Genomic DNA, 72,089 nt, shown 5'->3' on the forward strand with positions numbered 1-72,089 from the left:
GGATCAACTCCTCGTTGTTCTCCTTGTTGTCTCAAAAATACCCTTGAGAAGATTCCTCATGGCTACCACAACCATTTGCGTGACATCTTTGGCATCAGGGTTACATGGACATAGGGAGCCATCAGTCTGGTGATCCTCTTTTGGAAATCTATTAGGCCCATTGTACCAGTCCCTAGATCAGCAGCTGATATAAGCATAATTAAAAAAATGGCATAAAAACCATATGCATGAGTTTTATATAAAAAGGGACTTTTACTTGGTGTTGATCAAACAACTGTATGAACTTAGAAGTGACCAAAAGCCTTTAGCATAACAGTGGGCTACAGCGTGGTATCCAACCTACATGCAATTTGAGATTTTTATTAAGCGATCTAGCTTGAACTTTGCATTCAACGCCGGTACACACTTCATTGCTGCAATGGTCATTACTCAAGGTTGAGTACATGAGGACGTCAGTAACTCGTAACCTTTACAAAGTTGTTACATGACATGGGTTGAGTAACAAAGTTAAGTTTATGGGTTATACCTATGCCTACAACATCTTCACATGTGATAATTATAAAGGTTCTTTGGTCCTAGAGAGAGTACCACATCCCTAGCTACCAGTCACATTTTAAATACTATGCCAACACTTTTCTAAAAAAGAACTCGCACCTTTACAAGTTTTAGGCCCTGTTTGGAGTTTTAGAAAAATATTATTTTTTTTGAAATACTTTGGTTTTAGAGTAACATGAAGCATTTGGATGCAACAAACTTAATGGTGTCGAGTACCATGTTATTGCTAAAACTGTAGTGTTTTACTGTTTTTACAGTTTTAAAAACTCTACTCTATACCTCTTTTTTTTAAACCATGGTTCTGAACGTTTTATAACTGTAGTTTCTTGATACTATGATTTCTTAAAACTACAACATCCAAGCAAGGCCTTACCTTGACTAATCATTGATGAATACCTCATCGGGTTCACAACCAAGCAGATTAATGGTTATTTAAACATAATGATGCCCTACAGGCACGCACAAATGTACTCACATATACACAACTCACACTATAGTTGCAGACTGAGATGGTCTAATTGAGGTCTTGTCTATGTATAGACCACTATAGTATCCACCCATGAGTCGCAACCATGGGCTGCTACAAACAACATAAACTATTCGGATACTACAACTTTCTACCTAAATGAGTTGCTACGAATAGCACAAGCAATTCAGATCTTACAATGTAAACAATACAACTAGCTTTAGATAAGTAGAAATGAAATTTCCTATCATTTTTCTCAACATTGAGGTATGCTATAGGACTATCAGCAATTAAGTTTTCACCATTGTGCCTCAATCCATCTTCTTAAGCGTTATGGTTTTCACCCTTGCCTACGGAAGGGGCCCTTGTTTGTCCTCCACCGACTGCAGACGATGGGAACTCTAAATTGCCACATCCTCGTGCCTCAAGTAAAGGTTCCATGACACAACAAAAGAACTCAAATACTAAACCATTTATCAACACTTTAAACTAATCACTCCTAAAAACAAACACCTTCGATCGTTTTATATCGATAAAATCACAAACTCTAGTTATATTTATGTTTGTGTCATTAATTTATCTAGGAAGGCCAACATATTAATTTGGTTGGTTTTGACATTGTCGATAAAATCACAAACTCTAGTTATATTTATGTTTGTTTCATTAATTTATCTAGGAAGAGTCAAATGGCATGGTGCTAATTTCAGCTTTCCCTCCCTATGATATAAGATGTGACTGCTTGTAGGGGAAAGTAAATTTTAGTGAAAGCAATTAGCAAATAATTAAAGCACAACTTTTTAGAAAAGCTAAAAAGGCCGAGAGCGATGTGCATGCATCCAAATTTGCTAGATGACTCGAGTTATTCGGTGCACACACGTATAGACCGATCCATGAGTAGTATCCATAATTGTACACCTTAGAAAAGGTTTACTCCGCGTACGCACGTGCACAGTAATGCACGAGTTGTATCCATAATTGTATTTGTGATGTGGCCTAGGTTTAAGTTTCTCACCGATACAAATCCTAATATTTCACGATTATTCATATGGGCCAACATAAAGCATTTATCGGCAAAATTTCATGAGTTTGAATTTGGAATGTTAGAATTCATCCTATACTAGCATTTAGCGGCAAAACATTTCATGGGGTTGAATTCAGATTGTTAGAATTTCATCCCACAAGAACATGTGAGCCCAAAACAAGTGGATAAACTCCTAGCGCAACCCTAACTGTAAAAAGTTGTCTAGTTTTTCACCTTCCTCTTTGTAGCCACCTCCACTCTCTGCTCCTGACCTCATCTTGTGTGCCACACCATGAGAGTGTTGTATCCTCATATTTCTATACTATTTTGTATTCTTTGGTGATCTCAAAAGGTTGGCATCCATTCTATATATGATTTTTGTGTGCAGATCAAGTGTTTGTTTTTAGAATTTTGGATGAAAGAAAAAACTACCACTGTTAGATTTTTGATATTCCCATTTATTATCCGTGATCATTGATATTTTTGAAATATCGATAATGTAAGCCCAGGTGATGCTTGAGAAAAGGGTCTAGGGAGTATGCAAAATATAATCGTATAGTGACATACAACCTACATCAATTGTTTGGCCATCCTGTTTTTTTCTTGCTTATTAATTATTGTTGTGATTTCCTTTTATGCCTATGACCAAAACAATAATTCAACAAGATATATGACACTATGATAGTACAAATCTTTTTTTTGTGATTAGATGGATAGATAGATAGATAGATAGAGAGGGAGGGAGGGAGAGAGAGAGAGAGAGAGAGAGAGAGAGAGAGAGAGAGAGAGAGAGAGAGAGAGAGATAGGGGGAGCCTAATAAATACACCTATAAGTATAATAGGATGATATTATCTCAGACCCTGAATATCTTACCAATTAACAGTATTTTCCAGAGATATTAGATTAACAGATATATAAGAAAAAAAATCTCTTGTAATATGAGAAGAATTCTGATTCTACCCTATGTATCTACAACGATTCTTCCGCGATATGACGATCCTTGCAGATATGAAAACTCGCGTGACACAATTCTAATTAATCCCATGGATATATGGTGTGATATGGATTCTAGCTAAGATTGATCGCAATACTAGCTATAGCATATGTTTAACACAGTATACTAGTAGCAGCCCTTAATGTTATCCCAAAATAAACCTTGCATTTGGGATGGCATTGATATATAGAGCAAATCTAACAAAACAAGCCACTTTTGATTGGCGCCTCTTAAATGCTTTCCAATCTAAGGCCCCTCCTCCTCCTTTTCCCTGGTGGTTCCTCCTTTTCCCCTGGTTTCCATGGGCTATAGCGTACGCATGGCGTGAACGCATGCAGCGCCGGGCGGCAGGCGATGGGCAAAACACCACGCAGACGACGCAGCTATAAAACACCACGCAGCACCGGGCGGCCGGTGGGCAAACGCAAACAAGCAAAGCACACAGCAATAGCCAATCCTTACCCCTTTTTTTAGGGGAAAAGCTTGAGATTCACACCCCCCCAAACCCTCGCGGTCCGTAGCTATTCCATTCCATTCCATCCATCTCGTCCCCTTCCCATCGCCGGCACGGCCACAATAATGTCGTCCTCGTCCTCGTCCATGGCCCGGGCGTCGTCGTCGTCCTCCTCCATCGTCGCCAACTCCGCTTCCGGCTCGCACGTGCTCAAGATCGACGGCTACACGCGCACCAAGGGCCTCGCCACCGGCATCCACCTCAGGTCCTGCTCCTTCCGCGTCGGCGGCCACTCCTGGCACCTTGCCTACCTCCCCAACGGGGACACCGAGCAAAATGCCGACTTCATCTCGTTCTTCCTCGTCCTCGAGGACCCCCCGGCCAACGGCGCCCCGGTCCTCGCGCAGTTCTGCGTCGCCCTGCTCGACCGCGCCGGCAAGCCGGTGCCGTCCCAGACCCAGGCCCACCCCGTCACCCGCTTCACCGCCACCGCCGCGCACTGGGGCTTCAACATGTTCATCCGGAGGCAAATGCTCGAGAGGTCGAGGTACCTCAACCCCAAGGACGACTCCTTCTGTGTCCGCTGCGAGGTCAGCGTCGTCACCGGCTTCCACGCCGAGGACGCCGCCTCCGTCGCTGCTGCCGCCGCCGCCGCCAAAGCCGCCGCCGCCGCGTGCGTCCGTGTCCCGCCGTCGGACCTGTCGCGGAACTTCGGCGAACTCCTGCGGAGCGAGCTGGGTGCCGACGTGCGCTTCCGGGTGGAAGGGGAGGACTTCGCCGCGCATCGCTATGTGCTCGCGGTAAGATCGCCGGTGTTCATGGCCCAGCTATTCGGCGCCATGAAGGAGGCCAAGGGCGACTGCTGGGTGGAGATCGATGACATGAGGGCAGACGTGTTCAGGAATTTCCTGCACTTCATCTACACCGACGAGCTGCCCAAGCCCGATGAGCCCAATAATAACGAAGAGGCCCTCATGGCGCAGCACCTGCTCGTCGCCGCCGACAGGTATGGCATGGAGAGGCTCAAGCTCATGTGTGAGGACATTCTGTGCAAGCACATCGATGTTAGCACCGCGGCCACCACGCTGGCCCTTGCTGACCAGCACCGATGCCAGGGGCTCAAGGAAGCATGCTTTCAGTTCCTCAAGAAGTCTCCTGGGTCGCTGAATGCTGTCATGGCAACTGATGGATTTGACCATCTGGCCAACAGCTGCCCGGCCATCATAAAGGAATTGATGTCTAGACTTGCTGCAACCCATTCCAACTGAACAAGATTAAGGGTACATGCATGTCCAACATGCATGACATATATGGAAATTAGTTTCAGCAGCAATGCAAGATGCTGCAGCTGTCCACTCCCCCTGTTACTGTTAGTCACAAGTGCCGCTCCGGATATGCATGCTATGTATGTTTAGTTAATCTTATTATACTTTATTTAGTTATATGCGATATCCCATATGTATGTTTAATTAGTTAATCTTGTTAAACTTTGGTTTTGGAAGGAGAACTATTCCTAGGGGAAATCCTTTCAATATATTGTAGTTTTATTGTTTTTTCTTTGTTTCGTAGAAATATCATCATGATGGGAATTAGTTCTCTAAGATATATTATGGTTATGGAGATCGAGGGTGTTCAATGTCAAAAACATTACACATTAATTGTTCATGTTCTGGCTGCAAGGAATATTTGCTCTAATAGTTAAATGTGTAATTTAATCCTAAATGGGGCATTATTATATATTGTATCATGTTCCTTCTTTTTCTTGCTTAATTGGCTATTGTATCCAATCGAATACAAATGTATGTTGGTCTGACCGAGCGCAGGGGAATCTCATGTTCATTACAAGGTCACCACATTAGCCTGGAAATATCTTACTACAGACATTTGTCCAATTTTATGATGATTGAAGCAACTGCAGTATACTGATTATCACAGGCGGTTGGCTTAAGGCAACCGCTTGTATAAATGGAGCATTTACACAGGCGGTTTTCTTAAATCAACCGCTTATGATAATCAGTTTGCACAGGCGGCTGGGGTCTCTGACACCGCCCCATTTATACCACAGGCGCGTCGTAACTGGAACCGCCTGTGGTATAAAAAGGGGACGCCAGCTATGAGCCCGATTCTACTAGTGATACTAGCTACAACTTTGTACTAGCGCTGATTGTATAATTGTTACCCAGCTTCATTGTTGTTCAGTACAAAATTCTTTTTCAGACTCGTAGCTAGGTTCAGTTCTGCACATTCCTGGAGACAGGTGCTCATCCTACAAAGGTTTATTTTTTAACAGGTGCTCTCTCCTACGAGTTATCTTTACAAACAGCCTATAGTTTATATGTTTTTGGTTGCTTGGTGCAATCTGTGGTGAGCGAAATTGATCCATAGCAGCTATATTCTGCCCTAAACATCAGTGCTATTTGGATGACATTGCCCACCATAGTTAGCTTTGTTTCCCGACATATGTTGATTGCAGAACTGGTTCATGATTAGCTAAAGAAAGAAGCTCTAAAACGATATATGTAATAGTAGTTCAGAGCTTTTTCTAGGCACATATTTAAAAATGCCTTACTAGTGGTCGTTATTTTTTTCGAAACAGAATAACCCCAAATTCCATTAACACGAAAATCATAACCAGTGGTCGTTATTATTTTGACGAATTGACTCTCCTTAAGCTCACTTAAGGAAAGCATGGGGTATGTTTGATAAAGTAGATTTGCAAAGGCTGCATGAGGGACACATTGAACTTCTCTAGAAGACCATGTATTATATATGTATATATATGCCCTAGAGACCAACCATATTGGATCAACGAATAGGCTTGGATGGATTATGATCCATTAGAGCCTGTTTGGACATTCAATATCATTTTTCAATTGTAATTACATTACACCTGTATTTTGTTGTGCACAAGAAAACCCTTAGAATATAAGAGGATGTTTTTCACTGAGAAAACTGTTGTTTGGATGGGGAAAAGATGTGCAAAACAGGATTAGTACAAAATCAACCTTGCAGTGCAGCTGGTAAGCAAATTAATAGCTGCGACAAGAAAGCAAACATCAACAAGACTGCATATTGAGTATTTTCGAATTGAATTTGAAATCACACCGGATTGACTCATTGGGCAACACCAACACATCCAAACTGAAATTGGCGCCCAAAGGCTCGTATCAGTGCATCAGAACATCAAGCACAAAATCAAACAATTGTTTCCATTTGAGATCAAATCAGAGCAGAAAGGAATTATACAATGACCAACCAATTCAATGGCAATAGAGACATAAACTCACTCGCTAATCTGAGGAATTTGGATCTAGAAGACACTTTGCAAGTCCCTAGATGTGGTCTCCCAGGATCAGGAGTACTATAGGCTCGCTCTCTACCGTAGTCACCTAGCCATGCCATGGATCGCAACGGCCGCCTGACATGCATGCCAAGCCAGGGACTCATGGACGCCTGCCACTGATGTGCAGTCTTCCTGCCGTGCAGGCTCATGCGTGTTTCAAAATAGAGGCTTATGGTGTAACTTTGCCGCCGCCACCGACTGTCAAGTCGGGAGAAAGAGAGAGAGAGAGAGCGAGAGAGAGAGAGAGAGAGAGCAACTTTTCTGGTTCTAGCTCGTAAAATTTTCCTTTTCTGTATTTCACACCGGTTTTGATCTAAAACTTGCCTTCCAAACAGCCCATTAGGGTTTCAGGGTTATAATATGCCACAAGTATTGAAGACCCATTAGTAACGTTTATATAAATAGGAGGCGGCGGTGGAGGGCGTTTTCTTGGATCGAAGGCTTCACCAACAATTTTGATCTAAAACTTGTCTTCGAAACAGGCCATTAGGGTTTTAGGGTTATAATATGCCACAAGCATTGAAGACCCATTAGTAACGTTTATATAAATAGGAGGCGGCGGTGGAGAGCGTTTTCTTGGATTGAAGGCTTCACCAACAAAGTTTCCATAATTAGACATAACAAGTTTACTAGTCTCAAACAGGAACTCATAACTATCTAGACAAAACAAGGATGTTGCATATTCTTCAAATGGCTAATATTTGTTGAAGTGGCACTTAGTTCGATTAGGGATGAAAACACTCAAAAAGGTTCGGAAAAGTCTCTAGCCACTTTTAATTTCACAAAACAAAAATGGAATCGGGAACCTTGGTTGGGAAAACAATAATGGAAATGTCGGAAACAAGAGAATTTGATTGCGTCCACATTGATAATAGTTGGAACCAATTTTGGAACACCAAAAATGATGAATTCAAGATATAAGATCATACAATTCCATAAGGCATGATGTAGGGTAACATCTATTATGAATGTATATTTCCATAGAGCCATAGACTAGGGAATATAAATTTTAATTCTCATTATTTACTTTGGAAAACAGAACTAGATAACTGCAAAAAATGGAAAGTGGAAGAAAATAATAATAAAATTTGCCAACCTAGCCATGGTGCATTCCTAGGGCACCATTAAACATGGATGAACTCCCAAGTCTGTGAATGAACTTGGGCCAAACTAGAGTTGCGCTTGGGTTGGAACTCCTGGGGCATGGGCTTCCTGCCTCTTGGGCACAAAAACAACACTAGGGGTAGTGCAGCATTGATGTAGACAAAACCTGATCTTCCGATAGGTAAGATAGCATCGATTGGTGGAGACTCAATGTTCACGATCTAGGCTTCAAACTAAGATTGATTTGGACCCCACAACCATTACACCACTGCTCCGTTGGTTATCAATCACGCGAACGTGATTAACCTCGCCGAGAAGGCTTTGCTGCAAGCGAACTGAGAACACAAGCAAGAAAGGGATGAACACAATCTGAAATTGAAAATAAATATGAGGCTCTGAATGAGGAGAAGTTCAAGTTTTTATTTGAAAGGACTAATCGCCAAAGGCGAATAAGATCAAAAACAGGGCCCTGGTTCAACAACAAACAATCTTGGCGATACAGTTGTGGCAAACGATGTATGTTTTACGTGGAAAACAAGAACCCAACAAAATCCCAACCCTAACGAGAGTTATGGTGGCATAATATAGAGTCTTGGGTGTCACCCCTGGACACAACCCTAATGGCCCCAAACACGATACATGGTCCAACAGAGCAAAAGACGATGTCATAGTTTCCTTGCAGTTTCTGGATGCTAACTTGTTTCAACGATTCCTGTTGATTCCAAGGGATTTTGAAGTGATACTATTTGCATTGGATTCCTTATCAAATTAGCTTTTCATCCATATATGGATCATCAAAATAGAGTCTGAATACATCCGTCTGACTAGTTTATGATAGATTGGACTTGGAGACCGAGGCAGACCCGAAATCGTGTTGGATCGGGCCTCCGGCTTGTGTTGGACGCCCATGCTGGACCTTCTTCTCTCCTTAGCTCGTATGTGATGAAGTGATGTCCTCATCATCTTTCTTTTCTTGAATTGAAATCATCCTCGACTGAAGTAGATCTTCTTCTCCAATGGATGACTACAATGGTAGCTCCGGTAAATGTTCATCTTGGCATCCAATCCTTTTCAAAGATGGTTTCCATGGTGGTCTCCATACTGAAAATTTGTCCTCATTCTCCTGCAAAAGGTTAGTACCAACAAGAGGCATAGCACTAGGAATAGGATCAATTGAACATATAGGTGTTGTACAAGTTAAAACATAATATGGTGCATGATCATCGAAATCAGCTAGAACAAGAATAGACTTAAGAGCAAATAAAACTCCTTCCACATTTATGTTACTTGATTGTTCAATTGCTGGTTTACTAGAATCTTTCACATGGCTATTCTTTTTCTTTTCAGCAAGTTCCTTTTCATATTGCACAATTTCTGTAGGAGCTAAAGGAAGCAATGCAACAGTCTTTCCTTTATACATGAAAGTATATCTATTTTGTCTACCATGATGTACAATATTATTATCATATTAATTACCAAGAGCGGCCTAATAAAAGTGAACAAGTTTGCATAGGTACGACATCAAAATTAGCATAATCATGATATGACTCTATAGAAAAATATACACATGCAAATTGTGTTACCTTTGCCTTACCGCTATTGTTGAACTACAGAACGTGGTATGGATGTGGAAGAGCATGTGTACCTAAATCAAAGGTCTTGGCAAGATCTGAACTTACCAAGTTATTACTGCTCCCACCATCAATTATATCACGAACACGATAATTGTTGACAATGAGAAACATTTGAAATAGATTATGGCGTTGTAGCTTGTCCACTGGCTCGAATTGTGTAATTAAAACATGTTGAGCAAAGATGAATTGGTAGTTTGCAGTGCATTCTACACTATCACTTACCTCATCAACATCGCCAGAGCTATCTATAAATTTATATGCATTAAGATCAGTCGTAAGTACAAATTCATTCTCTTTATCACTAGCACTAACATACGCACCATTATCAATAACAATATATGCACATTTATTGGGACATTCCATCATGATATGTCCCATACTCTTGCAGCGGTGGCAAACAATCTTCATAGAGTTGCTAGAGGAAGGTGTAGCAGATCCACTAGACAAAGGTGTGATAGGCGAACTCTTCTTTATAAGTGCTGGTGGTGTCTACATATTAGAAAATTTACTCACCTCGGTTGGACATGAAGGAGTGAATGAAGTTGTGGAACACATGGGTTGTCGTCCCTGTACTTCCCTTTGAATTTTTATAGCAAAATAATGTAACTGGGGAAATCTAGTCCGTTCTTTATAGTGTAGGATATCTTGTATTTCATGAGGCAAGCCACCAAAAAATCTAGAACACTTATCCATTTCATCTTCTTGTATATTACTATGTGGTAAACCAATTAAAAGGTCCTAATAATATTCCTCGACACTTTTAGTACCTTGATTTAAATGTTGTAGTTTTAATCGTAGATCATGCTGATAATATGGCAGAACAAATCTCATTTTCATTCATCATTTAAGTACAGTCCAAGTTTGAGGTATTTGAGTATTAGCATTAGCATTACTGCAAATATCATTCGACCAGAAAAGGGGCAAAACTAGTAAACTCACTAGTAGCAAGTCTAACTTTATGTTCTTCAGGTACTCGATGAGAGCTAAATTTTTTATCTATAACAATCTCTCAATCTAAATATGCTTCAGGATCATCAGAACTAGAGAAAGGAAGCATCTTAAACTTGGTTTTAGAGAAGGATCATTGTTATCACGGTTATTACCTCCCATACCACGTCAGTTAAAGTTCAACTGCTCATGGTTACATGCATTCTTAGCACATCGAGCTTCCGCTTAAGTGTCGCCATCATCCTCAGCATCCCCTTCTTTGAGATCATCATCATCATCATCATCATCATCATCATCATCATCATCTCGGTGTGGTTTAGGATGTCGTTGTTCAACATTTTCAACTCCTCGAGCCAAGTTGGTGATTTGTTGAAGGATCTTATTAAGCTTGTCATTAAGAATGCGGCCAAGCACATTCTTGGAAACACGATCATTGGAATATGCAGGAGGCTTCATGCCTTTGCCACTACCTTTGCCACCGCCTGACATGGTTAGTAGAAAGGAAAAGACAACACATATAGTATTATCCCTACCAACAACTTAGTATGTGGACAAGGAAAAACAAGACACTCAAATCTCAAGCGTCTTACCATAGTCTTACAAGTATTCTTACCAAAATAATAGGCGGTGCAATCGGTCGGTGACTGTGATACCATTGTAGCTTGACTGTAACAGTTGCAAATGAACCTATACTTGATTAGAAGAAATTGGACCTTGGACATACAAAATATAATAAAAAAGATTAGCAATAACTGCAAAGCTGAATAAATATCCCGAATACTTGTCTTAGTTGTTGGCTTTTTCACGTTCCAAGTACCATATGTATCAAGTAAATGTGGTGAAAGAAATCTACTATACCTAAATAGGAGGAACCCAATAGTAGATTTCTCTGCGATTTCATGAAGCCACGTCATCATATAGGGCCCGCTTTTCTCTACATCAATGACCACTTGCATGTTCTCCTTCCCGACGCAGTAAATGCTGGCACCTATTCCTCTTCCTAACATGTAAATGGACTAACAAATGCCACTCACGAGCAAATAAAAAACCACTCTAGCATAGGGGCGGATGTAGCGTATAGCGTCGGGGTCCGTCGACCCCGATGACTTCCGTAGAACATGTGTTAGCCCACGTAATCTCACCATATTGGACCCTAATAAAATAAAATAAAATGTTGACCCCAACAACTTGTAGTCTAGTCCGATGAACGATGGTGTACGGAGCAATTAGCAGGCCATAAAGCACACTAAAGCCCAATTTGTACAAGAATACATAACACATAAGCTAACTAGCTAAAGCTAATAAGCCCAAACTACGTCCTACGTACTAACCGCACGCCACCGATTACTCTTCCTTTCCTAGTTTCCTTCATGTACGCTTGACTCTTGGAGTCTTTGGTTTTTTTCCAATCTACCAATTCAACTCATCGTCTTCCTCCTCAACGTTGCATCTCGCCGTTGCCGACTTGCCTAGCGTGACGACGTACTGATGGCAGGTGAGAAAATTAAATATATTTAATATTTGACCATATACCCACAGGCACGGTTGCTCACTGTTCAATTGTGTTCTCTAATTTGACAGTCAACCAAAGCACAATGGAACAATACTTGAAAGAAAAAAATCCCCCTACTGATGCTGATGGTTAGAATCCTGATGGAGGTGCTTCTAGAAGAGATGGCCATGAGAATCTTGATGCAGGTGCTTCAAGAGGAGATGGCAACGAGAATCTTGATGCAGGCACTTCAAGAAGAGATGGAAGGGTAGCTGCAACAAACACCAATCATACTACTCTTCGTTCTTCGCGAGTCTCACGATGGGAGGTAAATTTTGATGAGCTTCCGTATGATCCAGTGGATAGAAGGAGAATTTCATATTATATAGGCCAAAGTCTACAAGATGAGATAAGACGCAAGTATTTGATTAGAGGTCCATTTAGACCACCACCTAGTTTTAGGTATCCAGAAAAGATTATAGCAGGCCATCCATGTTGATTTCACTCTGAATGGTTCACAGAATTTGATTGGCTAGAGTACATCGAAAATATGGATAGATGTTTTTGTTTTATACTGCTACTTATTTAGAGATTCTAATGAGGGACAAGGTGGGAATGATGCATTTGTGAAAAAGGGTTGGGATGGCTACAACAAAAAGGACAGGCTTTAAGCTCATGTAGGCACCTGACCTAATAGTTTTCATAATACATCAGTTTTAGATGCAACAATTTGATGAAGCCTGATCGATCCATTGCCAATGCTATCAACAAGCAGAGAGATGTCACTAAAGAAGAGTATGTTGCCAGATTGAATACTTCTATCGATGCTGCCCGATACTTGTTGCATCAAGGTTTAGCTTTCTGTGGTCATGATGAGTCAGAGAAGTCCAACAATAAGGGAAACTTTGGTGAATTGGTACAACTTTTGAAAAAGCAAAATGAGAAAACTAAAAACAATATTCTAAATGATGCTCAAATGTTGTCTCCAGAGGATATTGCAAACTGTTTTGCCGAGGTAATATTTTTAATGTTTTTGAGTTACAATACAAATACTTATATTATATAGGTGAGTTAACCATGTATTTTTATCCAGATAATAGTAAAAATCTATTGTTAAAGAAATCTATGGAGATGTATTTTGCTTATTGGTAGATGAGTCAGCTGATGTCTCAGGTAAGGAACATATGGTAGTGGTTTTGAGATATGTGGACAAGCTTGGGTTAATAAAAGAGAGACTTATTGGCATTGTTCATGTGAGTGAGACCTCAGCTTCATGTCTTAAATCAAATATTGATAGTCTATTTGGCAAAGTATGGATTGAGCATGACACAAGTTAGAGGCCAAGGGTACGATGGAGCAAGCAACATGAGAGGGGAGTTTAATGGATTAAGAGCTTTAATCATGAGAGAAAATAGCTCTGCATATTATATCCACTATTTTGCTCATCAGTTGCAGTTAGTCATTGTTGCAGTAGCCAAAAAGAACGATGATATTGGTGATTTCTTTGACATGGTATCTCTACTAATAATTAATGTTGCCGGAGCCTCTTGCAAAAGGAAGGATATGATTAAAGAAATTCAACAAGAAAGAGTTAGTAAAGAAATAGGCAGTGGACAACTCACAAGTGGAACATGATTAAATCAGGAACAATCACTTCAAAGAGCCAGTGATACTCGTTGGTCCTCTCATTATAGAACCCTTTTGAGAATAAGTAGTCTGTTCCTGATATCATTGAAGTGCTCCAATATGTTGAAAAAGAAGGTCCAACTGATGTAAAGAGACGCCAAGCTCGTGGCCTCTCGGACTATATGAAGAATTTTGATTTTGTGTTTAACTTGAAACTAATGTTGCTTATTTTGGGACATGCAAATTCATTGTCACTATCACTACAGTGGAAAGATAAAGATATCTTAGAGGCCATGACAGAGGTGAAGTTAACAAAACAAAAATTCTAGCAAATAAGGGATGATGGTTGGGATTCGTTATTAGTGGATGTAATGTCCTTTTGTGAAGCTCATGGCATCAAAAAGTTGAACATGGAACAAGAGTACATTAACCGACGCAAACCAAGGCAAAAGACCTGACGCACAAACTATGAACACTACAAGTATGATAGCTTGAACCCAATTATTGATTTGCAGCTTGCAGAATTTAATGATCGTTTCAATGACATAAATTCTGAATTGCTTACCAATGTTGCTGCTTTTAATCCTAAGAATTCATTCGAAGCTTTCAAATTTGAGAGTTTGATGGAGTTGGCAAAGGCATATCCTAGTGATTTTGATTCAAATCAGCTAGACGATCTTAGTATTGAGCTCAATCTTTACATTGATAATGTGTGAGCTGATCCAAGATTTGCCCAATTGGATACTATTTCTGAACTTGGTAGATTGATGGTGCATACAAAAAAATCATATTGCTTTTGCTTTGGTATATTGACTCCTCAAACTTGTTCTAGTTCTTCCTATTGCCACAGCATCAGTGGAAAGATGTTTTTCAGTGGTGAAAATTGTGAAGACAGATCTACGGAACCGTATGGGGGATGCATTTATGAATGACTCTGTTGTTTGCTTCATGGAACAAGAACTTCTTGATGCAATCCCAAATGATGATGTCATAGTTCAATTTCAGAATATGGAGGACCGTACTCGTAGAGTGAAATTATAAGAGGTAACCATCACAGAAAAAGTTTTTTTTATCTTATTACAACATTGTTATTGGAGGTAACCAGTATTGTTAAAATCTTGCGTGTGTTGTAGTGTTAGATTACTGATTTTTTTTTGGATTGAGATCACTGTAAAATTAGTGTCATGAGTATGTGCCGACCCCGACGCCAACTTTTTCTACATCCACCACTGTGTGTAGCGCCAATGGCGATGCAGCTAATGACACAGCTGCCTGATTAATATAATAATACCCATATTCATATTATTTCCTTGTTAGCCTTTGTATCGTTTTCTTCGTTCTTTTTACATATGAGCACCAACCAACCAGCTTGATGCTTGACATAGCTAGGATCACCAGGTGTTTTTTTTGTTAATGTGTCTACAACACGTGTTTCATTAAGACAAAGGATAGGATCACCAGATGAGTGCATATATTCGCCATATACTCTTTTTATCATGAAATATACTGTATTCTGGTCACCGTATACTCCCTGTATGTATCTAAGTGTGTTTTGTTCAGATGACTTTAAATTCTGCACTTTTGTCATGAGTTAATGGTAGCTATCCAAAATTATTAGTGTGCATTAAATATTAATTATCTTTGCATCTGTCTTACATTATTAAAATTGGAATTTATTTTATTATGTTTAGTCATCATTATATATTAAAGAGAAAATAAAAATCCTTATAGTGTGTTACAACCTGAAGGAATATTCATCGTCGTGGTATAAAAATAAAAATGCCATACATATTTTTCCTGCATTATGAATAGAAAATCCCAAAAAGAAGAATTTAAAGAGATATCCTGTTAGAATTTTTCAATCTGTCTTAACCCATAAAGAACAACTAATCACTTATTGACTGACCACTAACCCCTTGTTATAATTTGAGCCTCGAGTTTTTAGTGTTCTTGTTGGAGTAACTTTTGCAAAATGATACTATGATCAAGAGTAAGTTCATTTGGTGGTGTACGACTCATTTCCCTGAGATGAGAAAGATTGCTGCTGACAAGCTCACTTTAGAGATCACCCAACAAAAGACCACAACTACATCTACCTTGAAGAGGAGCATCCCCATGTGTCTAGCTAAGTATTTTTCTACCTTTTAAAGTTCTACTATTTTAAGTTTTCCTTTCTAAGAAGTAATCAGTTGAACAACACATTAAAATAAATAAAATTTATCTTGGCTAATTATATATATAATATATGCTGTGATCTTAATCTTGAAAGTCAAATAAAGAGTATATTTATATTTCTGTTTAGTTGTTAAGAGTCAAATAAAAGTAATAAAAGATAAAATTTTGTTTTGAAGATGATGAATGCCTACTTTTCAGCCTTGAATTCTTACGAGTTTTAGATATGATTGTTTCGATAAAAGAATTTGCTCTGAACTTAAAACTTGTGGGTAACATATGCTTGATCTAAGTTTAGATAATTGATGAATATGGTATGAGAAAAGTATAAGCTGCTTTTTATCTTGTTCCTAGCAATACTATTTTTTGAAAATTTATCTTTTGAAAATTTGAAATCTTATATGATGAGTTCTTGTATGACAAAGCTTGAATTCCTTCCAAAGTTATATATGATATTTATAATTAGGAAAAATTTCCACATATATATGGTGGTCGTCTTTTATTGAGTTTAGTCAGCTTTGTTGTATACCTTATGAGAGGTTTGTTATGCTTTTAAAATCGAGATCATGTACACACCATCCATATATGCATTATTCCTATGCTGGGAGTAGGTGCACCACTACATTCCATCTAAGATGCACCTTAAAAAATATTTTGCTTCTATCTTTGGGAGTAAACAACCAAAAATATTACCTATAAGATAGCCCCTATTAATACTCTAAGTTATTATTGATATCTCTTAAATATTTTGTTGTAAAAAGAGTCATGAAACTATGTAGAGAAGTATTGAAAAAATAGACTAAGCATGCGAGATATTAAAACAATGACTAGCGGGGTGTGTGTGGCTGCGGACCCTCTTCCGTGTGTCCTTATATAGGCCAACGGCGATGCTGCTAATGACACAGCTGCCTAATTAATATAATAATACCCATATTCATATTATTTTCTTGTTAGACCTTGTTTAGTTCCTAAAATTTTTTGTTTTTGCTTATTGTAGCATTTCGTTTTTATTTGACAAACATTGTCCAATCACGGAGTAACTAGACTCAAAAGATTTATCTCACAAATTACAGATAAGCTGTGCAATTAGTTTTTATTTTTGTCTATATTTAATACTTTATGCATGCGACCAAAGATTCGATTTGACGGGAAATCTTGAACTTTTGTATCATTTTCTTCGTTCTTTTTACATATGAGCACCAGCCACAGCTTGATGCTTGACATAGCTAGGATCACCAGGTGTTTTTTCACGAATGTGTCTACAACACGTGTTTCACTAAGACAAATAATAAGATCACCAGATGAGTGCATATTATTTTATCTTGAAATATGTTGTATTTTGGCATTTGAGAGGTGTCGCCGTATACTTAGCGATGGCAATGGGTAATTACCCACTGGGTGTAGGTTCCCCATACCCTTACCCATGAGAAAATATTTTACCCGTTAATTTATCCATACCCGTGCACGGGTAAGAGTTTTTTCCCATACCCTTACCTATGCGGGTAACGGGTAACCCATGGCTTATCTTTACTCATGATTTTAAGAATATTTGCTATGAAAAAATACGTGTTTTAATATATCAGGCTCCCAAATTTAGCCAAAATATCATAAATCATTAATAAACTCTTCAAATATACAAGCTACACGAACACACAATCAAATGATCTAATGGGTAAATCCATCATTACTAGATAACAATTCATAAAATTCACAAGTTCTATGATTCTAGTATAATTTATCGGGTTCAATTTACCCATGGGTTAACGGGTATGGGCAATGCAGTCCCATACCCTTACCCGCTTTACCCGCTGGGCGCTGGGTAAAGTTTTTTTCTATTATCTTACCCATGGGTAAAAATAAATAGGCATATCCTTATCCTAATGAGGTAATTACCCATCGGATTTCGAATTTTGGGTAAAAATTACCATCTTTACGTATACTCCCTGCATCCAAGTGTGTTTAGTTTTTTTGAGTGGAACCATTCAACATGGGTGAACTCCCGAACTTGGGCCAAACCAGTTGCGCTTGGGGCCTGCCAGTGCCAGTGCCAGTGCCAGTGCCAGGAGTACAAAACTGGACCGAGCGTGGTGTGATGGGTTTTGGGGTCCAATACACCCGAAGACACTGGCGGCCCAACGAAACGAGGCCTCAGCCCTCAGGCTAGGTTTTTTGCGCTTTTCCGCACAAGCACAAGCGCAGGCGGGCCGCCGGCGGAGTGGTCCGTCCCTTCTCCTTCCGAGCGAACCCGAGCAGGTGCCACTGGCATAGCCGGGGTACAGTACAGGATGCGGGGGGTGACAAGCGCGGCGAAGCGCGCCGGGGAGATGGCGTTCAACGCCGGCGGCGGCGCCGTCAACTGGTTCCCGGGCCACATGGCCGCAGCCTCCCGCGCCATCCGCGACCGTCTCAAGCTCGCCGACCTCGTCATCGAGGTCCGCGACGCCCGCGTGAGTCCCCCTCCTCTCTTCTCTGGCTAGCTTACTGAGCGCCGCGCGCTGTTGGCACAGGTGTTCGGGGTCAGCACTGCTCCTGGCGTTCGTTTGGTGTTCGACCGAATGAATGAATACCTTGCTTGAGTAAAACTAAGATTATCTACTTGATAGAAAATACTTCCTACAACAGTCAAACGGAATTTAAAGAAGTTATATGATATACCAGGATTGCTCCTCATATCAATCAAGTCTGCACATTATTATTACCCCATGGTGACGCGGCTCATTGATACACCTGTGACCGCCGGCTAATCGCCCTAGCACACAAGAAATACAAATATTTGGAGTGGTAGATTCGCAGAGAGGAGGAACCGTCCTCAGCTCATTCGATTGTTTTCTGAATAAGCAATGAACTGAGTTTGGTCTTACAGAACATGACACTTAAGGGCCTGTTTGGCAGGGCTCCTCTCCGGATATAATTCTACTGTGCCCCATCCAACTATGAAAACGTCGCTCTTCTCCTTCAGTTGACACCTGTAGTGTCTGGCATGACACTCATGCTCAATGGCCCCTCTTAATCAGTCCCCAACAAACCTGGCGAAAAATATTTGATGGGGCTGATTTCAAAGTTTTCTCCCCTTCGTTTCCCGTTTTATGTACATAGCATATACTTGCTTACAGTTCTCTACTTCTCTGATTATTGGTGTACTGCTACTGTACTTATGACCAGATTCCATTATCCTCAGCAAATGAAGACCTTCAACCAGTGCTCTCAGCAAAGAGGCGAATTCTTGCTCTAAACAAGAAGGATCTAGCAAACCCCAATATAATGAATGTATGTATGGCTCAGTCTCTCAGCCTGCAATCCTCACTTCCTTCTTATTTACATTTAAAAAATAAGAATGTGTATGCTGGTTGGTTTAATGTTCTCCCCATATTCCAATTTTGGTTAACTCGTTATAGTTTGTTGTTCACTTTTTCTATGTACTGACCAGGTTCATATTTAATTTTTATTTACAGAGGTGGCTTAATCATTTTGAATCATGTAAGCAGGATTGTATTTCAGTAAACGCACATAGCTCCAATTCTGTTAATCAGGTTAGTTATCTGTCAGTTCCATGTTTACGCATTTTTGTCTTTGAAACTTCACACTGTATATTTTTGTGCTGGAAGGTTTATGGTTGAGTGAGTATCAAGTTGTGTAATTCTGTAGTATACAGTATATTTTTTATATCTCATAATTTCTTAAAAGGTCAGTTAAAATCATCACCATTTTCTATATGACTAGTACAGGTCTTTAATAAGAAATCAACAATAAGCAATGGCAACAAAAGTAAGCCGTGAACTCTAGTGGTATAACATAAAATCTCTCTTGTCTCAAAATAATTCTTTCAAGTAGTTTCAAGCAAGTTATCATCAGAGTATGATTTTACTCGATGCACTGGATTGAGATTTACTAGCTGTGTTTAATACTTGACTTGAATAATCTACTGGAAGTATATGAAGTTGTATGTTACACGAAAATTGTAGTTCAAGAAGCATTCTCCATTATTTTTCTATGTTCCTCAGAATTCCCAGAATTCAAGAGGTGCTTCAAAAAGAAAGGAAGGAAGCAATACTTACAGAAAAAACCTTTAGGTGCCTTCACTTTTAGCATAAAGGCCTCCACATATTCCAATCAATGGCCTCTATTTTGCATAACCTTTTTCTATATGGATGACATAACTCCGACAAAAAATTGTAAGCAATGAGGATTGCATGCAATAATAGATTGATTGATTAGGATACAAGGTACATGTATATATGCAAACAGAATCAATCAAGATCCCCTCTCCCATCCCTAACCAATCCAATAGTGCCAGCTGTGCTATGAGCGCACAGGCCTATATATACACGCATAAGGTGCATATATGACACATATATGTCAAACAAAATGATGTTAATGTTTTCATTATGATATAGACAGGGGTTTGGCATTTTTTAGGATCCATATGACAATCAAAGGTATGTAACCATTAGGGTGAACTGTTCTATCAGTGTGATCCCAGATGACACTGTATGTTGTCTTTCATGTACATTATAGTTTAAAGTCTGTTATTAATTATTATTTTTTTGTATTTGCAGCTTCTTGGTTTTGCTGAGCTGAAACTAAAGGAAGCAATCTCAAAGGAACCCACCCTTCTGATTATGCTTGTTGGTGTCCCTAATGTTGGCAAGTCCGCACTCATAAATTCCATTCATAGAATTGCTACTTCTCGTTTTCCAGGTATAATAATCTCAGAACAAATTAAGTCATTTTTTATTGTTTGTGATCCATGTTTATATTGCTGTATATCCAGTGAAAGATAAAAAAAAACGGGCTACAGTGGGGCCACTGCCAGGTGTTACACAAGATATTGCGGGGTATAAGGTAATGCTGTTGAGCCAATGTTTCTTTAACATCCCAGACTCCTTTATATTTATGTTTCTATTATTTCCGTATTATTTTGCTAGACAACAGAAAACATGAAGATCGTCTATGTTAACCATTTTGCCTCCTAACTGATGTTATTTATGTGGGACAGTGTCATTATGAACATCTTTCTTTTTGTCACTTGATGTTAACAGTAAATGTTGTAAAAGGGAAGATTGAGGCACACACACCCATGGAATATGATTAACTTTTTTGTTTCTCGAACAACGCAGGAGAGTTGTGTGTCATTAAATTAAGAAGAAAAATAGTACATGGAGAGATAACGAGGCCTCTCGAAGTCCCAACCTGTTACAAAGCACCAACTCCTATTACAAAACTGAAACAAAAATACGACCTCGGCCAGAAAAAATATCTCCTCAAGATAGGATGCCTGGGGAGAGCTGTTATGAACAAAGATAGGGAATTGGATTGTTTGTTCTTCTTCCTTGTTTCTTCATACATCAGCTCCTCTTTATATAGAGAGTATTCCATGACTCCTAAGGAAGGCCCAATCAAATCCTAAGAATCCATATCCAATGTTTTCTTTAATTGACTCAAATCTAATCCGATCCTTCTAATTGATCCTATAGCTCCCTAACCGATGCCCCATAACAAGAGCAACCTAGAGAGTTTGCCGAGAGCTCAGCAGCAATGTTTTCTGGTCGGCTGGTCGATCGTGGTCGACCTGGGACCGACCAGGCGATTAATCGCGATTAATCAGTGACCAGGTCGATTAATCGACTCTGGTCGTCCCCTGGTCGTCCCTGGTCGTCCAGGCATATCAGCTGGTCGACTTATATATATACCTCTATTTTTACACTATATTATACACAATAAAGGAAGCATCAAGACTACATTAGTGTAAACCAACATTCCTCTTCATCTTCAACTTGTGCTGGCGCCTCTAGAACAGCCCTTGAACTCTTTTTGATGTAAACCAACATCTCCTTCTTAACTATTTTTGGAGAACTGGGACAACCAACAACATCTCCATACCCTCACATATCTACCCAGTCAACAGAGCACACAACCTGGTCATCCATGTCCTAATCGGACGATTAATCGCGATAAGTGGACGACTAATCGGACGACCAGGTTTCTGGTCGACCTGGTCGGGTCGGACCTCCTAATCGAGCACTCCTGACTGACCAGGACGATTAATCGCGATTAATCGGACGACCTGAAAACATTGCTCAGCAGAGCACCAAAGGACACATTCCTCCCCCACTTTGTGCAGTACCATCTGAACACAGGGGCTAGTTCCTTAAAAAACAGAGTTTCTATGCTTCCAAACTTCCCAGAGTACTAGAATGATCAATGTATTAAGTCCTCTCTGAACTTTAGGTAGTCCCTTGATAGCATTGCACCATCAACAAGAAAAATGAGGTACAGAAGGTCGAGGTGCCTGATCAAATGGACCCATCCTCTGGAAGACGACTGCCCAAACCTGCCTTGAAAAAACACATGAGACGAGGATGTGCTGAATTGTCACAAAGGGGACAGGCTGCCGGGTGTGTCAGACCTCTCTTAGCGAGACGGTCAGCTGTCCAAAATCTATAGCAAGCAAAATGAAGAGCTTGCAACATAACGGGGCCCAACTTTTCCAGATGCGTTTCCATGGTGCAAATATGAACAATTCTGTGAAAAAAAGCCACATATGCAGATTTACTGCTGTATTTTCCTGAGGTTGATAGCATCCATAGATGCTGATCATCACCCGCCGGGTCAAGGACCATGCTGTCCACAAAGTCCCAAATCAGAAGATATTCAGTGAGCACTTGGACTGTTAATGCTCCCCTATGTCAGTAACCCATCTTCTATTAATTAGGGCTTCTGCAACCGTCCTATGCTTTCTTTCCCTTTTGGAGATTAAGTTGAAAAGGTTCGGAGCCAATTCCAGGACTGTTTTTCCTTGGAGCCACCGATCAGTCCAAAGTTTAGTTGATTCTCCATTTCCAACAACAGATTTTACTGCAATTCTAAAAAAGAGCATGAGCATTTACTGGGACTTGAATGGGCATACCTGTCCAGGGCCTTGATGGATCTGTTTTCTGCAACCATTGCCACCGGATGTGTAAAGCACAACCCAAGGTTTTGAGACTATGGATGTCAAGACCAACCTTGTTGAAGTGGTTGTTGCACCTTTCTCCAAGAAACCAGGCAATTGCCCCCATTGTCATTCTCCCGGCCTTTCCAAAGAAAGCCCCTACGCCTTTGTGTCAATACCCTTTATCGAAGGCGATCCAAGGCAAATCCAAGGCGATCATGAGGTAAATGGGAAGGCTGTCAAAACAGTCTGGACCATGACAAGCTTAGCCCTGTTCATTAGAGAAGCTTTCCATCCTGGTAGGTTGTCGATGACCTTGTCAATTAAAGGTAGCAAGTCTGCTTTCGACATCTGCATAGAAAGAGATCCTATGCTTAACCTGTTGTACTGCCAAAGGCTGCAGGAGGTGCTGATTTGAAGCAAGATTAATCATGGTATTCAGCACATCCATGACAAGAATGAAAAGCATTGGGGATAGAGGATCCCCTTGGCGAAGACCTCGATGATGATGGATCATTTCCCCAGGTTTATCATTCAACAAAATCTGAGTGGTTGATGTTGATAGTAGCAAGCAGAGCAGATTGCACCATCCCTAGCTATCTCAAGCCGATGTAAAATCTCCTTTGCCGTGCCTAGCTGGGTGTTGACATTGTCTATTTTTCCTCCATTTCTGAAGTCCAATGCTTAGCCGCTGCAATTTGAGAAAAAAGACGCTCAACTGCACAGGTGGATGCCACGGGAGCAGTCCAATTCTGCTGCACGGCCTCACTGAATCCCAGAAGCTTCGGCTAAAAGCTCTCAAAATGAAATCGTCATTTGCCACGGGTGTTAACTCAGCCCAGGATGAGGGGAAGTGATCTGAAACAGCTGAAGCTGTACTCTGCAGTATGGAATCCGGGAAGATGTCCTCCCATCCAGCACAACAAAAAAAACTATCAAGTCTGACCAAGGTAGGTGTGGCCCTTTCATTTGACCCAGTGAATTTTTGGCCTAACAGGGGATTTTCCTTGATCCATGATTTGTTAGATTGGGAGCTCTGTTAAACATGCTCTAATATGATTGGAATATTCTCACCTATTTCATCTGAGAATATAGGATGTGTTATTTAATAATAGGAATAACTTGGGCATTGGTATCTCTTGCATTTGGATTCATCTGCATGAGTCCTGTTCCACTAAATGGTTATGAGTATTGTTGAATAAGATATCCTGTTCCATCTGTTGTATTTGGGAGTTCTGAAAAGAGGATATCTTATTTATAGTAGTTATTACAATACAACTCTTCTAGATTCCTATTCCACTGAATGGTTTAACAGTACTAGTAATATCTGTTTTCTGCAATCCGTGGTTTCTTTCCTATAGTAATCAACTAAATAAACTAACAGCCATATTTGTCATGGACAGATTGCAACTCAGCCCAGTATTTATGTGCTTGATACACCTGGTGTTCTTGTGCCAAGCATACCAGATATGGAGACAGGTTTAAAGCTTGCTTTAACAGGTAAAACATTGGGGCATTTTTTTTGTGTCATCTACTAATCTTTTTGTGATTTGTGCATAGATAGTAATCAGAGTTAATAATGATTTCAGTTTTAGTCTATTAATATTTGTATCGTTACATTCTTTTTTCTGAAAGAAAATTTTATTGTTACATTCTTCCACTGCTAAATCAATATAGCATCCTTTTCAATCATATGCAGGAGCTGTTAAAGACTCGGTAGTCGGGGAAGAACGTATAGCAAAATATTTATTATCTCTTCTTAACATTAGAAAGACGCCTCTACACTGGGAGCGGTTGTTGCACAGAGAAGAAGAGTTATGTGAAGAGATATGCAGCAGTGATAAAAAAGACAATTCGTTACGAAGGAAACGGTTGAATAACTCTGATGCCGTATATGTTCAGGTTCTACCTCTTATCTCAAAGTATAATGCATGAGCTATCATTGCTATGAAGACATTTCCACTCATAGCTAGTCCTTCTAATTGTCTGCCAGGGGCAGCAACCAAACAAGCCCTTGTGCCTCAACGCATTAGGCTGAACTACTTATGTGGGCATGGTAGTCTTTTGGTTCTTTTGTCACATTGAACCTCTTGGTATCATGTGCTTGGTTGGTGTGTGTTACCAAAACTTTGGGGGTGGGATTATGATTTTAATTTTGTTTGATTACTACTTTTGGGGTGCGTTTGGTCACATGGGCCACCGACAGCATCCAACCTGGCAGATCATGCCATGTGTATTTGGTGTGGTGAGTCCAACAGGACACATCTTGTATTAGTTAAACTTCCAAGGTTCCACCATATGTGATGTATCAAGGGCGTCGGGGTTCGGGAGGCAGGAACTCGGCTACGGAGTTCGTAGTCTCGGTCGGTAATGGCATGGGGTTTATCCCCTCGACGCCCTATGGTGAAGGAGGGAGATTAGGAAGAAGAAAAGGGGATTAGGAAGTAATCTGATATTGCTTAATCTCAATCGAGTGTCATACAAGAGGTAAATAAGCCCTTGGCCACTAACAAACTGGAGATGGAAATCTCCTAAATTCTAGGCACTTGCCAAACTGAACGCTTGTGGTCCCGCTCTTGCCGCGGTGATCGCGCTCCTACGTCGTGCGCAGCGCGCTGTGCACTTCTGGCCGTGTCCCTAGCACGGACCTGGCGCTTGTACTGCTTGCCCCACATGACATGATCATGTCCACTGGTCAGATCATGTTGATGACTATTCACTTTTTAGACATTGTTGAAAGAATTCACATTGTACATTTCTTGACCCGGTATTCTTTAGTAAAAAAAAGGTCTGCTTGCCATTTACGGTGTTCTGATCTGTGGGTGAATTATTCAACCAAACAAGTTGTGCTGTTAGCACTCTGTTTCTCTACCTTACTGTACTTCCCATTTTTCCAACGATACTAACAAACCCAGTACTTTTGTTCTAGGATTTAGTGTCGGAGGTGCAGAGGACACTATGTCGTACATTCCTGAACTTCACCGGCAACACCGTGGAAGAAAGTGAGCTGGAAACCCTCATAGACATGCAGCTTGTGGCGCTCCGCAAGGTGTTCAGGATACCTCATAAGCCGTTCGATGAAACACAGGGCCCTACCTCTAAGAAGCTGCTGACTCTCTTCAGATCAGGGAAGCTTGGGCCGTTCATCCTTGACGACCTTCCTGATGCATCTGAGAATTAACCTGCTCACATGCAGTGAGTCTTTTTATTTTGCTCTGGGCAGCTGATGTTCTGCGAAGGAAGGCATTGGTACGAGCTGTTACTGTAAATGGCATCTTGCAGGGACCATCTGTGTAGCAAAACTACGAGATGCCAAGAGATTCGTTCAATGCTGCTGTATGTTATGCTGGGTTTGCGTGAGGGCAGTAGGCCTTGTTAATAGCAGGGCATGTTGTTTATCTGTCTCCCTCGTTGGCTGTTTGGCTTGGACAGAACGTGGTCTGTTTTGGAATTGAAGGTTAGTAACATAGTATCAAAGGCATGGATCGGGGTTACGGTTAGATTAATCTAATCCATTTTTATTTTGGGGATACCTCCTGTGTTTCGACTTTCAACCGGCACGGCCTCTTGCCGTCCCGTCTTATCTTTGTGACTGCTGTGGCTCATATGCCGTCCACCAGTGAAGCCCGTCGCTGCATCGGAACATCGTGACTCACTTGTGCCAGGTTCCGTACGTCCATGGCCTGTCCAGGTCATCTAATTGGAGTACCACTACCAGATTGTCATCTGCACTTGTTTGTTGTGCCTCATGTGGCCTTCGTCCTGCTGTTGTGGTGTTGTTCCGCTGCAGTGGTGCGCTGAAGTTTGGTGACACTATTCTGCTACTGTGGTGTTGCTGTTCCGCTACTCTACTATTGTTACCGTGGTGCTATTCTGCTGCTGCTGTGGTGCTGTTCCGGTGCTCTGTGTTCTCATTTGTGTGTCGGGTTCTATAAGAGCGTCCTCAGTAGTTTCCAAATAACTATTCTAGAAATAATTCTATTAAATTATCAAGGAGAGAAATCAAATAGCTAACGACTTCTAAATTGCTAGTTTAGCATTTTTCATAGACCATATAACTCTTCACTATGGTATTCTTTTTATTATTTCTACGTCTCATCTAGCTAGTTATTTGTAAATTGCCATTATGGACACCCTAATGGCCACTGATATCACTAAATCTGTCTCAATAGCTGCTACCTCTCATAACATTGCTCTTCAGTCTTAGGTCAAGATGGCAACGGGTACATACCTGATGGGTAGTGGTCATCCGTACCCGCACTTTGCGCCGTTGGGTTACCCAGACACGGATAGGAAAATGTGTGGGTAAATTCTACTCGGTTGGTAACCCGCACCCGATAGTATACCCGAGACTTACATACATATAAACATCAGACATTCACACGCAAAAATAAATCATCTAAGCCTCCAACAAGTTACAAACTAATATTCATATAATAACATCAAATTTATATATATACTAGAAGAGTTTAGTTGGATTTAGATCAAATTCATGGGTTATATAGGCTAAAATGACAAGAGTAGCTAGTTATTTTGGCGGTATTTTTTACCCGTGGGTGTGGGTAGTTATTCATGGGTTATATAGGCTAAAAAGACTCTTGGGTTCTAGATTCATGGGCTTCTTTCCATGTAGCATAAAAATGGCTCGATTGATTGACTGCAACCAAATCATTGATAATACTACTATCTACACAACTGATGATCCATCTTGTCATGTTACTCATGAGAGTACTTTTTCATCTCGTTCTTATGTACCTGATTTCTTCGGTCCCTGTTGACTGTCAATAAGTACCAAACTTTACTACCTATTATCTTGAAAATAATGGAGAACTAACACCACTAGCATGCATATTTAGGTTCAAAAAATCTATTTCCACTTTTTCGTTATTTGGTTGCCAATACACTTCAACCTAAAATGCATAGAATATATGTGCAAGTGATGAAGAACCTCTGATCAACATGACAAATCACCAAAACACACAAAGGAAAAAGGCCAAACACTACTGCAGAAAGAATAATCGTGGCGGGCGTTTTTCCTTTTCCGCAGCGGGCAAACGCGTCCGCCACGGCCATGAGGCCACAGTAAATCGTGGCCACTTCCGTGGCGGGCGCCTGTGACCGCTACGGTTAATGCCTATTTATCGCAGCGGGCTCTTTACGTTGCCCGCTACGGTTAATAGATTAACCGCAGTGGGCATTTTATGTTGCCCGCTACGGATATTGCTATTAACCGTAGCGGTCATTTTATGTTGTCCGCCACGGTTAAGTGTTTTTAAATAAAAACACTTTGTAGAACCATTGCTGCATATGAATTTAAACAATTTACAAATTCCAGAATCTAGATTTCATTTCAGATTCAGAAGATATATATATAGACACACATATGCCTGGAAGTTCAATACATGAGACACAACATAATATATAAATCCACTTAGTTGTTCTCATCATCCACATATACACATATGAAACCCACGAATCCGCTACACATCACAATTCTACTGCGTGGGTGTAATCCATCGGCCGTAGCATGGTGTTCCATCTCCTAAGCTTCTCGAACTCTGGTCGAACTGCCAATTCACCTTCATTGTCGAAGAATGGTTCGCCTTCGAGCACGTATTTCTCTAGGATGAACTTACAGATGTCCACCTTGATTTGCTTAAAAGCTTGGCGTTCATTCTTCATCGTCTCTCCACGATTCTTCACTGCTCGAAGGCGAACCAGCCCACCAAAAGATGGGCCCATGAGGAACCAGGACATGTTTGGCTGAACCTAGGCCATCCTAGGGATTGGTCGATCCACCTTGGGTTCCCCACAGGCCAAGCTTCCACCTGGACCATGCAAAAACCTTCATCAAGCTATCTATGACATCCATCCATAGGCGATGGATTAAGGGTTCGACCAAACCCTTGGTAGAAGGTCGTTCAAATGAACCACCTCTAGCTCATAAAGGTGCCCAATTTGTTGTACTACCTCCTAGGGTCCTTGGAACCTATAAAAGCATAGGATACTGCCATACCCGCCCAGCTCTTAGTACCACACAATAGGAGCCCTCACATACACATACACTTGTAACCATTCTAGCTCTAGGTTCTTAGTGGAACCGTTGGGAGAAGGCAGTTCGGCTGAACCACCTCTGGTTCATAAAGGTGCCCAATTTGTTGTACCGCCTCCTAGGGTCCTTAGAACCTATAAAAGCATAGGATACTGCCATACCCACCAGCTCTTAGTACCACACAATAGGATCCCTCACATACACATACACTTGTAACCATTCTAGGTTCTTAGTGGAGTTAGACCATTTCAACCTAGTTCATAGCTCCTAAGTTGTCTTGGTGAGTTGCACTAGGGTTGTCTTCTACATCATATTATTGTAAGACTTTAGTTCGGATCAATGGCATATGTTCATCATTCATTTAATGTTGTAGTTATGTTAGCTATGAGTTTGCATACTAGTATGATCATGATATTATGTTGGTTACATACTTCACATGTTACTACTTTGCAATGTGATAGTAGAACAAATGATTCATACTTGTATATTGGTCTGGCATGGTTTGTTCTTGTTCTTGCCAGGAGGATAAGAGTAGTGTTTGCTAGTTTTAAACATGGTGTTTGGGTTGGTAGACATTGTCGGATGTGCTTCTTACTCCATGGGTTGTAGGATAGACAACAGGTGGTGATAGTTTTGTCCATCCTTTGTAATCCCCCATGTTCGAGTATGGCATAGGCTATTGGTAAGACATTGTGCTTCCTAGCTACGACTATGTTGTAGGCAATACCGGACATATCTAAGGTGTTCAATGTAAGTTATAATACTAGTTGCTAAGTACATATATGTATGCTACAGAACCTTTACATAGATGTGACATAGTAGTTTAGTTTGTTGCTACATGTTCTCCACTAGACCTAGTGTTATTCTTTGTAGTGAGTAGATTTTGTGTGTGTCACACTACAATTATCACATTATTTACCCATGATTAGACTTTGGTGTTTAGTTATGTTATAATCCTAAGGATGTCAAATATCATTGCTTTATATCAACACCTACCTTGTGGAAAAACAAATAATGATACCTAGAATACTCCCAAGGAAATGTTACAGCGGTAACCATGCACTTGCGGATTTTATATGCAAATGTTAAGAATACCAACAAGCATTGGAGACATTACCAAGGAAGGCACTAGTTATAAAGTTTTGATACATTGCTACTTGAGATTATATAATTAATTCTCCATGACTACTCTGGCAGGCTTACCCTTGTCTATTTTCTCTCTTGTGTGAAAATAGGGTAGTGTATAACTAGTTTCACTTTGCCGACAAACTTCATTGAGGACCCAAAAGCACTTTTGAGAAAGACTTAGTGTCACACCGAGCTTTCCAAAGGTTCATATTTGGCAACTGAACTGACCTTGCATATAGTGGCACTAGTTCATAAGCTAAGCCTCATTTTTATTCTTATTACTCTTAGTGGTTGTCACCACCTATATGGCCTGATGTATTGGAGGATCATTGAGGGGCTTGTGGTGATTGTTTGCCACCTCCAACCAAGGTTGATTATAAGGGGCTCTTGTGCTCGTCCTGTGCGGGATCATGAAGAACAACTCTAGTGGAATTCTCATAGCTAGTTAGAATGCTTCTTGTATTTAATTCTTGCAACACCCAAGTTGTGGGTCTAGCTTGAGTGGCTAGTTAGTGTGTGAATCCTCACATTAATTAAGACTTGCCACAATGAGGACATAGGTTGTCGACAAGCAACCTAACCTCAGGGATAAATCATTGTTTTCATCTCTTGCCCGGTTTGGTATTGTGCCCCACACTTGTTGATTTACATTCACTTCTTTATTATGTCGCAATTGCTTATAGAGATAGCTTACTAGAGTAGTTGTAGTAGTAACTAGTAGTAGTTGCTTTGTTGTTTATATCTGTAGCATAGTTTGCCTACCTAGTAGCTCTTGTTGGGTAAGGTGCCTTAGTGTACAAATCTCTTGCTACTAGAATTGTGTAGGGGATTTTTGGGTGAAATAGAGCTAGTGCAAGTAGTGGCTATAGGACTTGTTATTTTATTAACCACCTTGGTCTAGTATTATTTTTGTGCCTTTGTTGATAATTTTTATAGGCTATTTACCCTCCTATAGCAATCTACATCCTGCTTTCATGTGGCATCAAAACCAAGTCACCGTCAACTTCCAAGGTATAACAACCTATTGTGTGAAAGATGGCCACAAATCACGTCAACAAGCCCCCACACTTTAATGGAAACAATTATGATTATTGGAAGAAAAGGATGTGCTTGGACACTTTAAGGCAATGAGCTGAAAGATATGGGGTGTTGTGAAGGAGCCATTCATTGTATTGGATATGAAGGACCCAACACCATGAGAGAAGGAGAATTTGCAATTGAATGATCAAGCTCTCAATGTGATCTATGAAGCTCTTCATCCCAAGGTCTTCGAGTTAGTCAAAGACTTAGACATGGCACACAAGGTTTGGAAGAGGCTTAATGATGCTTCTCGACACAACCTTTGACCGGTGAAATGAAATGCCCTACAAGTTATACCTTTGTCTTGCACATTCCATTCCATCTCCTCCAATGTTGATGCCACACAAGCACCAACCATCATCACCAAATGATATGATCCGCTTTATATCATCATGAGACCTTATTGGTTCATCGATCCTAACCTTGCTAGCTCTTCATCGTTACCCTTGTGTATCAATGCCAAGTCATTGCTCAAGCTTCTCTACCATGTGTGGAGCGTCACTCCAAAGCCTCTAACTTGCCCTTCACACTTGTAACGAGCCATCGACGCTAAGCCTTGTCTTGATTTTTTCCCATCTAGACTCATGACTCAATGTCATGTATCACATACAGTGAGATCCTTCATCATATGTGTACAGTGTACATGTCGACTAATTTCATGTGTATCTCATAAAAACACATGTTAGTCTACCTAGGTTGTCACTCAATTACTAAAAACCAAACAAGGACCTTTTAGCCTAGAGTCCTGTGGCTCTCTCCGCGTGTCAGGCTATTGGTCTCTGTTAAAGCATGGTAGAAGATTCCCTGTGTCGCTCCAGGCAGATGATTGGTCGGGACGATGCCACGAGGATCCAAGGTTCTTGACTTTCCTTGGTTGGTCATTGCATGTTGTTGTCCAAAGCTAGGAACACTCGTACACTTTCTTGAGCCCTTGGGGTGTGGGGGCTTGATGGTAGGCTCACCCTAAGGCGTTTCTCCCAAGTGTTAGGGCTAGTTAATTATGGAGTGGGCCAACTCGTGCTCAATGGACTGTTCTTGTTATCAAGGGTGTGCGCGCAAGCGCACACGCTGTGTGAGCCCCTAACACTATGGGATACTGATGCTTTGCCGAGTGTATGTAGCACTCGGCAAATGCCGAAATACACTCGGCAAAGCCTTTGCCAAGTGCCACACTCGGCAAAGCCTTTGCCGAGTGCCACACTCGGCAAAGACCACACGGCAAAATTTTAGCTGACAAAGGGGTCTTTGCCGAGTGCTATTTTTTGGGCACTCGGCAAAGGCTTTACCGAGTGTTGACACTCGACAAAGATAAAAACAAAAAAATCAAAAAAAATCCGAAAAAAGAGAATTTTTTTTTGCAGGAGGCCAGCCCCCCGCCAGCCTCTACCTATTGGTCAAGTTCTGGAATTTTTTGCGTCTTTGCGGCCCATGGGATTCGGCCCATGGGACTCTTGACCACTGCACCACACTATGACTTGTGTTTATATTGCATTTCGGTTCCTCAAATATTATACCAAATTATATGTAAATTGATTATTTAAGGTTCTAAATGATTTCAAATCAAAAAGTTATTAACTAAAAAGTTTTATAACTCTTTGGGATCTACAATTTTCATTTAGGGAGTTTCTCCATCCGAGGTCGTTTACAAAATTTAAATTTCAAATTTGAGAAATTCAAACGTAGTTTTTGCATGACAAGATGATTCCAAAACAAAAAGTTATCAACTACAAAGTTTCATAACTTTTTTACATCTACAAAGTTTATTTAGGGAGTTTTTCCATCCGAGGTTGTTTAAAAAATTCAAATTTTAAAATTTTCAATTAAAAACGTGGTTTTGCATGACAAGATGAACTCAAATGAAAAAGTTGTCAAATACAAAATTTTATAAGTTCTCAAGATCTATAGAGTTTACTTTAGTTATTTTGTCATTTATTCATCTGACATGGTGATTCTAATATTTTTCTAAAATCTTATATATCTCTCTTGTAGTTTCATAAACTATAAGAGATTGATGTAAAATTTATAAATAAATTTATTTTGGCTTTGTTAAATGAAGAAATGATCAAAATAAATGTTGTAGATCTTGAGAAGTTATACAATTTTGTAGTTAAAACCTTTTTGATTTGAATTCGTTTAGGGCTTCAAAATTCGATTTGAAATTTTCTTTACCGAGTGTTTTTTTTACATTCGGCAAAGAAGGTCTTTGCCGAGTGTTTTTATCTGACTCTCTGCAAAGAACTTCTTTGCCGAGTGCCCGAAAATAAACATTCGGCAAAACATTTAACACTCGGCAAAGATGCAGATTCCAGTAGTGTAACTAATTAAGAGAATCAGGGTGTAGAGGTGTACCCCTCGATATCAGGGGCTATAGCCAGCTTACACCTTAAATACTATGAATTCAGTCACCCAATAGCGTAAATATATGCTAGGTCCGAATGTCCGAGGATAACAAAAGTCATTGCATTAGCATATCTGCCCTCACCATGTATATACAATAAACAACTCCTTGTTGACCGATTTTGTATGGAAGATTCACAAAATTGTCCACACCATACAGTAAGAAGTATCTCAGATGTTATACATACAAGGCACTTTGACGAATGACAATTAAAAAAAACTACAAATATGCTCACTTATTTCATACTCCCGCAACTCCAAATTATTTTAGGTCACTTTGACTTTATCCTAGGTCAAAGTTCTATCTTTGATCAAATCCATAGAAAAAATGCGACAACATTTACAACAGTAAATTAGTTTATTTAAATTCATTCCACCATGCATTGTCTTGAGAGTGACTATAAAGACGATTTAAGTTTAAAAAAATTGATTGAAAACAAAGCTAAAAAATACTATGACTTAAGTATATAACTTAGATCTTACTCCCTTCATTCCAAATTGTAAGTCATTCCAAAAATCTTAGAGAGTCAAAGTATTTTCAAGTTTGACCAAAATTCTAGAGAGAAATACTAAGATTTATAACATAAAGTAAATATACTATAAAAAATATAATTAAGAAAGAATTTAATCATACTTAGTTGGTATCATAATAATAATTATTTTATTTTATCATATAAATTTGGTCACACTTAGGATAATTTGACTCTCCAAGATTCTTAAAATGATTTATAATTTGAGATGGAGAGAGTATAATGGAGTGACTAGCGCTGAGTTTTTTTTTTTGAGAAACAGGAGTGAGTAGTCTTGAGTGAACAGCAAATTGTTGCTGCTTACCGTACGAACGCAAATGGGAGGCCTCAAATTTTACGTGCGGCCAGTTAGGCAATCTGGACTGACGGAAGGGCCCGGCCCGGCATGGCCCATTGGCAGTTTGGCACCCCTCGCCACGCCGTGCCGGGCCTGGGATTTGGCTAACAAAACCCCAAACAATCGTGCTTTTCCCCGAATTCCTAAGGCCCTGTTTAAATTGTAGATAAAATTTTTTTTAGATGTCACATCAGATGTGTCGGAAGGATGTCGGGAGGGGTTTTTAAAAGCTAATAAAAAAACAAATTACATAGCTGGTCAGAAAACTGCAAGACAAATCTATTAAGCATAATTAATCTGTCATTAGCATATACTGTAGTACTTAAGGCTAATCATAGAGTAACTAAGCTTAAAAGATTCGTCTCGCGATTTTAAACCAAACTGTGTAATTAGTTTATTTTTTATCTACATTTAATGTTTCATACATGTGTCCAAAGATTCGATTAGATGGATGAAATTTTTTTTTTTTGAACTAAACAGGGCCTAAGCACAACGGCGGCAAGCAGAAGCCCTATCCGGTCGCCGCTCAACTCCCCCTGAGGCCTGAGCACCTCCCCCCATGCCGTCCCCCGGTGACATTGGCGGGACCCTCTCCGCATCAGCAATCGCCGGTGGAACTATGACCGGACACCACCTGCTCCACATCGACTGCTACTCGCGCTCCAAGGCGGAACTCCAAAACGGCGAGGGCATCAAGTCTTGCCCTTTCAGCGCAGGGGGTCGCTCCTGGTTTATCATGTACTTCCCCAATGGTGTTAGATCCATCGTCGAGGAGTTTATATCCTTGTATCTCCGCCTCGACCAGATCGCCGCCGACCAGCCCGTCAAGGCGCGAGTCAGGTTCAGTCTGCTCGATCAGGCTGGGGAACCGGTGCCTTCGCACAGCCATATTACACCGCTACACGGTTTCTGCGCCGCCTACCCTGATTTCGGCTTTGGTGATTTCATCAAGAGATCTCGGCTAGAGGAGTCTGAACATCTCAAGGATGACCGCTTCACCATAAGGTGTGATGTCATTGTTAATGGAGCTTCGTGCGGAGGAGAGGATGCCTGCTGTTGCGGTGCCGCCTTCCAATCTGCACCTGAATTTTGGTGATCTGCTGTCGTCCAAACAGGGTGCAGATGTCACGTTTCTAGTCGCTGGGGAGACGTTCGAGGCACACAGGTGTGTTCTTGCAGCCCGGTCGCCCGTCTTCAAGGCAGAGGTCTTCGGCAGAATGAAAGAGAGCACAAGAGGGGCAGTCATACGCGTAGAAGACATGGATGCACATGTGTTCAGAGCTTTGCTCGATTTCGTCTACACCGACACACTGCCAGATTTCCAAAGTAGTATGAAGAAACAAGAAGAGGCTGCATTGGCTCAGCATTTGCTTGTTGCCGCTGACAGGTATAACCTTGAGAGGCTGAAGCTGATTTGTGAAGATAGATTGTGTGGCCACATTGATACAGCCTCTGCTGCAACCATCTTGGCGTTGGCTGAGCAACACTATTGCCGGGGGCTCAAGGAAGCATGCTTCAGATTCTTGAGCACCCCATGGACTCTGAATGCTGTAATGGCAACTGATGGCTTTGATCATCTAACTAGAAGCCGCCCGTCTATTTTGAAAGAGCTCCTGTCCAATATTGCTGCTCGTTTGCCCGTTCATGTTAACAAAGCAAGATGAGGGGACATCATGTTTCAGGTTGTGGGATGTGTCTATCAGGATGTCAAGTTAACTAGTTAAGTATACTAGCATTAGTGCTTTTTTTCTCGAATATGCACGAGTGTGCATATCATTGTATTAGAAGCTAGAGAATTTTATGATACAGAGAGTGCCGTTTCCAGCCGTTGGTACATGTAGGTGCTACATTTTGAAGAGAATACAACCAAGGGTAGAAGCCAGCTACACGCGCACTAAGTGGCCGCCATAGATCCTAGATCACCGGCGCCCGCCTGAATCCAACAGTCTGCTTCGGCTTTGATTAGTTGTAACAGGTCGCTGAAGCTTGCGCTTTGCCCTCTGAAACATCTAGCATTGCGTTCTTTCCAGACTTGCCAGGAGACTAGCGCGAAGAGAGAGTCAAATCCCGACCGCTGCTCACCGTCGAAGAGGCTGCGCAGATCGCGCCACCAGCGAACCGTAGTTGCAGTGGTTGGCGGTAGCTGTCGCCTGAAAGTTTGCAGGATATGAAACCATAGCTCTCTGGAGAAGGGGCAGCTTGCAAGGATATGGTCGATGGTCTCTGTGGCCTGATCGCAAAGGTAGAAAAGTTCTCTAGCTTCTAAGCCATGCCTCGCCCTTCGGTCGCCCGTCCAGTGCCTACGCTTGAGTGCTAGCCACAGGAAAATCTTCACCCTTAGTGGCGCCCAGGTTTTCAAGATCAGTTTGTGGCCAAACATCGGGGTGGAACCTGGATGCAACATGAAGTATGCTGATTTGGCTGAGTATTTTCCGTCTGCTGTCCATCGCCAAAGGACTCTGGCTGATCGTTGAGCTGCACCGTGGCCACCGCGTTCCAGAGTTGGAGATAGTCCAGGATCGCCTGCAGCGACATACCCCCGCTGATGCTGCGCGCCCAGTTTCTGTTTTGCAGTCCGTCTTGGACAGTTTGCCTCCGTCGGACTCTTCTCAGCACTAGGTGGTAGATGCATGGTGTGAGCTGGGAGACTGACTTGCCATTGATCCAGCGATCTTCCCAGAATAGGGTCGTCCTGCCGTCACCTCGAACGTGGATTTGGTAGGAACCGCGGCAGGTATCCACCCTGATCGGACGGACAGGGGTGAGTAGCTGTGTTGAGATTGGCAAAGGGATAAGTGGCAAGGTGAAAGACGTGGCTGTGTGTTTAATGTAAACCGGGCGATGTGGAACTGACATGGACAAGAGAGGAATGGAATGCATGTGTACGGTCTGGTTGGCCGACAGGGGGTAGGTAGAATAGTGAATGCAGTTAAAAGGCTCCTTCCGGCGTAAGCTAGGCCTTATTTACTTCCTCAAAAATTTTGATTTAGAAGAATAGTATTTTGGTTTTAGGTTTATAAAATTGATATTACAATATACATAATAATACATAAATACATGACATAGATAAAAATAATAATAAAATCTAGAGTAAAAAGCATAATAAAAAAATAAAAAATAAAATTGAAAAAAAATTCAAATAATACATCATAGAACATTAACATCACTAAATACATCATACAACATCATTAAATATATTATAGAACATCACATCTATTATAGATTACTCCTTCCGTCTCCAAATACTGCTATTTCTATTAGATTTCACATAGATTAGTGTGGCAAACAAAAGACCATTCTACCCTCAATTAATTTGAGTTCCACTATTTAATCATGCACGTTAAGCCATGGTTCTCTCGTTCCAACGAGCTGCATTTAATGCCAACTAAACAGACTCAAACAATTACCATGCGCCAAAGTACTACTCCCTAGAAGAAATTAAATGAGCTGGTGGACCAAGAAAGTTTTGAGGAGAAATTAAATGGGCTGATGGACCAAGTATGATATTAGAAATAGCAGTATTTATGGACAAAATTTTCCCCTAGAAATAGCAGTATTTAGGGACGAGAGGGAGTACATGTATACTAAGTGAACACCATAAGAAACATCATAGAACATCACATGTATACTACGTAAACATGACATAACACAACATAAAACACTAAATATATACTACATAAACATCACATATATATAGAAAATAATAAAAATAAAAAAATAAAATTACTAAAAAAAACTATAAAAACAAACAAGATTAACAAATGATAAAAAGTGCATAGAGCAAATAAAATAAATAAATAATTTAAATAAGGATAAAAAGAAGATTAAAAGGAATTAAAATACAGAATAAGAACGAAAAAACATAGAAAACCTGAAAAGAAAAAAGAAAAACAAATAGAAGCAAGGAAGAACAATAAAACTAAAACGAAAAGAAAAAGAAAATAAAAGGTAAAATTAAAACAAGAAAAGAATAAGAAAAGGACAGGAAATAAAATAAAATCGAAAAACAAAAACTGAAAAGAAATGAAAAAGGAAGAAACATAGAGTATGTGAATTTTAAAACCCGTAACAATATACGGGCATTAACCTAGTTATCAAATACAAACAAAAATGTTACCGTAGCTAAAACTAATTTTTTTCTCAACTAAACAAGGCCTGCATTTGCCCAAGCAAGTGTCAAGGCATTGCCTTTGGCCAACTTGTCATACAGTTTGTGTGAAACTGGTAGTGCTTAGAATAGTTGATCATGCAAATGGATACAAAGGGAGTAAATGTTACTGTCAGGAGCACACTAAGGCATAATGAGGCCTATTTGGTTCGAATTTTTTTGCATTTAACTATTATAGTATTTTTATTTCATTTAGCAATTAGTATTTAATTATGGTTTAATTAGGCTTAGCTGTGAAATTAATTTTTGTTCCGCCTACATTTAATGCTCCACACGTGTCCAAAGATCGAGGCATTGTTTAGTTTTCAAAAAAATTAAAATTCTATCGCATCGAATCTCTAGACATATTCGTGGAGTATTAAATATATATAAAAAACTAATTACACAATTTACCTTTAATCAGCGAGACGAATCTTTTGATTCTAGTCCATGATTGGACAATAATTATCCAATACTCGAATCTTACTGCTCATGCATGGAGCATTCAATATAAATAAAAAATAACTAATTGCACAACTTGTCTGTAATTTGCGAGACGAATCTTTTGAGCCCAGTTAGTCCATAATTGAACAATATTTATCAAATACAAACAAAAATGGTACCGCGTCCATTTAAAAAATGCAATGTTTGGTTTCAGGCCTTGTTTAGTTGCGAAAAGTGAAAAGTTTTCGGTACTGTAGCACTTTTGTTTGTTTGTGACAAATATTATCCAATCATGGACTAACTAGGATCAAAAGATTCGTCTCGTGATTTACAGCTAAACTATGTAATTAGTTTTTGTTTTCGTTTATATTTAATGTTTCATGCATGTGACACAAGATTCGATGTGACGGGAAATCTTGAAAATTTTTTGGTTTTCAGGGTGAACTAAACAAGGCCTCATTTGATTATTTTTATTACCCGTCACATCAAATGTTTGAACACATACATGAAGTACTAATTATATACTATTTGCAAAACTAAAACAACAACTAGAGGATAATTTGCGAGACGAATATTTTGAGTCTAATTAGTTTATAATTAGACATAAATTGTCAAATATAACAAAAATATATTACAATGTCTAATAAATTTTATCATTCTCAACCAAACACCCCTAAGGCTTAGGCCTTGTTTAGTTCACCCCAAAAACCAAAAAGTTTTCAAGATTATCCGCCACATCGAATCTTGCGGCATATGCATGAAGCATTAAATATAGACAAAAATAAAAATTAATTACGCAGTTTGCCTGTAAATCGTGAGACGAATCTTTTGACTCTAGTTAGTCTATGATTAGACAATATTTATTACAAACAAACGAAAATGCTACGATAGTGAAATTCAAAAAAAAATTTACATCTAAACAAGGCCTTAGTTTCCGAAAAATTTTGCAAAATTTTTCAGATTCCCCGTCACATCGAATCTTTAGACGTATGCATGAAGTATTAAATAGAGATAAAAATAAAACTAATTGGACAGTTTGGTCGGAATTGATGAGACGAATCTTTTGAGCCTAGTTAATGTATAATTAGACAACTTTTGTCAAATACAAACGAAAATGCTACTATTCCTATTTTGTAAAAAAATTTAGAAGTAAACAAGGCGTTATTATGTGGGTAGATAGGATTTGAAATTGGACAAGGTCAAATCGGATAGCATGGAGAGGCAGCGTCCTCCACCGACCACATTAAATTGGTTGCAGGGTTCAGTACACGTATGCTTCCAGCGTGTCAGATATCAAGCTTTAAGTGAAACCGGTTAGTACACGTCGGCAGCACCAGCGCGAATCTCAGCTCACAATCGGACGACGCATGTTAGGGTGGGTACCTGACGCGGGTACTACTCGAATATTTTCGCCGTCACCAATGGCTGTGAAAGTTGAAGCTCTGAAGAATGCTTGCACCTGTGGAGTAGTCTGGATAGGTAATTGGCTCCAGGCTCTGTCTTGGTCTGTTTGCTGTAGCCATAACCATTTGGTCTGGAGTGCATAACTGGTTAGCTTGAGGTCGGAGATCCCCAGTCCGCCCAACTGTGTCGGCCTGCATACCTCTGGCCAGGCCACCATACATTTCCCGCGGATCGACTGGTCAGATCCCGCCCAGAAGAATTTTCGGCATATGGCGTCAATTTCCTTTCGTGCCCAGATTGGCAGATTCTCAGCAAGCATGGCGTAGATGGGGACGGCTCGCAGCACAAATTTGGTCCATACGAGTCGCCCACTTCGCGCCATGAGAGCACCATGGCATGGCGGCAACTTGCGGGCTACAGCCTCCACCAAGGACTGGAAATGTGCTTTGGGGATCCTTTTTGTGCTTAGAGGCAGCCCAAGTATTTGACCGGGAATGGTTGTACTTGACAGCCCAGGATCGAGATGATGTCCAATGCATCTTCACCGCCGTAGATTGACGTAATGGAGCATTTTGCCAAATTTGTTTGCAGCCTAGAAACCGACCCGAAGACATTTAGTATTTCCTTGACCGCTCTAGCTTCCTGCCTTGTGGGGCGGATGAATAGAATTACATCGTCGGCGTAGATGCTGCATTGGAATTTGATTGCTGTCGGCTCCATCTTTGTGAGCACTCCGTCTCTGGTTGCTTTAAGGAACAGTCGGTGCAGGACATCCATGGCGATAATGAAGAGCATGGGCGACAACGAGTCACCTTGGCGCACACCTCTGCGGTGCTGAATTGGGGGACCATGGTGACCATTCAGGATGATCCGAGATGAGGCAGTGCTTAGCAAGGTTTCTATCCACCGGCGCCAAGTGTCCCCGAAGCCGCGGGCTTGCAGAACCTCTAGGAGGAACGGCCAAGACAAGGTGTCGAAGGCCTTGGAGATGTCCAATTTGAGAAGCAGCATGGGTACTTTCTTCTTCCATATTAGGACAGCAGCTCATTGTACGTATTTGAAGTTGTCATGTATAGACCGGGTGCGGACGAAGGCATTTTGATTTCTGTCTATCAGTTCACTCAGCCTTGGAGCCAATCGCAGCGCCAGAATCTTCGAGATTAGTTTGGCGAAGCTGTGGATCAAGGAGATTGGTCGGAAATCCGCAGGGCAGTTGGCGCCAGCTTTTTTTGGCAGCAGCGCTACCAGTGAGTTATTCAGTCTGGCCATGCTCCGAGCGTTCCCCTGGGCAAAAGCCTGAACTGCATCGAAGACCTCTTCCTGGATTATTGGCCAGGCCGTCTTGTAGAAAGCTCCAGTGAAGCCATCTGGTCCAGGCGCGCTGGCTGCCCAGACTTCTTCACGGGTGATCAAGGCTTCCTGGTCAAGCAAGCTGAGCTGCTGGATGCCCAAGGCCTGGAAATCAAGAGAGAATCCACCAGGGGCAGGTGTTCCAAAGACCCCGACGAAGTGTTGGTAGAGGGCATCCTCCATAGCCTGGTGCTCTGCTCTGACGTGGCCATCTATCATGAGTGCTGGGATGAAGTTCCTTCTCTTTCGGCCTCTAGCGATGAGATGGAAGTAAGCCGTGTTAGCATCCCCTTCACTGAGCTGGCGAATTCGCGACCTTTGCCTGGCCAGGGTGCGCTCTAGGGAGGACAGGCCTAGGCATCTCATTTTCATTCTGCAGCGTAGTCCGCGTTCTTCCTCGGATAGCTGCCGGACTTCCTGTGCTGCATCCAGCCACAGCACGAGCTCTCTAGCCATGAGCAATTGGGCTTTTATGTCGCCGATCCTGGTGGCAGATCATCGTTGCAATTCACGGACCAGGGTCCTGAGCATGGCGTCCAGGCGCGCAAGCGGGTCACATTGTCTGATCGGCCGCTGCCAAGCTTGGACAATTGTTTCGTCGTAATCATCAAATTTTGGCCAGAATAGCTCGAAGTGGAAGCGTGCCTTGGACATTCGGCCCAGGTTTGTCTGGAGCAGCAGGGCGCAGTGGTCTGAAGCATCGGACCCCAGGCCACGCAGGTGGGCGTGAGGGAATTTCTCATCCCAGTCGATGGATACGAGGACCCTGTCAAGGCGCACAAGAGTGGGGTTTTCTCGTTCGTTGCTCCATGTGAAGCATCTGCCATGCAGGTGCAGATCTTGTAGCTCCAGCGTGGCCACGGTGCGCCTGAACCGGCGTAGATTGGCCCTGTTGATCCTGTCATTGTTTTTATCACTCTCGTTGAGGATGAGGTTGAAGTCTCCTATCACCGCCCATGGCCCTGGGCAGGCATCCCTGATTGCTTCTAGCTCGTCGAGGAATAGGACCTTGTCAGCATCTTCTTGGGGCCCGTAAACAGAGGTGAGCCACCAGTTATCCGGTGGTACATTGTTCTGTGTGGATGCAACAGAGACAGTAATTGAATAGCAACCGAGGAAGACGTTGCCAAGGGTGACATCCTGTTGGTGTCCCGCGATGAGGATGCCTCCACGTGTTTCAGACGCAGGCAGGTAAGCAAAATCACCGAAAGCTCTTCCCAACATCGACAAAATCACTGTTTGGGAGATTACATCCAGTTTGGTTTCCTGTAGACACACAATGGATGGTCTCAGGTCATCTATGAGAGTTCGCACAGCATTCTGTCGTGCTCGCGCGTTTAGGCCGCGCACATTCCAGGAAAGTATGGACGTGTTATCCATTGCGGTTTGCGTCCTCTTGGGTCCAGGCCCGCATTCATGCAGCGGTAGCCATGGGCCGCCTTGTTGCTCGACCGGCTTTGGTAGAGACCGCCGGGAACAACACATCGAGTGCCTCGACGTCGGAGCTGGAGATGTTGCCCTTGAAGAAGGAGTCGAAAGATTGCTTGGATGCGGCAGATGGTAAGGTTTGAGGAGGGATGACTCCTATTCTCTGCATGAGCAGCATCTCCCCATGTTTCGAGGCTGGGATGTAGCCTAGAGGTTGAGCCGCAATTCGACGACTCCTGTGGGGGAGGGCAGGCTTGGTTGGGGCCTTCTGCAATGGCGGTGAGGAGAGTAGTGGTGCGCTGCGCTTTGTCTTGACATCAGTGGTGAACTTGGAGAGCCGTCGTCTCGCCTCCGATGAGGACGGCGTTTTGTCCGTCGTTGGCGATGGCTTGCGCTGGCTGCACGCGCCAGTCGTCGATGTAGCCTTTGTTGCCCTCGTGCCGCGTGGTGAGTATTGGGTGGGAGGCCTCGACTCGCCGGCTATTGGGACCGGAGGTGATTGTGCCCCATCCAGTTCGATCCCTTGCTGAATAAGGTTGGCAACTGGGGACGACACGGACTGGACTTCGATTGTCTCATCCGTGGCCGTTGCGGGATTCGTCGCCAGGCCTGCCTCTTGAGGTGATGGTGAGAGAAAAGTACTAGCATTAGTGCTAGCAGTCTAAAGAGGCAATGCACCTATAACTTCACTTTGGTTTGGTCATTGCATCCCTCATGGACATATTTTACTATTATAACTGTAAACCATGCTACTTACTAAGTAAGATTAGGAAAAACGGTGCCAGCTATTGTGGTGAAACTCCAGTTTCATGGTGAACATCCACGTCAACATGGAAGTTGTCTTCTTTCATATGTGCCCCACATTTATCCAATGTTTGTACTATTAGTGAGTGCTAGTAGTTTATCTATAGCCTGTATCCTTAAAAGGACGCAATTTACCTCTGTAATTCATTTTGTTTGGTCATTGTATCCCTCATGGACCATTTTGGTGTGCTGTTGTTCCAGTTGTTATGGCATGTTGACAAGCACAATTAAATGCCCATCTAGTTTACAGTTAATCTTACTCCAATGGGCTCCTTGCCAAATGCCTAATTACATAACTGTGTCTTGAATTTTAGCAAGTCATAAGATGCATTGAAAGCTTATGCTAGGACTATATTCCAAACAAATGTATAGTAATAACTGCAACCCAAAGTATCTGCTTGGAATCGAGGTTGGTGACATACTTCTTGGAGGAATACACTGAGAAAATCCATGCTTTACAGATATAATCTAAACTTGGTAATAAGTTGCCATGAAATTTTAAACTTGATATAAACAAAAATATAGCAGCTTGGGTAGAACTCTTTTGTGAATGGATGCTATTAGTAGCACTACTACAGAATGAGGCATTGGTCGATGTCCAAAATAGCCAAAAACCTCGGCCTTTTTGCGGCCCGGGGTTAAAGACCCCTTTAGCACCAGTTTGTAACACAAACCGGTGCTAAAGGGTCCCGCCCAACGGCTACTGACAGGTGCTGTCAGGGCAGGAACCCTTTAGCACCGGTTGGTAACACGAACCGGTGCTAAAGGGTCCCCTTTAGCACCGGCCAGCACCACGGGCCGAGGCAAAGCCTTTAGCACCGGTTTGTGTTACAAACTGGTGCTAAAAGGGTGACCCTTTAGCACCGGTTTTGTCCCCGGTTCTAAAGGTCCGGTTTATAGGCCGGATCCCTCCTCCTCTTGTTCTTGGAGCTTTTTCTTCCTCAACCGAGAGCACCATTCACCATTGTTGTTCTTGGAGCTTCTTCTTTCTCATTTGTTCTTCATCTTCGACGCCCATTGTTGATCTTCTTCGACTCTGTCATCGTTTCTTCGTGTTTGGAGGTGACTAACTTTTGTCTTTCTTGTCTTTTTCATGTTGTTTTTGGCTTGTGATGTTCTCATTATTTTTAGCTCAAATCCACGTTGTTATTTTGAATCATTCACATGAATTAGTATCCATATATATATATATATCATATTTCATGGTTGACCTAGAATTAATGTAGTTTGCAAGAATGAATTATAGTATCTTTTTATGATCTTAGAAAGTAGGATAGTTCAAATTAATTGGTTTGTTAATATCACTTGATTTATTTTTATTACTACATAATGTTCATTGTATAATTTAGAAGATTTGTTGAAGTAACTAGACAAATAAAGGATATTATTAGGTTCTTCTTTAATCATACATGTTTACTACTCAATGTGGAATTTATAATTGTTTAAAAATTGAGTATGGATAGTAGATGACAACCGTGACCGGGCCGGAACTCCCTCTCATTACTTGTGGCAAGTGTGGGCAAAAGATTTTGATGGAGTACAAAGTGTCGAAAGAGGGAGTAAACAAGGGTCGTATATTCTACAAGAGTCCGGATCGTAATGTGAGTTATTTCCAGACATTTGCTTATATATGTGCATATTTTTTTTAAATGATATTAATTAAAATTTTGATTCTCTCTTTTAATTTCAGTGGGACGGTACCGGCGGATGTACAGGTTGGTACTGGGAGGAAGAATACATTGAACATATTAAGAAATCTTTTGCACAGGTGGTTGAGGCTGAAGGTGGTGAGGCAGTGAGCCGACGAAAGGAGTTCAATGATGTTGGTCAAGCGAATGATCTATCTATTATAGTTGGGATCGGACGCGAACTAATTATGTTGCTTAAGTGCATTTTAGTTTTGGTTTTTTAGTGCTAGTTGCGATTGTATTTGTTGTAGCCAAGCTTTGCTAAATTAATCAACTATGTATCTTAGACATGTTGTGCAATAAGATGAGAAACTATATGTGTGCATGGTTTTCATAATATATATGTTATATTTAATGCAGATGGTAACACGTAATTGGATGTATAATGTCGATCGGCGCTCCGAAGAGTTCATTAATGGCGTGCACTATTTCTTAAGTGTGGCCGAGACAAATAAGAGGGACGGTTTCATGTGCTGTCTATGTGCCGTGTGCAAGAATTTGACGGAATATTCTAACTCAAGAACTCTTCATTCACACTTATTAAAGTCTGGTTTCGTACCAAACTATATTTGTTGGACCAAACATGGAGAAAGCGGGATTATAATGGATGAAGGTGAAGAAGAAGAAGAAGAATTGGACCATGCCAATATTATTGCTCAGTACGGTGGCTTCAATGATGTTGCAATGGGGGGAGATAATGAAGAAGAGGTAGAGGCAGAAGATGATCGGGGCGATGATGCTTTTTGTGATGCCATCCGTGATGCACAAAGAGAATGTGAAAGTGATAAAAAGAAAGCCAAGTTCGAGCGCATGCTAGAGGACCACACTAGAATTGCTGCAATGGAAGGCAAAGAATGATACATCTGACAAGGCATTTGGGCAGTTATTGAAGATCATAAAAAAGATGCTTCTGAAAGGCAACGAATTGCCCACCACTACGTATGAAGCAAAACAGGTTGTCTGCCCTTTGGGATTAGAAATCCAGAAGATACACGCATGTCCTAATGACTGCATCCTCTACCGTGGGGAGGAATACGAGAATTTGGATGCATGTCTAGTATGTAAGGCATCACGATATAAGATTAGACGAGATGATCCTGGCGATGTTGAGGGTGAAGAACGTCATAGGAAGAAAATTCCTACCAAAGTTATGTGGTATGCTCCTATAATACCACGATTAAAACGTCTGTTCAGAAATAAGGACAATGCAAAGTTGTTGTGGTGGCATAAAGAAGACCGTAAGATAGACAATATGCTGAGACACCCTGCCGATGGATCCCAGTGGAGAGCGATAGACAGAGAATTCCCAGATTTTGCAGATAATGCTAGAAACTTGCGGTTCGCCTTAAGTACAGATGGTATGAATCCTTTCGGTGAGCAGAGCAGTAGTCACAGCACTTGGCCAGTTACTCTATGTATCTACAACCTTCCTCCATGGCTATGCATGAAGCGGAAGTTTATTATGATGCCGGTGCTTATCCAAGGACCGAAGCAACCTGGCAATGATATAGATGTCTACCTAAGGCCATTAGTTGAGGAACTTCAACTTTTATGGAGCAAACCAGGAGTTCGCGTATGGGATGAGTACAAACAAGAGCACTTTGACCTGCGAGCATTGCTGTTTGTAACAACCAATGATTGGTCAGCTCTGAGTAATCTTTTAGGCCAGTCAAACAAGGGATATAATGCATGCACACATTGTTATGAAGACCTTGACTGTGTATTTTTGAAAAAATGTCAAAAAGTCGTGTACCTTGGCCACCGTCGGTTTCTTCCTGTGAACCACCCAGTACGAAAGAAAGGCAAGCATTTTAAAGGCAAGGCAGACCACCGGACCAAACCTCTCAATCGAACCGGGGATGATGTACTCGAAATGGTCAAGGATATAAAAGTGGTATTTGGAAAGGGACGAGGCAGCGAACCTATTCCCAAGGATGCTAAGGGACACGTACCCATGTGGAAGAAGAAATCCATATTTTGGGAGCTACCTTACTGGAATGTCCTAGAGGTCCGCAACGCGATCGACGTGATGCATCTGACAAAGAATCTTTGTGTGAACTTGCTCGGATTCATGGGTGTCTACGGGAAGTCTAAGGATTCACTTGAAGCACGACAAGACTTGCAGCGCATGAAAGAATGAGACAACCTGCATCCAGAAAAGATAGATGATGGACGTCATTACTTAAGCCCTGCTAGCTACACTCTGAGCAAAGAAGAGAAGGAAAGCATGTTTGAATGTCTTAGCAGCATCAAGGTCCCATCTGGATTCTCCTCCAATATCAAGGGAATAATTAATGTGCCAGAGAAGAAATTCCTGAACTTGAAGTCCCATGACTGTCACGTTCTAATGACGCAATTGCTGCCGGTCGTTTTAAGAGGAATTTTACCTCCACACGTACGTCTAGCCACCATAAAGCTATGTGTATTCCTCAATGCAATTTCTCAGAAGGCAATCAATCCAGAGCAACTAGCTACTCTGCAGAATGATGTCGTTCAATGTCTCGTCAGCTTTGAGTTGGTGTTCTTTGCATCCTTCTTCGATATCATGACACACCTCCTAGTTCATCTGGTCAAAGAGATTCGTATTCTCGGTCCTGTGTTCCTACACAACATGTTCCCCTTCGAGAGATTCATGGGTGTCCTAAAGAAATATGTCCATAGTCGTTCCCGGCCAGAAGGAAGCATTGCCAAGGGCTACGGAACAGAGGAGGTCATAGAGTTCTGTGTTGACTTTATTCCAGACCTTGACCCAATTGACATTCCTGAATCTCGACACGAGGGCAGACTCAGCGGAAAGGGAACACTTGGCAAGAAAACATATATTGGTACGGGAGATGATTACTTCAATAAAGCACACTACACAGTTCTCCAGAACTCCTCATTGGTGGAACCATATGTTGAGGTACACAAAGATTTCCTACAGTCCCAGTGGCCCGGGAAGAATGAAGCTTGGATAATGCGTCAGCACATGGAAACTTTTGGCGATTGGTTGCGCAAAAAATGTCAAGGTGATGAAAACATTGATGAGCAGCTTTATTTGTTGGCCAGGCAACCATCATGGCATGTCCTCACGTACAAAAGGTACGAGATAAATGGTAACACATTTTACACAGTTGGCCAAGATAAAAGGAGCACCAACCAAAATAGTGGTGTACGCGTGGATGCCACGGATCCAAATGGGAACAGACAAACATATTATGGACGCATAGAAGACATATGGGAACTAGTCTATGCAGCTAATTTTAAAGTTCCTTTGTTCCGGTGCCAATGGGTGAAGTTGACCGGAGGTGGGATAACAGTCGACAAGGAGTATGGGATGACAACCGTGGACCTTAACAATAGTGGGTTCAAAGACGAACCATTCGTCCTTGCTGCAAATGTGAGTCAGGTGTTCTATGTCAAAGATATGTCTACGAAACCAAAGAGAGGAAAAAATGATGACCACTCAATCATCAATGAGCCAAAGCGCCACATTATCCTTTCTGGGAAAAGAAACATTGTCGGAATTGAGGACAAGTCAGACATGTCAGGCGATTATGAAAGGGATGATCGAATTCCGCCCTTCCTAGTCAACAAAGACCCAAGCATTCTGTTAAACAATGAGGATACTCCATGGTTACGGCAGGATCATAACCAAGGGTCATACGTCAAGAAGAAGTTCACTGTTGTTTCGGCTTAACATAAAGTCATGTATGTGTTGTAACAAACTTTGTATGAAACTATATTTGAGAATTGTGAATTTTGATGAGTGTAACAAACTATAAAGTCATGTTTAATATTGGTATTCATGACTTTTCCATTCGAGACCATCTAGGGTACCAAAACCGCTGCGTGGCTATGAATTCTCTGAAAATTCAAAATTCAGTGGTTCAAACTTTTCCAAATGGAAAGTTGACCATTAGATAAAATGTAGAACTTGATGAGTGTAACAAACTTTGTATTCATGACTTTTCCATTTGGGACTATCTAGGGTTCGGTCAAAGGGTGTTTTTGTAAAAACCAATGCTTTGACTTTGGTCAAACTTGATCAAATGGCCCATTTGATGACTTTAAATGAAACAATTTTGAATATAAAGTTGTTAGAGATCATCAAGATCTACATTTTATATATTGTCCATTTTTCCATTTGGATATTTTTGAGCCAATCCTAAGCATATTTCTTTAAAATCCAAGACGAGTTTTGGTCCAACTTGGTCAAATGACAAACTAAATTACTTAAAATGAAAAACTTTTGAATACCAAGTTGTTAGATATCATCAAGATCTAAACTTTTTATATACACAACTTTTTCCATTTGAGAAAGTTTAAGTTAACAATACCCACCAAATCTTGAATCTCACACAAACTATATGAAACTATATGTGTCAATTGTGGATTTTCAACTACACCTTCCCAAAACTTTGTCAAATGCAAAAATGGTCTATATATGAAATGTAGATTTTGATGAGTGGAACAATATTGGTATTCATGACTTTTCCATTCGAGACCCTCTAGGGTTCCGAAACCGCTGCGTGGCTATGAATTCTATGAAAATTAAAAATTCAGTGGTTCAAACTTTTCCAAATGAAAAGTTGACCATTAGACAAAATGTAGAACTTGATGAGTGTAGCAAACTTTATATTCATGACTTTTCCATTTGGGACAATCTAGGGTTCGGTCAAAGGGTGTTTTTGTAAAAACCAATGCTTTGACTTTGGTCAAACTTGATCAAATGGCCCATTTAATGACTTCACATGAAAAAATTTTGAATACAAAGTTGTTAGAGATCATCAAGATGTACATTTGATATATTGACCATTTTTCCATTTGGATAAATTTGAGCCAATCCTAAGCACATTTGTTCAAAATCCAAGACGGGTTTTGGTCAAACTTGGTCAAATGACAAACTAAATTACTTCAAATGAAAAAATTTTGAATACCAAGTTGTTAGATATCATCAAGATCTAAACTTTTTATATACACAATTTTTCCATTTGAGAAAGTTTAAGTTAACAATACCCACCAAATCTTGAATCTCACACAAACTATATGAAACTATTTGTGTCAATTGTGGATTTTCAACTACACCTTCCCAAAAGTTTGTCAAATGCAAAAATGTCTATATATGAAATGTAGATTTTGATGAGTGGAACAATATTGGTATTCATGACTTTTCCATTCGAGACCATCTAGGGTTCCGAAACCGCTGCGTGGCTATGAATTCTATGAGAATTCAAAATTCAGTGGTTCAAACTTTTCCAAATGAAAAGTTGACCATTAGACAAAATGTAGAACTTGATGAGTGTAGCAAACTTTGTATTCATGACTTTTCCATTTGGGACAATCTAGGGTTCGGTCAAAGGGTGTGTTCATCAAGATATATATTTTTATATGATTTTTTATTTGATGAAAACTATACCCAACTAGCATTCCTAGTAATAAATAACAAAAATAAAAAGTTTTACGTCAATATGATGTGAAAATAAATTTCCAGTTGATTGGATATAGTTTTTGTAAATTTATTGGAATAATATATTTTTGCATTAACAAAATACTAAACATTTCTTACTGTTGACACCGTTTTTGGGCACGTGTCCATGATCGGTAGAATACAGGTTGGCAAGACAAAACGGCAGTGCTTGGTCTACAGGATGAGTTGCCGATGAGGATGGTTGCCGATGGAGGGACGGCTGAACATGACCAAGTCCTTAGGTGATGATGTGTTTGTGCCGATGACTACAACAGGGGAGTCTGCCGACGACGCGGAGGAAGAACCTGAAGGTTGCCGATCGGCTTGTGGAGGTGTTCCAGTTTGTCACAGGAGGATAGTTTTATGTTTTCCTTAGTTATTTAGATCGTTTTGTATACGGATTCTGTTTAATTTGGAATTCAAATTCTAGTCGTGTCTGGTTGTAGCTCTACGAATAGGGTATAAATGTAGACCCTGAGGCTTTGTAAAAAAATCAATCAATCAATAAAACACTAGTTTTTACTCATATTCTAGCAATCTACTTTTCAACGACTTCGTCATACTTTTTCCTTTTCATTACGAGTTCTTAGGAATTCGTCGACTTAAGCTCGGCGCGTTCTCGAGTTCCGCGTGAATACCTCTTGGCCGTGGCATCCGGGTGCATCGCTGTTGTCAGGACCAAAGTATTCGAGTTATCACCTTTGCCGATAGTAAGGTCAAATCGTCTTGCACGCCTTAACGTTTAAATCGGGTATTAGCTCTTTGTGTTTGCAGATCAACTTTTGCATCAACACATCTTTTGGCACGCCCGGTGGGACAAGATTCAAGATCAAGATCAACATGTCGAATACTGAGTTCGACTTGGAGAACGTTATCCCCGTGACAGAAGATAGCCTCAAAGACGAGCAGAAGCAAGCTATTGCTAAAGCCATGGAGGATTACAAGCAGCAATGCCTGAGGTCCTTCAGCATAAACAGGAGCGGTGAGGTGATCCAGAAGGATGCGCTGCCGATGCCTCGGCAGGTTACTTTTGAAGCCAATCTTGGTAAACTTCAAGAGATGGTCGATAGTGCTATCAACCGTGCCTTGATCAACCAAGCTGGTGTGCTGTCCAATACGGTTTTCAATGCCGTGGCTAGAACATTCAAGGAAGGACAATTGCCACCAGATTATGTGGGCCCCTCCCATCATCAGCCAGGGTCACCGGTGGTCACAGCTCCATCGGCTGCTACGGCCGTTGCGGGCATAGAAATTCCTGTTCCTCCAAGCACGTTAGGAGTCACCAATGCACGATCTACGCCGATGACGACTAATCCCCCGACTTCAGATGGGCAGATTAAACTTGCTACAGATCTGTTAGCATCGGCAATGTCGGGATCGATTCCTCCTCCTAACTGGTGGGGTTATGGTATGCCTCCAGAGTTAACACCGGGTACATCGCAGACGACTGATGTGAGAGGTAAGGCTCCTATGGCATCGGCACCCCCAAGCATGCCGATGAATCAGAGTCCCCAGTATACTACAACTACTACTGTAAGGCCTTACACTGGAAATTCTCAAGCTCCGACGTTCCAGATGCCTAATGCATCGGCAGACTCAATGCTGATGCAACAGAGGTTTATGACTCAGCCAGGGTATGTCAATTCAATGATGATGCCCAATTACCAGTCATCGGCAGGACCTATGTCGATGAATGCTAATAGTGGATGGCTTGGGCAGCAAGTCTTTCCGCAAACGCCCCAACCGAATCATTAGGCTACAGGGTTCCAGCAAAGCCAGATCTATCCCGTGTTCCAGAACCAAGGGGCAGTCAATCAGCCGATGAATCACGGCCAACAGATCACTGGTCAGCAATTTGGAGGTCAACATCTGGGAGGCCAGCAAATCGGCGGACAGCAGATCGGCGCACAACAGCTCCGTGGTCCGCAGATTGGGGGACAAATTATTAATCCAATGTTCCATGCAGATCGCGCACCGCACCGACACGTGGAAGCTTACCAGCAGGCGCCAGATCTGCAACCACCTCATCGGCAAGATGCCGATGCTTATTGGGCCGATAAGATTGCCGAAGTAATGAGAGATCAATTTGGGATAAAACCCAAAGTCAACACTTACTCTTATCGGACACCGTATCCTCCCGCATATGATTTGATCCCGCTTCCAAATCGGTACAAGGTACCGGATTTTACTAAGTTTTCTGGGCAGGATGACACGTCAACCATGGAACATGTCAACAGGTTAATCATCCAGTGCGGGGAAGCTGGTAACAGGGACGAGTTAAGGGTTCGCTTATTCTTGTCATCACTGTCTGGATCGGCTTTCACCTGGTTTATATCATTACCTCCCAATTCAGTGATTACTTGGGCCGATTTGGAGAAACAATTCCACAAATACTTCTTTTCTGGGGTCCATGAGAAGAAGATCACCGATTTGGTCAAATTGAGGCAACACAATGATGAATCGGTTGAAGGTTTTGTGCAGAGGATACGTGAAGTCAAGAACAAATGCTATAGCCTGGTTCTGGATGATCGGCAGCTAGCCGATTTGGCTTTCCAGGGTTTGTTGCCACACATCAGGGACAAGTATGCGTCTCAGGAGTTTGAAAGCTTAAGTCATTTGGTGCAGAGGATTTCTAATCAAGATATCAAGCCATTTGAACCCAAGAGAGCATGGAACAAGAAGGTGTCCTTTGTTGATGAAGCAGCAAGCTCAGATTCTGATGAAGAACCGGTCATCGGCTTGGCAGAATGGGTGAAAAACAAGAAACCGATGTCTTGCCCTTTTGGGCACAAAGAGCCAGAGAGATTTGCATTTGACATCACTAAGGCCGATCGGATATTTGACTTTCTACTTCAGGAAGGTCAGATCAAATTATCACCCAATCATGTGATCCCATCGGCTGAGGAGTTGAAAAAGATGAAGTATTGTAAATAGCACAATGCAACTTCTCACAGCACCAGTGAGTGCAAAGTGTTTAGGCAACAACTGCAATCGGCTATAGAGTCAGGGAGGATCAAATTTGATAGCTCCAAAGCTCAGAAGCCGATGAAGATTGATCAACATCCTTTCCCAACAAACATGCTGGATGCTAAGGGAAAGGCCAAGGTCTTAACATCGGAAGTAGCTGAAAGAAGTGCATCGGTGGATCCTCAGCATCAAATCACTACTGCCGATGCAAAAGGAAAAGGCCTAGTCCAGGAGGGAACTAACTCAGGAAGGCCTCCCCGATCTGGTATTGTGATAACTCACAGAAGGCCTCGGGAGACTTGGCAGCAACGTGAGGATTGGTATCGGCACCAGCAAGAGGATTATCGCCGGGAAGAAGAAAGACGCCGGCAGGAGTGGAATCGGCATAGGGATCACTGGAACTGTCCGTTCTTCATCCATTGCTGGGAGGAGAATATCAAGCTTCCAACTATTAGAGATTGTCCTGAGTGCAACGGTTATGATCGGTATGACAGATCCGATCGGTGCCGAAGATGATCGGCGATTTAACGGGCCGATTAGGGGAAGAGCATCTGTTCATGATCGGCTGGGGGCAGGCTCAATGTGCACGACAGGCTTGGAAATCATGTTGAGTATTTTCCCAGGAGCCAGGAAGAACTTGAAGAAATGGCTAATGCACGGGTTCCCGATGAGTTCATATTTTGCAGGGATGCCAACACTTATCGGGTGGAATCAAGGGAAAATCGTCGCCCAGCGGTAAGACAGCAGCAACTTCCTCCATGGTGTCCAGAGGGGTTGACCAGGACACAGAAAAGAAGACTACAGCGCGAAAGGCGGGAAGAGTTAAGCAAGGGGGAGAACTCTAGACTGACTGGGGATCAGCAACAATCAGATCCTAAGGAGAAAGGTCCATCGGCAGACGTCAACATGGTATTCATGTTGCCGATGGAGTTCCTTGCACCTTCCAGTGATGATGAGTTGGAATTTTTTGACGAGATAGCTCAGTTGGCTCTGGACCCGATGACAGCCATCTTCGAGAAGCCTACCGATCGTGAAAGGCAACATCTTAAGGCTCTGTTTGTCAAAGTAAGGGTTGATGGTCAGCCGATGACCAAGATTCTAGTTGACGGAGGAGCAGCCATCAACATTATGCCGTACGCAGTGTATCGGAAACTTGGGAAAGGAGATCAGGATTTGACCAAGACCGATATGATGCTCAAAGACTTCGAAGGGAACGTGTCTCCAGTTAAAGGGGCAATCTATGTGGAATTGACCATCGGCAGCAAAACCTTGCCGATAACCTTCTTCGCAATCAATGGAAAGGTGCATATAACTTACTGTCGGGGAGAGATTGGATTCATGCCAATTGTTGCATCCCGTGTACGACGCACCAGTGCTTGGTCCAGTGGGTAGGTGACAAGATTGAAATTGTCCTGGGAGACTCTTCATATGTTATTGCATCGGCAGAAGCAGACACCTACGAAAGAACTAGGTGTATTTCAGGAGAGGTTTTGGAAAGAGATTTCCTCAAGGTTGCCGATTATGAAATTCCACCGATCCAAGCAGTCGGTTCTGACGAAGGTTTTTAATGGATAGATTCGCCGATGATGGAAAGTTAGGCCAAGGGTTCACATCGGCCGATGATTTGGTAGAAGTAGATATCGGTAGTGGTGATAAACCTAGACCTAATTTTATTAGCGCTAAGTTAGATCCTGAATGTAAGCAACAGTTAACTGATCTGTTAAAGGAATATAAAGATTGTTTTGCTTGGGATTATACTGAGATGCCTGGTTTAGACCGATCGAATATTGAGCATCGGTTGCCTATCTAATTTGGATTTTGGCCGCATCAGCAGCCAGCTCGCTGATGTAATCCTAATATTCTTCCTGACATCAAGGCTGAAATAACCAAACTTATTGAAGCCAAATTTATTCGGCAGTGTCGGTACGCCGAGTGGATTTCCAATGTTGTTCCGGTCTACAAGAAGAACGGGAAGCTTCGGGTCTACATTGATTTTAGAAATCTTAACAAAGCCACGCCGATGGATGGCTACCCGATGCCAGTTGCCGATCTGCTAGTTGACGCTGTGGCTGGGCATCGGATTATTAGCTTTATGGATGGTAATGTAGGATACAATCAAATATTCATGGCTGAAGAGGATATTCCAAAGACTGTATTTAGATGTCCTGGTCATGTCAGGTTGTTTGAATGGATAGTCATGACTTTCGGCTTGAAAAATGCTGGTGCTACTTATCAGAGGGCTATGAATTTTATCTTTCATGAGTTCATCAGCAAGTTGGTGGAAATTTATATTGATGATGTGGTGGTTAAGTCTGGAGACTTCACAAAGCATCTTGCCGATCTACAAAAGGTGTTGGAGTGCACAAGGAAGCATGGTTTGAAAATGAATCCCAATAAGTGTGCATTTGGTGTATCGGCAGGACAATTTCTTGGTTTCATGGTGCATCAAAGGGGGATTGAAATTAGTCGAAGATCTATTGATGCCATCAACAAAATAGTTGCCCCTACCAACAAGACTGAGCTCCAGTCCTTGATCGGCAAGGTAAATTTTATCAGAAGATTTATATCTAATTTGTCTGGTAAAATTCGTGCTTTCAGTCCTCTTCTTAAGATAAAGGCCGATCAAGAATTTGTTTGGGGGAAAGAACAACAGTTGGCTCTAGATGAAATCAAGAATTATTTAATGAATCCTCCAGTCCTGATCCTACCTCAGCAAGGGAAGCCCTTCAGATTGTATTTGTCTACCGATGGGATGGTTATCGGTTCAACTTTAATTCAAGAATTTGAAGGGAAAGAGCGTGTAATTTATTACTTAAGCAGAAGGTTGATTGATGCTGAGACCAGGTATTCGGCCATTGAGAAATTATGCTTGTGCTTGTATTTCTCTTGTATCAAGTTAAGGCACTACTTGCTATCAGCCGAATGCACTGTTATTTGCAAGGATGATGTGGTCCGGTACATGCTGTCTATGCCGATCATGAGTGGCAGGATCGGTAAATGGATTTTGGCGATGTCGGAATTCGATCTGCGTTACGAATCGGCCAAGGCAATTAAGGGACAGATTATGGCCGACTTTGTAACTCAACATTGCGGTGCAGTGGAGGCTTTGGAAATCGTACCTTGGACGCTCTTCTTTGATGGATCCACGTGTGATCGGGGGGCAAGAATCGACATAGTATTAATTTCCCCTCGGGGAAGGAAGTATGAGTTTTCCTTGCCGATTGTTGCCACGTCGACGAATAATCAGGCTGAGTATCTAGCTTTAGTAAAGGGATTGGAGTTATTAAGAGAGGTTCATGCTGTTGCTGTTGAGGTCTTCGGGGATTCTATGCTAGTTATAAATCAATTGGCTAGAAGCTATGAATGCCAAAGTGAAGTTCTCATAACTTATTACGAAAGCAGTATGCAACTGTTAAAGGAATTCAAAGATTTCTGATTAGAGTATGTTCCTCGATTGCTTAATGAAGAGGCCAATCGGTTGGCTCAGTATGCCTCGGGATATCAGCCTATGATTAATGCAATATCGGCAATCGGTGCCGATGATTGGAGAAAAGAAATCATTGATTATTTGAAGAATCCATCTAGGAAAGTTGAGAGACGGGTTCGGTTTCAAGCCACCAAGTATGTGCTCCTCGAAGATGAATTGTATTATCGAACTATTGATGGGATTCTTCTCCGATGCTTAGGTGATGATGAAGCTAAGAGTTTGATGGGAGAAATCCATGAAGGGGCATATGGAGCACATCAGTCGGCTTTTAAGATGAAGTGGATGATTAGAAGGAATGGATATTATTGCCCGACTATACTTGAGGATTGCTTTAAGTATTTTAAAGGGTGTCAAGGATGTCAAAAGTTTGGTAATGTTCAAAGGGCGCCTGCATCGGCTATGAATCCTATTATAAAGCCTTGGCCGTTCCGAGGATGGGCTATTGATTTGATCGGCCAGATTTATCCACCGTCTAGCAAAGGGCATAAATTTATTTTGGTTGCCACCGATTATTTCACTAAGTGGGTTGAAGCTATTCCTTTGAAGAAAGTTACATCGGCCAATATGATCGATTTCGTGGAGGAACACATCATTCACCGATTTGGAATTCCTCAGACGATTACTACCGATCAGGGCACCATGTTCACATCAGGGGAGTTCGATGAATTTGCAATCGGTATGGGAATTAAAGTATTAAATTCTTCTCCTTACTTTGCTCAAGCTAATGGGAAGGCCGAGGCATCTAACAAAGGGATTATCAAGCTTATTAAACGAAAGATTGAAGAAAATCCTAGGAGATGGCATACGTTGTTGAATGAAGCCTTGTGGTCAGACCGGATGGCTTGTCATGGATCGACCAAGGTTTCACCTTATCAATTGGTGTATGGGCATGATGCAGTGCTACCTTGGGAAATTAAGGCTGGGTCTAGGTGAATATCTTTTCAAGATCAATTGGCTGCCGGTGATTATGCTACTTTAATGACAGACAAGTTGGATGATCTAGGAGGACATCGGCTGAAGTCCTTGATGAGTATAGAAGAGAATAAGAAGAGAGTTGCCAGATGGTATGACAAGAAAGTAAAGGCTAAGGAGTTTGCCGATGGAGATTTGGTGTGGAAATTGATCTTACCGATCGGGACTAAAAGTTCAAAATTTGGGAAGTGGTCTCCCAATTGGGAGGGTCCCTATCGGATAAGTCGATCGGCTCCTGGTAATGCCTATATTCTAGAAACTCTCGAAGGAGTCGAATTTCCCAGAGCATTAAATGGCAAATATCTGAAGAAGTATTACCCCAGCATATGAGTCGATGCATAAAAGTTAAGTGCCGATAACATCCCTTCGGCTGGGTCAAAATGCAGCTGCGGTCAGACTTAGTGTTTTAAAAGGGTGCCGATAAAAGTCCTATCGGCTAGACCAAGTATCAGGAAGGTCGGGAAACAGAAAAAGGCGAACGTGTTGCCGATGAAGAGCTCACAAGTCTAGCAGTGCCTGGATGGCCGATATGGCGCGTAGGCGGATTTGGTTAGCTGCTTCTATCTCTTTGGTGTCTTCATCGGCAAAGCCTTCCACCGACTTCAATTTCTTCTTCAGCTGCAATGCTTTGCGGCCATGGACGTTTCGCTCTTGCTCAAGAAGCTTGATTGTCTCCGGCAGTTGGCTTTCTTCTTGTCGGGCTTGGGACAGGGCATCCTCTATTTGCTTGAGTTCTTCCAGCAGAGTTTCTCTTCTTGTCGATAAGTCAGAAATCTTTTGCTTCAGTGCATCTCCCGAGGACTTCAAGGTGCCGATGTTCTTGTGCTTTTCATTGGTAAGAAGCTTTTCTTTCATCATGTCCTCGGAAAGCTGAGTCTGAGCGGCTCTATCGGCAAGGCGCTGGGCAGCCCTCTGGTACTGCAGTTGACGGCTCTCCAGATGAGCTGCTTGAAAGAGGATTTCTTCGGCATCGGCGGGAATTTGGCCTCTCAGGGTCTTGAACAAAGCCTTGGCCGGATCAGAGTCATCGACTAGTTGGGTTGTGTCTTGGTGGAGGAGAGCTGATAGTTCTTCCAGCTTTGCCCTGACCTCTACCGATGTGATCCCAACTGCCCGAGAAGAGCTTGCTTCTTCACCTTCATCGTCAGAGATGTCGATGGCGAAGGAGAATAGGCTGTCGGGAGAGTCCTGCTCCTGAAAAAGAGTTAAAACGAGTTATTCTATGGTCAGGCATTGATGAATAATGTAGGCGGAGATTGGAGAACTTACTTGCTTCAGGGTAATCTCTCGCCTCTAACTAGAAGATGTCGACGGAATCACGGGTTGATCGGCTGAGGTTGCCGATTGAACTATGTTAGCTAAAAAGTGATAGAGATAGTTATAAGACAGAAAGGGTAAGTTCGTCGGCAGTAATTTCATAGAAGTATGTTACCTTGAGGAGGGACAATACTTGTTTGGATAGAAGAAACTACCGATGCTATGATTGAGCCTGCTGGATCGGTAGTATGCTCGCTTACATCAGCCGATGTATCTTCAGGCTGAGGCTCTTCTAGATGAGGTTCTTCTGGTTGGGGTTCTTCCACTTGAGGTACTACTGGCAGATGAGGGGGAGATGGTACCTGCTGCATCTGTGCTTCTGGGGAGGAAGGAGAGGATTCCACTGGAATTGGTGATACCGGGGGAGGAGAAGGCGTTGCTACTCTTTGGCGTTTCGCCCATCCTCTGGTACTCTTGGTAGCTTTCCTCTTCGGCTGGCTGGACTGGGGGGCATTGACACTTCTACTTCTGGTTTTTGCCGATGCGCCGGTATGCTCCGTCAGGAATAAGAATTCGTAAGCACAAGTGTGGCAGATATAAAACTGGAATCGGTATAAATGGAAAGGTTTAACAATTACCTTGAAGGCCTGTGCTAAGGTAGAGGCGGCTACCGATGGAGATGTCTTGGTCCTCTTGGTGGTCACTTTCTTAAGGCGCACACCTCGGTGCATGATGGCAGCTAGAGTGGGGGCGTTGTTGCCGATTGAAGAGATCGGACCTGATGGAAACAGATCAATCGTCTTGCCGCTCCTACTGATAGATGGGGGAATGTTATCAACCTGCAACGTCACACAAAGAGTAAGTTACCAATGAATATGGGAGTAAGGGGATAAAAATGTTGGTTCAAAGGTACTTACAGTATTGTCGGGGACATTGTACTGGGGATCGATCATGCCGCGGTATGTAAGGGCCGATCTGTAGAACAAGTGCTCCTTCCACTCCTCCCACCATTGCTTGCATGCCTGAGTGACAAAGAGAACTGGAACCCATTCTGACAAATCGACATCCGTATCGGCATTTGGTGCTAGCTGGGCCACTCTGATCCACTCGAGGAGATTATTGATGATCTCTCTAGGTTTTATCACATCGGCATAACAGAGTGCAATCGGCAGCTGGCCAAAGGCTAATTGACGAGCTAATGCCGTTGGGTTGTAAAACTCATAGGTTTGGCTAGAGGTTTTTCCACTGCCGAAGAAGTTCACTGGTATAACTCTGGGAGTGATTAGTGCCATCATTACCTCGTCATCCTTGTTAAGATCATTGTTGAATGGGTGGAAGACCAAAGGGAACATGGTGTCTGGATCTTCATAGGGCATCCATGCTCGCTGTTCTCTGGTTAGGCCTTCGTACAAGGTTTGGAAGAATCGGCTGACCTGATCTGCGTTACCTCCTGTGCCAGGCAGGACTATGGCATCCTCACCAAAGTTCAGAGGAGGGCGAGTTGCCGATTCTTCTTCATCCAGTTCATGGTTCTCGGCTATATCCCTGGGGAAACGCTGTGCAAAGAGGTCGAACTCGAGGCGCTTGTGCATGTGAAGGTTGAGCCACATGTCAATAAACCACCAGGGACCCCCCAAGTTGCCGATGGGCTGACCAAGCAGGAGTTTCTTGGCTACCTGGTGGAGGAGATGGTAGGCAGCGCCAAGCAGGTATCGGCCAAGGGGAAATCGGCCACCATTAGCCAGCCTCTCTGCCGCCGATAGGTAAACAGAGGTCGGTCCTGCCGATCGGCCGCAGAATATGAATTTATCCAGCCACATGTTCAGAAAGGTAGTTTGCTCCTTTATGTTGACGGGCCCCGTCTTACGATACTTCTGAATATACCCGGACCAACCGCCGATGGCGCGGGTTTCCACTTTGGCGCTAGGCGCGGTGTCAAAAAAGTGGGTGCTATCGGCAGAAGATACGTCCAGGCCGGTGAGCATAACTACATCGGCAAGAGTGGGGGAAGCAGGGCCGTGGCCAAAGACAAAGGCATTGAGCGTGTCTGACCAGAAGTATGATGCAGCTATCAACAACGACTCGTTCCTATGCATATCGGCAATGGATAACCTGATACATTGGTCCAGTTTTCTCTCACCCCACTGGACTTCGTTTGAATGGCTGACTCTCAAGAACTAATCCTTCCATCCTATGGTGGGGCTGGGCCAGGAGCGAAAAGTGTCCTTCCACAGATCTAAGGAAAAGTTTTCGGCTCTAAAAGGGATCCTGTTTGTTTCTGCGTTAATCAAATCTGTGGGATCTGGATTCCCTAATGGACCAAGGCATTGGAGGTGCGGCTGATCGGTAGGGATGATTAGTTTGTTGGACAGATCCTGTTGGTTTTAGGGATGAAAAGAAGGATAAGAATGAAAAGAAAGAAAAAGAAAAGGTTGTTCAGTGAAATAAATTACGGACAAACAGGAATGCGGGAAAAGCACAAGAGGTGGAATGAAGAACTAACCTCAGGGACGGTGAAGTTGATGGCCATCTCTTCACGAAGAGGATGATCGAGGGCTTCGGAGTTGGAGGAGAAAAGGCTTCGTTGGAGATCTCGGAGCTCTCAAATAGCGCCGCCGCCGGGAAAGTGGAGTTGGAGCTGTAGAATGATGTGATGGGGAAGGAGTACCCGAGAAGGAACTATTTATTGAACAAAACAGGCAAGGGCAAATCTGACTTATCTCTTCGCCGTATCCGTGAAATCCGAGGGTACTCAGGTAGATATGGTAACTGTTCGCATGATAATCAAGGGATTGTGCAGGTGATTTGACAGGAAGCGGTCATTATCCGGAGATATTTTACTGTGCGGGATCTCCTGGTCGGTCCATCAGGAGCGCCTTGTAACGTCCATCGGCAGGTCTCTGTAATGGTAATACTGCCGATGAGCGATCAAAGTGGAGGTGCCTATTCGGGAAGTTGAGGATTTCAAGGAATCTGCGGAGGAATCAAACTAAGATTGTTCAGGTTGAGGTTGTCGGTTACCAAATTGGGAGAATTAATTGCGGAAAAGCATCATTACTGCAGGGAATTTCGGAGCATTAATGATTTCATACTCCGAAATTGGGGGCATGTGTTGACACCGTTTTTGGGCACGTGTCCATGATCGGTAGAATACAGGTTGGCAAGACAAAACGGCAGTGCTTGGTCTACAGGATGAGTTGCCGATGTGGATGGTTGCCGATGGAGGGACGGCTGAACATGACCAAGTCCATAGGTGATGATGTGTTTGTGCTGATGACTACAACAGGGGAGTCTGCCGACGACGCGGAGGAAGAACCTAAAGGTTGCCGATCGGCTTGTGGAGGTGTTCCAGTTTGTCACGGGAGGATAGTTTTATGTTTTCCTTAGTTATTTAGATCGTTTTGTATACGGATTCTGTTTAATTTGGAATTCGAATTCTAATGTGTCTGGTTGTAGCTCTGCGAACAGGGTATAAATGTAGACCTTGAGGCTTTGTAAAAAATCAATCAATCAATAAAACACTTGTTTTTACTCATATTCTAGCAATCTACTTTTCGACGACTTCGTCATACTTTTTTCTTTTCATTACGAGTTCTTAGGAATTCGTCGACTTAAGCTCGGCGCGTTCTCAAGTTCCGCGTGAATACCTCTTGGCCGTGGCATCCGGGCGTATCGCTGTTGTCAGGACCAAAGTATTCGAGTTATCACCTTTGCCGATAGTAAGGTCAAATCGGCTGGCACGCCTTAACGTTTAAATCAAGTATTAGCCCTTTGTGTTTGCAGATCAGCTTTTGCATCAACACTTATAAAATCATTGCAAATTATAAAAATACAATAAGATATTTAAGGTTAAAATTTTTCATGTGTACATTAAAAAAATTACAATATATGTCATTGTTTAAAAAATATTATGCAAAATATTTAATTTACTATACAATTTATAATATAAACTGTATATATAAACAATTGAAAAACCCTAAACTAAAAAACAGAGCCTTTAGCACCGGCCCATAGTGGTTTAGTATATTTTTCTAGTATATTAGTAATTCTAGTGTTTTGTATATGTTGTTGATTGTACTATTATTCTAGTATTTTTAGTATATTATTCTAGTATATTATTAATTCTAGTGTTTTGTATATATATTATTGTTTGTACTATTATTCTAGTATTATTTTTAGTATATTTTTCTAGTATATTATATTAGTAATTCTAGTGTTTTGTATATGTTATTGATTGTACTATTATTCTAGTATTTTTAGTATATTATTCTAGTATATTATTAATTCTAGTGTTTTGTATATATATTATTGTTTGTACTATTATTCTAGTATTATTTTTAGTATATTTTTCTAGTATATTATTATTTCTAGTGTTTTGTATATATTATTGTTTGTACTATTATTCTAGTATTATTTTTAGTATATTTTTCTAGTATATTAGTAATTCTAGTGTTTTGTATATGTTATTGATTGTACTATTATTCTAGTATATTATGAATTCTAGTGTTTTAGTATATTATGAATTATAGTGTTATTGTTACTATTATTATTCTATTATTTTCGGTATATTTTTCTAGTATATTAGTAATTCTAGTGTTTTGTATATGTTATTGATTGTACTATTATTCTAGTATATTATGAATTCTAGTGTTATTGTTAGTATTATTTTTTTAGTATATTATTCTAGTGTATTTCTTATCTTATATAGAATATATATATGTATGGTTGCAGACATAGAAATGGCTGACCGTGCTCATGATGATCCTGATTATATGGAAGATGCCATTCAACATATGATCGACGACGGTAGTCAGTACTTTATTGATTACCACGAGATCATGCAAGGCAATCCTACTGAGCAACAAGAGGGCAATGCCCCTGAGCAACAAGAGGGCAATGCGCCTGAGCAACAACTTGTCGTGCAACAAGAAGAAAATACTGGCGAGGTATGTAAATGTAAACATATATAATTAATGCATCTCTTACATTAGGTTTTAGACTTACTTGGTTATTAATTTAGTATTTTTGTTTCTATATCTACGTGTAGCCTTCTGGATCGACCTCTACGGGGAGAAGCGTACCTCCACGAGAGCCAAAGAAGCCGTTGGAGGGCCGCTATGTAATCTCTGAGTTTGAGATAGCTACAGCGAGACCACTTGGTGAACATGCAAATAAATATGTTAGTCACTGTGGATATCTTGTGAGAGATCAAATACCGATCAGTGCTCGTGAATGGAGAGAGAAGCGAGGTGCTCCTGAGATCAGTTTTGTCTCTGATCGTGAGAAGGAGTTAGTTTGGAAAGCCGTCACAGACGTTTTCACCTTCGACACCAATGATGAAGAGTTGAAGGTGCGAATTTATGACTGGACTATGAAGAAGATGGCAGTACTCTTCCAGAATTGGAAGAAGACTTTGTACAATAAATATGTCAAGAAAAACGAGACTCCAAATTTCAACCTCAAGCAATATGTAAAGCTGAGGGCCTTCTGGGATGACTTTGTGCAGTACAAAACATCAGAAGAGGGCGAGAAACGAGCCATTAGAAACAAAGAGAATGCAAGTAAAAAGACATACCGCCATCATATGGGATCAGGTGGTTATAAGAGTGCTGTTCCCAAGTGGGACCGAATGGAACACGAGATGCTTGCTAGGGGGGTCACACCCGAGACAATAGCAAAGAATTGGAGCGAGCGCTCTAAGCATTGGTTCTACGGTCATGGGGGAAGCGTGGACCCAGACACCGGGGCGCTAGTTTGGGGCCAAGAAATATCTAGAGCAGCAGAGAGACTAGTCCGTGCACGAGAGGCGGTCAGTCTGGTGAGTTCAGGCCTAACAGGGAGAAGGATGAACTCACCTATGCGCTTGAAAATCCTGAGCACGCTGGGCGTACGAGAGGCTATGGGGCAGTTTCGTGGCTGCAATTATTCCAAGCCGATCAAGATACCTACAGAAGCCGCCAGAGAAAGAAGGATGAGGAGGCAGAGCGGATCCGCCACCTAGAAGCTTTTGTTCAGCAGTCAGAAGAGCGCGAGAAAGCTCGTGAAGAATGGATGCAGGCAGAGATTCAAAGGCAAGTGCAAGTAGCACTTAGTCAAATGACGAAAGGGCAAGGTACATCACAGCCTGAGGTCAACGTTAGCCCCCCAGGCCAGTTGAAAAGCAGCTGCGCATCCACGGAAGCACCAACCATTCAGGATGACACGAAGCTACACTTCCCCGTGGATGATGTCACAGAGGCTTTTACTACCTATGAGCTGCATGTACCAGATGAGAATGCAACAAAAAAGGTGGCTATCGCTGTTGTCAACCCTATCGACCGAACGAGAACTCCAAGAATCCATAATCGACCAGTACCTGGTGGATATGCTAGCGTCTCGGTTGATAGGGTTGAGAAAGGTTGTGGCAATGTGCCTCTAGACATAGAAGGGGGAGACGGAGAGAAGACCTTAGGTGAAGCTGAGAAGACATTTATTTGTTGGCGCAAGCGCTTCATAATTATTCCTCAACATAGGTTTGTGTGTAACGCATCATAGTGCTGCGGGCGGTGACAATGCTGGATCTCCTCCAACACCTGCGGCGGCCACACCGACCCCGCCACCGCCTCCACCACGGTCTCCACCTCCTCCACCGAGGTCTCCACCTCCTCCACCGTGTTCTCCAACGCCGAAAAGATCGGCCCCACCACCTCCACCGCCTGCACCGCCCTCTCCAAAGAGTGCACGGTCGGTCCCCTCGCCTCCAAAGCGAGGTAGTCAGAAGCGGTCCGCCCAAGAACGGCCCAAGTCATCGGTCCCACCTCCAAAGAAGGCTGCCTCAGCAAAGAGAGCTAAGACACCAGAAAAATTATCTAATGAAAAGAGTGAAGATAAGTTAATTGCTGCATCCAGAGCTGAGGTGAAACAATTTTTTGATAAATTGAAGGAGGATAGAAAAAAGCGGCTAAACCCAGAAAAGCCGTACTTTTATGTAAAGACGTCGGAACTGAGACAGAAGGTGGCGGACCAGCAAAAGAAGCAACGCGAAGCTCAGAAAAAGCCAGCACTTTCGGACTATGAGCGGTCTCTGGTCAAGTCTTCACAGCCTAGGAAGAGAATAGGAAAGGGGGTCCCACAGCTCGGAGAAGTATCAAAACCGGTGCCCCCTTTGATTGTGCCAAATCAATACGGCTCAAATGAAGACTTGATGCCAAAGAAATCCTTAGCGTTGTCTGAGCTAGACTCGCTTGAGCGTTACTTTGGATAGAGCGGTTTAAATATGGAAGAAATTGCCGCCATTATTGGATACCAAACATTTGAAAAAGCTGAGGTAGTTGATCAATGGAGGGTAAGATATGAACCGGGCATGAGTCTATTCGACCCTCAGCGTTTACATGAGCTCGGTACACAAATGTTTGCAATAAACAAATGGTGCATTGAGGCGTCTAAAAGGGGAGAGAATTGGATTTCTGTTCGTATTAGACAACATCACTACTTCTGTGGAGATGACCTCATATATGTGCAGTTCGAAGAATTGCACCAATTATGTCACCTCGACGCTCTCGACAAATCTCTTGTCAGCTGCTTTTGTCTGTAAGTATTTTATTCTTTTTATTATACTTCTAACTTCTTTAATTACATGTATATAATCCTTACACACTTAGGATTTGTATGTATATATGCAGGCACCAAATGAGAGAGCTCAGAATAAAAAATGACAATAGTATTGGGTTCGTTGACCCATATATTGTTTTCAAGGCTCCGCAGGCAGTGTGGACAGCAGCTCATGAGACAGAAGCCTGCACAAATCTTATGAGGTTCTTTGTGAACCAAAAAGAAAAACAAAAAATACTCTTCCCCTTCAACTTCGAGTGAGTTATATAGTTATTAAGTGCATGCATATTTTATTTTACATTATAGGACTGACTATATATATGTGTGTAAACAGCTTTCACTGGATACTCATGGTCATTGAAATTCCCAAGAACCGGTTGATAATCTTTGACTCAATGAGAAAACCACAAGAAAATTATCAACAAATGGTAAACATTATTCAAAGGTACGTAATGTCGATCTCAGCTAGAAGAATATCATAATATGACTCTGTAATATTATTAGTTCACGATCCACAATGACTGTGTGTAGGGTTTGGGAAAGATTCATTGACCGTGAACATCTCAGTGGATGTAAAGCGCCGCTTAACATAATACATCCACAAGTAAGTTCTACTAGCTAGCAAACTTTCGCTAACTTTTAGCCTTCTTATTGTCGTGGTCGTGAATATTATATATATATATATATATATATATATATATATATCGTACAGTGGTGTTTAAGACAAGAAGGGGGAAACAATCTATGTGCATATTACGTGTGCAAATTCATGATGGCACAAGTCAATCAAACACCCACAGAGACGCTCAGAGTACGTTACATGTCTCTTTTCATTATCTCCTGAATTATATTGAATAACTTAGATAACTAATACCTTTTTTATTTATTTCAAATTAAAGACGGAATGGTTGAGGGAAAAGGTCCTACAAAAAGACCGAATCAAAGCTATCCAAGATACGATAGCAGGATTTCTCCGCGAGCAAGTGATCAATCCAAACGGCGAGTTTCACTTCAACGGCAACGAAACTCTTATTCCAAACAACGATGATCATTTGTATCGTTTGTAGACATTGGGAGAAAAAACTCTATGTATATATGTGTTACGAATTTTGTACATATAAAACTATATATATATAAAGCTTTTTACATATCTATTTAATTTTTGATGTGGCCTATTTATTTTATTATAAGCAAAGCTTAATTATTAAGCTAAGCCTATAATTTTCATTTATATATGCTTAATATGCATGTAATATAAATATATTATTGTATCAGCAAAAACATGTATTGAAAAACCTATTATTATATATTATATAAAAACAATAAACAGAACCGAAGAAGTGACAAAAAAAGAAACCCTTTAACACCGGTTGGTAATACCAACCGGTGTTAAAGGGTCCTGCAACGTGGCAGCCCTGGCAGGACCCTTTAACACTGGTTGGTATTACCAACCGGTGTTAAAGGGGGGGGGCTTTAGCCCCGGTTACCCGAACCGGGACTAAAGGGTGGGCCTTTAGTCCCGGAAGGGCAGCACCGGCTCGGGAACCGGGGCAACAGGCCCTTCCCGACCGGTGCTAATGCCCGAACGTGTGGCAGTGTAGCATCTACCCAAACTGTGCTGCTTTTTATTTTCAGTACTTACAAGATTCATATTCCTTATATTATTATATGGTATTTGTGTTTGTGTTTGTATGTTTTGTGTCCCGTCTGTGACCACATTGACACAGACTCTGCTGTGCCACCATCTTGACATTAGCTGAGCAGCACCACTGCCATGGCCTTAAGGAGGCCTGCTTCAGGTTCCTGAGCACCCCGTCCACTCTGAATGCTGTTATGGCAACGGATGACTTTGATCATTTAACTAGAAGCTGCCCCTCTGTTTTGAAATATCTCATGTCAAATATTGCTGCTCGTCTCCCAGTTGATTTTGGTGAAGCAAGATAAAGCCATAAAGGCGACATCTATCAGCCTTCACTGTCAGCGGGATGCACGTGTTGGCTGGTCATGATCAAAAACTAGGGAAGGCAGCTACCAGCAAGTAGTGCTAGCGATGTGTGTCGTACCCATATCATCTCTATATATGCTGTTATTATTCTGTTGCAGCATTTAGAGATGATTACTGCACAACTATATTCTAATACTTTGTAATTGCTTCCATGATGGGTTTGTTATATATGTAATAAGTACCCAATTGGTGGGGGTCATGTAGGATCGGAGGAGATTATCATGAAAAGTAGTGTCACAATAGTTATTTATTTTCATATATTTTATAAATATATTATAAAAATTATTAGTAACCTAACTTTGTTTTAAAACTTGGCCAATATAAAAAAGAGAGATTTACTTGTGTGGCCCTAAAAAAATACCTCTTCCTTATATGGCCTCTTTTTTTTGAACTTCCTTCTATGGCCCTCAAACGAATTTTCATTGCTTCTATGGCCTTCCATCCGTTTTTAGCACTTAACGGTGTTAAGTCGAGGGTAAAAAGACCATAATACCCCTAGCATGAAATTTTTTTCACAAAGTTTGGTTTGTTTCTTGTATATAAATGATTTTTTTGAGCACGTACCGTATTGTACTGTGATGCTGTCTAAATATTTATTGTGATCCAAATATGTACTGTTATAATGTATAAATTGTCAATTTATTTGTTTACTATTACTCAAAATACAAAAAAACAAACCAAACTTTGCGAAAAAATTTTGATGCTAGGGGCATTATGGTCTTTTACCCTCCACTTAACACCGTTAAGTGCTGAAAACGGACGGAAGGGCATAGAAGGAATGAAAGTTCGGCCATAGAAGGAAGTTCAAAAAAAAAAAGAGGCCATACAAGGATGAGGTATTTTTCTGAGGGCCATACAAGTAAATCTCTCTATAAAAAATAACACTTGTTTATGATTAGAAAACTATTTGTTCCTTTTTTCAACTTCATATACTAAAGACTATAACACAATTTATACTTGTTTAATCTGACTTGCCAGAGATGGATGCTAAGATGAAGTGATCACTGCATTATGATAGAAACAGTGTAAAACAACATATTAGGGGGTGATTGGTTGCCCAAACCGATTTGGGCCAGGAAGGAGGGGTAGTCCAGGCCGGTTTCAGGCACGCTGAAACCGTGCAGGGTCTCGTGTTTGGTTCACAAAGACCTAGTGATACTTGATGGTTGCGAGTGTGATTGGTTGCCTGGACGGATCCTTTAGGTGAACAAACTAATACAGTTTGATGTGTTTGGTACGCGCATATGACTAGTGGTGTGAGCACCTTGGTATTGGTTTGGTGTGCTTACCACCACATCACATTCAAACAAGACATCTTCATCACAAGTATTTCATCATAGGCAAATATGAAAGAGACCAAATAAGAGTGAGCAAAATTGAATCCGAATTGGCAAATCAAACATTGGCCTCAGAAATATGGTTGTTTCTCATACTAATTTCATCATTGATGGCACAAATAGCAATGACTTCACAAAATTCCACTGTCAGCCATCCAAAATGGCATTGACCATTCAGTTGCATTGACAAAGGATCAAAAACAGGGTAACAAAAAGAGCCACCTCAGATTAGAAGTAGTTGCATCATAGGCCAAGCAAGAACCCAACCATTACCTCCATCATGAACAAAACCCATGAGCAAATATAACCAAATCCACAGCAGGTCCCACGACATCCACCTCCAAGGTGGATCTGTCCACATCACAGAATCCCCACATCGGCACATAGACAGACAGGGCTGCCGCACCAACAGGTGCTCCTCCACTACCTAATCTAGCAGGAAATAGTAATAATCATCGACCCATGCACTGTGCTCAGTTAAATCCATAGCAGAATCATAGTAAAACAAACAGATCTGAGCCAGGAACAAGTGGTTTGCATCATGAACTCATAGATCTATGGCTACGAGCAAGAAGAACACGAACCCTAGGCAGAATCACAGATGACGAAATCAGAGAAAGAGGAAGAGGGGTAAGGCGAGGTATACCAGCCGAGGCAACGGAGAACTGTTGCCGGAGGGAGATGCCAGTGAGAAACCGGCCGGGAGTAGGAAGCAGAGGTCTCACCGGAGGAATGGATTCATGAGGGGACTGGAGAATTGGAGGCGGTAACCCTAACTCCAGAATTGTGCGCGCCCCTGATGGATTCGTCTCCCGCCAAGCCTTCCCGCGCGCGCCCAGGGTTCCAACGCCGCGCCGTGCCGTCCTGGCTCACGAGGGAAGCTCGCCTCGAGGAGACGGAGGGAGCCAGGATGGAGGGGTGGAAAGGAACGAAAGGATACAGGCAAATAATACGAGACGAGCAACCAAACACGGGCCGAGTGCATCAAATGGAGCCGGATGGGCCTTTGCACCATCCCGTTGGGGCAACCAATCAGCCCCTTAGTGTCTCAGTGAGCAAACATCAACCGAATGACATGGAAACAATTAAGATAGTAATGGATCTTACCAGGAATGGTATGGGGCATATACATATTGGCAATTCTCATAAGCTAGGAACACATTCCCAATATATAGTGCAACATTCTCCTTTACTGTTTGGAGTGCAACCATCCTAACTTTGTCCCTAGCCTGCTTGCCCTTGACACCTGTGAAAGCGGGATGATCATCTTTCCAAGATTCAGGGCTAACATGGGCTGCCTCGCATATGAGATGTGGGTCAAGCTATCCATTCTTCACGTTCAACTTGGCCGCATCCATCTACTCTTTCCTACATATATTGGTGATCAAAAAAGGCTGGTTAGCTGCACATAACCAATTGTGAATGGATTAGTTTAGGGAAAGAACACTTACATGCACCACAAGGAAAGCTGTGTCACTTCAAGTTTCTTCTGGCG

The 72,089-nt window shown here is 41.9% G+C and overlaps 2 protein-coding genes and 2 pseudogenes across 4 annotated transcripts; all 4 read left to right on the forward strand.

The window, feature by feature from the left end:
* Nucleotides 3,508-5,061, forward strand: LOC8064902 (BTB/POZ and MATH domain-containing protein 1). The gene has a single exon (XM_002464563.2). The coding sequence runs from the start codon at nucleotides 3,617-3,619 to the stop codon at nucleotides 4,757-4,759; it is 1,143 nt and encodes a 380-aa protein (XP_002464608.2). The 5' UTR covers nucleotides 3,508-3,616; the 3' UTR covers nucleotides 4,760-5,061.
* Nucleotides 12,174-14,354, forward strand: LOC110431729 (annotated as a pseudogene).
* On the forward strand, nucleotides 17,936-26,346 carry LOC8064903 (short integuments 2, mitochondrial). Of its 3 annotated transcripts, none has more exons than XM_021451068.1 (8): nucleotides 17,936-18,257; nucleotides 18,973-19,077; nucleotides 19,263-19,340; nucleotides 20,367-20,454; nucleotides 20,582-20,652; nucleotides 24,145-24,241; nucleotides 24,441-24,643; nucleotides 25,671-26,346. In XM_021451068.1, exons 1-8 carry the CDS (start codon nucleotides 18,096-18,098, stop codon nucleotides 25,920-25,922), a joined length of 1,056 nt encoding a protein of 351 aa, XP_021306743.1. In that variant the 5' UTR covers nucleotides 17,936-18,095; the 3' UTR covers nucleotides 25,923-26,346. The 3 variants fall into 3 exon arrangements, with proteins under 3 accessions (XP_021306743.1, XP_002464609.1, XP_021306744.1); XM_002464564.2 differs by having other exon boundaries at nucleotides 17,937-18,257; nucleotides 20,367-20,508; XM_021451069.1 differs by having other exon boundaries at nucleotides 18,127-18,257; nucleotides 18,989-19,077; nucleotides 20,367-20,508.
* Nucleotides 34,825-35,929, forward strand: LOC8064904 (annotated as a pseudogene).

Source organism: Sorghum bicolor, chromosome 1 (genome assembly GCF_000003195.3).
Source record: "Sorghum bicolor cultivar BTx623 chromosome 1, Sorghum_bicolor_NCBIv3, whole genome shotgun sequence".
Taxonomy (NCBI): domain Eukaryota; kingdom Viridiplantae; phylum Streptophyta; class Magnoliopsida; order Poales; family Poaceae; genus Sorghum; species Sorghum bicolor.

Coding starts and splice junctions, on each gene's coding strand:
- LOC8064902 (XM_002464563.2), top strand. CDS start 3,617: ATGTCGTCCTCGTCCTCGTCCATGGCCCGGGCGTCGTCGTCGTCCTCC.
- LOC8064903 (XM_002464564.2), top strand. CDS start 18,096: ATGCGGGGGGTGACAAGCGCGGCGAAGCGCGCCGGGGAGATGGCGTTC. Junction 19,341..20,366: donor GCTCCAATTCTGTTAATCAG/GTTAGTTATCTG, acceptor TTGTATTTGCAG/CTTCTTGGTTTTGCTGAGCT. Junction 20,653..24,144: donor AAGATATTGCGGGGTATAAG/GTAATGCTGTTG, acceptor TGTCATGGACAG/ATTGCAACTCAGCCCAGTAT.